Here is a 67,939-nt window from a genome sequence, read left to right as displayed (position 1 = left end):
CAGTCACTGTGCAGTTGGAATAAAAGCTTTTTCCACAGATCACCACAGGGGGGCGTCAAACCACACTAACTGATACTGACACAATGCATGTGCTCCTTTTTACCTCTGAGACGAGGGCGGCTGTAGTGAAGTCCCAGGATGCCAAGTCAAGGTTACCTGTGAGCCTCATTCTTGCCTCATTGAGTTGTAGTTCTCTTTATTTAATAATAATTCTGCGAACTTCTCTGATTTTATACTTTTCATGTTCTTTGACTTTCGCAGCTGAAAATGTCACAAGAAAACCACAAGAAAAAAAAAGGAAGAAATGACACTTCTTAGGTGTGAATGATGACACTGTTTAATTCTTGGTATCTCAGCATCATGTCTCTGTGTGTGAAACTGCACTGGAAGCACTAATACAGATGAGAACTGGCTTTGTCTGTTCCTTCTCATGCTAAGACACACTCCAGTTAGTTTTAATATTTTGTTACTTGAACTGCAGTAAATGCACAAATATGTTGTCTGACATGTGCAATAATTACAGTTAATGCCAATGTTTCATTTGACATTTTGTTTTGTGACCAGGAAGAAACCTTTGCGCAAGAGACAAGTTGATATATAAAGTTAACTAATACTGCATATAGCTTAATAAATACATTTGTAATACTCAATTGCTCAACAAATTGATGAATAGTGTTGGGGAGGTCACATGATTTGTGAGGCTGCAGAGAGAGAGACAGTTTCCTTCCTGATACAGATTGGATCATCCTGCAGATTACTGCTGCCTGAGTTGGAAACATTTCATCCGAAAATTCTGAGAATTCTTCAGTTTTAATAGCACAATTTAAAGGCAGCACTGTAGGAGAGTGTCTCCTCCCCCCCAGCACAGAAACTTTACATGGTCTCACTTTAAGGTGGTTTTACCACAACTTCACCCACAAGAAGTGACTGAGCTCGGAGACAGAAACAGAAACAGTGTCATGAAGAGAAGTGAGCATGCAGAGAGCAGAGAGCCCTCTCTCACAGCTCCACTCTGTTCTGTTACTAGTACTCTGGCTCAGACTTTACACGGTTTGTCATTTAGCGACACTTAAATGATTTAGCTGTCTCTGATGCCGGTTTACAAAAAAAAAATAGTACCAACACCAGTTTTCAAATCAGATGCACCATGAGAAAATATTAAGAAAGAACAGTCATGGTGGAAAAACCCCTTAAATTTAAAAGACAGTGGCATAACATAGGTTTACTTCAGGTAGAGACAAATATAAGTTTTAAAAAACAAGGAACAATTAATTTGTGATGAAACAGTCTCAGTTTAATAATGATGGCTCTCTATGACCTACATAGCAAACAAGACCATGAGTGAGAAGACTTTCTGAATAGTTATTAGTTATTCTGAATGCAGCACAACTCAAACTGTATCAGGAATTAAATGTGTCTCTCACAATTCACTACTGTACATTTTCTTTCTGAAACAAGGTCCCATGAGGTCCACCAGAAGGGGCCTGACTTCACCTTTCTATAATAAAGGGTCTAAATACAAGATACAAGAACTGTTGGACGGCATAACATGTACAGAGTAGACAACAATAAAATGTTAGTGTGATGTAATATGATTAAATCCAATGATCTTTTGTTTCTTGGATGTGAAATAAGGATGAGGAACAAACCTTTGCAAGAGAGATGAGCTCAATTTATTCACAGTGGACAGGAAATGTATATGTGTCAAAGTATGTTGCGGTCAACATCACTGCAGTTGTTTGAGCTTTGTGTGAAAGGGAAGCAAGAACAGAGTAAGAACTGCACTCAGACGAGGAAGTTGATGAAAAATTCTGCTCTCACATTCACAGAAAGTTTAACTTCTCTTTTCTTTGTGCTGCATTTTTAATAATACAAAGTAGGAAGTTTGATCAGAAACAGAGTGACAGTGTGGGTGCTGGATGTGAAGATGGGGCACACTCTGCTCGGTGTGCTCGGGTTATTCTGTGAGTACATCTGTGACTTTCTATGTGATGTTCAGTATTTATATCAGTGTAGTAGTTGTGTACACATGACCTTTGTTGCTGATTTGTCTTGGTTCAGATTGGAGGATTATGTTAAGTATATTACTCAACTAGTTACTTTTGCACTAGTTTTTGCTCACATACCTGGACAATGCATGTACAGTATATGATCTAAGGTATTATGTATATAGCTGTGGAATTACATGTATTGCTTATTTTACTCGGCCTCTATATATTGAAGAGTTTTAAATGTGTTTCCCACCTCTGTAGCTGTGTAGCAGAATATCATCACAGAAATGTGTGATACTGTTGATTGATAAACAATAGTTGCCACTGATGAAACTCCACCTGGATTTTGTATTTGATTCTGGTCTAATGAAGTTTGAATCTTTATTTTAGTGCTGAATACACTCCTGTACGGACATGCTGAAGGTGACTAGTTATCTTTTCTATATTGACTGATTATGTTTGTCCTATATGTCTCCTACTGTATCACTCTTGATCACTTGTTTTTGCAGTTATGTTTTTCCATATATGTTTCATTTTACTCAGTGCACATTCTGAAATGACTGGATTAGTGCTCAGTTGTTAAAGGAAGCTACTTGGAAAGTGTAGCTCTGCATGATACCACTGACTTCACACTGAATAAGTTCAGTGAGTGTAAAGCTGCTTTAGTTTGGTTCACTGAAGCTGTGTAGAAAAAGCTGTTCAAACTGCTTTGTTAGAAAGATCAAATGAACAAAACCTTATTTAAACCTAATACAAAATTATAACAGAATATTATATAAATCATAAAAATTGTGATTTTACTGCTAAAGAGTTCACTTGTTCACAGGTCTTTCTTTTGCATATTTCTGTGGGGAGAGCTGATGCTGTTCCTGATATGAAACTGTAAATTAACCAAAGAGTCTGTTATCTATTTGATTATTTTAACAGGGCAGAATTATAGAGAAGAAGATCACTCTGATGAGGGGAAAGAACCAACAGGTCTCTTACAACAATCTGTCACTCACTGACTCATGTTGGGCAGTGACATGGTGTGTTTGCTGCCTCATGCTGTGTTTCTTGGTATTACCTCTGGGAGCTGCAACAGTCTCAAGTTGCCAAATGCTTCACTACGGAGCCCCAGACATGGCATGGTCAAAAAAAATATGAAATTGTGGCCTCAATATAGCTATGAAGTGCGCACGAAATACTAATTCGTGGCCCCGAAGTAGGTATAATGTGCGCACGAAATACCAATTATTAACATTAATATAATTCCTGGACAGCTCGCTAAGCAAATCGAGCGCACCTTCTCTACAAACTGCAATAGCCGACGTGATGTCCTTAAGGTGAGAGTCTTATCTTATTCTGTTCTAGTCAGTATCTTGTTATCCCACATTTAGGCAGTGCCTTTCACTGATCATCTCCTCTGAAAGTAGCATCATGTGTGTCAGACTCTCAGCTGAGGGAATACAGAGGCTATATGAGCCGCAGTGTTTAATGATGCCACTGAACGCAGCCGTGCAGTTACTGTAGCGCTCACTGTATGTATCACGTTGCCAAGGGAACCTGTAGCCTATCAGTGATCAGAATCTAGTCTGTATTGATTTGCAGGTTGTTGTTGCTCTGACTGAACTACTGAAGGTGTCTGTAGTGTTCTCTGGACACTTGTGCTTCAATAAAATCACGGAAGATTAAAAGTTCACTATATTATAGGCCTAATTAAATAACTGCCTAAATGCGGGATAACAATATATTGACTAGAACAGAATAAGAAAAGACGCTCAACTTAAGGACGAAAGAGTTTTTGAGTCAGTCCAGCTCCACCAACAGACTCAAAAACTCTTTCGTCCCCCTCGCCATCAGACTGTTTAACAGCTCCCAGTAAAGGCAGGGAGGACAATAGAAAATAGACAATGGACAATTTCTACCTCTATTTGCACATCCATCTGCGCTGTTTCACTTTCATTTGCACTGTCAACCATTTTGCACTGTTTACTGCAGCTACTGTTCATATATATAATACTTTATATTTGATCTTTTATTCTATTTTTAATTCAATTCTTAAGGTTAGGGTTTTTAATTTTAGTTTAATGTATGTTTATGTATGTTTTGTATTTTGTATGATACTGGACACTTGAATTTCTTTCGATCTACCTATCTCTCTCTCTCTCTCTCTCTCTCTCTCTCTCTCTCGTAGGCTATTGTGGTTTCAAGAGAAGGTGCGCTCGATTTGCTTACCCAGCTGTCCAGGAATGATATTAATTTCATTAATTAGTGTTTCGTGCGCACATTATACCTACTTCGTGGCCACGAATCAGTATTTCGTGTGCACGCTATTCTTACGTTTATTTATTTATTTAAGACACTTTAGTTTGGTTTATAATTTGTCAGCCATCTGTTTGTGAAGTATGGAGCCCCAGACATGACATGGTCAAAAAAAAAATTAAATTGTGGCCATAGTATAGCTATAGCGTGCGCACGAAATACTACTTCGTGGCAACAAAATACTAAATTGTGGCCACAATTTAGTATTTTTGTGAGTCTTTGAAGAGTACAAACCTCCAGAACAGTTTCAATGCTCTTTGGCATAATCTCTATATGTCTTTAAACTGTAATACTTTTTAGTCTCTATGTATGAGTAAAATCATTAAAAAAAAACACATGTTGTATTGATGTAATATCACTACTATATAACTAGTTTGGGCGGCTGTAGCTCAGCAGGGTAGAGCAGGTCGGCTAGTGATCAGAAGTAGCTGGTTCAAATCCTGGCTCCCCCGGGCTGAGCTGAGCTGCATGTCGAAGTGTCCTTGAGCAAGATACTGAACCCCAAATTCCTCCTGATGTGCAGTGGGCACCTTGCATGGCGGCCTCTGCCATCAGTGAGGGCCCTGCGATGAGCTGGCGACTCGTCCAGGGTGTAACCTGCCCTCACCCAGAGACAGCTGGCTCCAGCTACAGCCCACGCGACCGCTTGATAAAGGGATAAAGCAGTTACAGACAATGACATGTTAGTTGTCAGATAAATCATATGTGCTTTTGAAAATTAATATCAATAAAACCTCTCTCTACCTCTGTTACATAGGTGCTGATGCAGTCCTGGAACTTCCTGAACAAATATTATTGTTTAAATGCTGCACTAAGAATCCAAATGATACGTCACAAAAAATCGAATGTCCACATGTATCTTTTATGAGTTTTCAGTTGAATTTCACTGTCATCCAGTGAAGTTTTTCTTTTTTTTTCTTTTTTACCTCTTCATACTTACAGACTGAAGTGTTCAATTTTAAGCAGATTTTGTAACAAGGGTACAAATCAGTTCATTAAACATTAAGGTTTACATTGTGTAATGTATTCAAAATGTTTCCTGTTTTTCTAAACCAAACAGCACGTACGGCCACACTGACAGCAGACAGGACAATCATACCACTGGGGAGGCAGAGTGACACTGACATGTTCTGTGGAGGATCCTGCTGGATTCAAATATGACTGGTACAGACAGACCTCAGACTCTTATGGAAAAACTTCTCTTCAGACTAAAAATGTTTATGAATCGATTAGAGTTATCTCACAAGGAGGCAAATACACCTGCAGAGGATGGAGAAGAGAACCAGATGTCATCACACATGATAGTACTGCAGTAATCATTGAGGAAACTGGTGAGTTTGGTATTTTCTATTTGTTATTTTCTCACAACCTACGTTCTTTACTTTCTTAAACAATGCCCAAAGTGTGAAGGGACAGTGTTTGATTGTTAGTCATGTTAGTCCAGTACCTCTCACTTTTATGAAAAAAGAAAATATGTTTAAATGTCCTTCATCATGTCAAGAGTGGGTTGAGGTTGCTTCCTTTTTGCTGTTCAGTTTTATTTATCAATATCTGGAATTGGGTGAAAGACGTAGAGCTGAATGTAGGATTTGTGGACTGTTTCCTTTGACATCAAACTCTGTTCTGCTGAATGTTCTCAGTGGTTGAGATTGTTTTGTCTTGTTTTATTCTAGATTTAAACTGGTGGAAAGGAGCCTGTGTTGTTTTGTAAAATGTATTTCACTAGCAAGGACCACACCATCAACGAGATGCGTTTAAGGATTTATTAGTGACAAAGGAAAACGAAGTGTCGAAGATCTTGGTTCTTTTGAGTTCTTCGAGTGCGTTGTGGGGATTCTTGTAGAGAATCCGCCGCCGCTCCCGGGCAGCGACGGACCCCGTCATGTACCTACGAAGGAGAGGAGAGAAAGAAGAAACAGACAGAGAGAAATGGGGTGGGGGGGAGGGGTGCAGAATACGAGAGCGAAGCAGATGAGAGGGTCAGGTGGTTATTTATAGAAATGCGGAAGTTGGCGCTGTTGAGGTGTGGTCCTGCTCCTGAAACTTCGCCAATTAAGCTTCAATTAACAATTTGGACAGGCAGTGATATCAGATGAACATCTTTCTTCATGAACTCCCTTTTTGTCTTGCGCAAATCCTCTTTTCTAAGGAGATTGTTCATGAGGAAAAGTTTACACAGTACTGCTGCTAATACTGTAGTTGTGAACAAGAGGAAGTGGAGGTGGCTGGGAAAACACACAATCAGCATGTTGTGCTGGGAGTTAAACATTGATGTTATTAATGCCAAAATATCATTCTTTCATTTTATTTTAACCAGATTTTAAGTAAAACAAACTTTCAAACGTATGAGAGTAAAACATAGTAAAACGGTGAGAGCTGCAGTACGGCTCTCACCCTCTCCACAACGCTCTGGTTGAACAGAGGAGCACCTTCAGCCAGAGACTGATTGCTCCTGAATGCACCACTGAGCGCCACAGGAAGTCATTCTTACCTGTGGCCATTAAACTGTACAACTCCTCCCTCTGATTTTCAGACTCATTTGGCTACTTATAAAACAAAACGAACAATATAACTATTCATTCTCATTTCATTTATAACGCTACAACCATTTCATTGTATATTGTACATATTTCAGATTGTGTACTTTACTATTTTATTATATATTTGTATTTTATCGTCTACTTTGATATTTTATTTTATTTTAATGTCTACTTTAATATTTTGTTTTTATTTACATCTTCATTTTTATCACTTGTTTCCATTCATGCTGTATTTCTATTTCTACTTTGCACGGAGCATTGGAATAAAAAACAATTTCCCCCTATGGATTAATAAAGTATTCTGAATCTGAATCTGAAACCTAATGTTGATAATGTGTTGATATGTTCATAAAGGCCTTTTACCAAACCTAACAAATCTAGAAGCCAGCCTGCATGATGAACTAGACATTAGACACAAGACTAACAAAGAGGGATGATGAAAATGTTCTTCATATTTCTGTGGTCAAAACAGTCTAGTGTCTGAACTAAATGATTTGATTTTTGAAATGTTTGCTGCAGAACAGAACAACATGCATTCACATAATGAATACAGTGATTATAACAGAAGATGATGGCATTTTATCTGTTCAGTGTTTAATCCTGCTTGAATCCTAACTGTGTATTTTTATGTCAACAGTTCCCAACAGGGCCACTTTGACCCTTCAACCCAACTGGCCTCAGATATACAGAGAAGAGAAGATCACCCTCAGATGTGAGATCAAAGATGGAGGAGACACTGAGTGGACGTATGAATGGTCACCAGCCTACCTAAACACACCTACAACATACAATAATTACCGGATTATCAGTGTTTCTAAGGCTCACAGTGGACAATACACGTGTAAAGGAAGAAGAGACTTATATTCCTTAACAGAGTGGAGTGATGTCATCAAATTGACAGTATCATGTAAGTTGGACTATCTGTCATGATGAAAATGTTTTAATGTTTTAATTTATCTAAATCAAACAGCAGGAAACATTTCTCTCCAACAACAATGAAGTCTCTTAAATGAACTGGATGATTATTTTTAGCATTTGAACAAAATAACTGAAAAGCAGCCAGTAATCAGAGTTCTGTAGTTTTTATTGCATAAGGAACAACAAAAGCATCTCAAATAACTTCCAGGCTGGAATGATGCTGCACTTTAACACTGTTCTCCACAGTAAGAAGGTTCTGGGTGTGAAAGACACATTCAGCCAACTGGTTGAGTTAACTCAGGTTAATCAGCAGTCAGGTTAGTTCAGATGAATCACTTGAGTAGTCTACACTTCCTGTAAGTGATAGTGTCAGTGGTTGTCTGTGTTATGTGTTCACTCTGTGATAGACTGACAGTCTGTCCAGGATGTAACCTCGCTCTCATCAAATGTGAGCTGGGATAATCACCCTGTGAGCCTGCAAAGGATAAGAGGCTACACATCATTGATCATTAAACAGTTGTCTTTCAACAATGAAAAACCACAGTGAAAGTGTTCAACTTGGCTCTTCAACACTTAAACACAAGGTTTTACCTTCACAAATGTAACATTCAGTAGTGCAGCAGCTAATTCATTAAGAAACCCAGGAAAAGAGAGAGAGGCATGACATGTAACAGAGCTCCTTGGCCAGGTTTAAACTCATGTGTCCAGTATTTATTAATTAATTCAGTGTTAATGCAGATTGAAGTCTTACAGTTAAAGTATTTCTTGTCTGTAGGGGCTGCACTATATAAACTAAAGTAAATCACAGTGACATTAATTTCCTTTTTTTATGTCTTTGTTCTAAATCAAACAGCAAACAGACCAAAGGCTGAACTGTGGTCTTATTACAGAGACATTCCTGTAGGGGGCAGTGTGACCCTGACCTGCTCTGTGAACCCATCATCATCTGGTTGGAAATACTTCTGGTACAGAGGAGAGAAAACATCTGAACCTCTGACCTCTCAACTCTCAGCTGGACCAATCAGAGTCTCAGAGGAAGGAGTCTACTGGTGCAGAGGAGGAAGAGGAGAGCCAGTTTACTACACAGAGTACAGTGATTCAGTCACTGTCAGCAAAAATGGTGAGTTTGACATTTTATATATATTGTATTTATATTTGTTGATTAAAAAAAACATGATGTAGATAAACTTTTTGTCATTTTTGTTTCCTTTCGGTGAATTCTTGAACATGAACAGTTCCAAACAAGGCTGTTGTGACTCTGCAGCCAAACTGGTCTGAAATATACAGAGGAGAGACGATCACTCTCAGATGTGAGATCAAAGATGGAGGAGACACTGAGTGGGAGTATGAATGGAGAACAACCAGCTCAGAAAAACCTTCAAATCAAAATGAACACAGCATTAGATCTGTTTCTGCATCCCACAGTGGAGCCTACAGGTGTAAGGGCAGAAAGAAAAGGGAAAAGTCTTCAACAGATTGGAGTGATCCCTTCAAACTGACAGTATCAGACAGTAAGTCACATCACATTTCTTTCAAAGTGAAAATCATACAGCTCATTAAAAGGCTGTTTTGGTTCATGTATATATTTAAAGTAAATCTTCAGTATGTACTGATTGTGCAGAATGTATTTGATCCTCTATCAATACATGTTTTCATTCTGAAAAATCATTTTCCAACAGAAGCCCAGTTTGTCCTCACTGTGTCTCCATCATGGCTGAGTGCTGGAGCCTCAGTAACTCTGAACTGCAGTGTTAAAGATCAATCTGCAGGATGGAGGTTCTACTGGTATAAGACTGTTCCTGATCCATCAGACAACTCCTACAGCTATGAGCTGCTACCTGGCAGCAGCAGTGGGACTGAACAGGATTCCTACATTGTTCATGGACAGACACACACAGCAGGATATGTGTGCAGAGCTGGAAGAGGAGATCCAGTGTACACTGATTACAGTCAACCTCAGTTTGTCTGGTCTGCAGGTCAGTCTGTTTCTATCTCTTAAGAAACAGATGTTATATCAGCTCTGCTCATCTTTTTTCTAAATGATGATAAGTAAACAGTATCTTGGAAAACAGAACATTCATTTACTGTTGTCTTATGATCTTGTCTCTCTCGCTAGTGTCCAGCTAAACTTCACACTTTCCACCTTACTGGGTGGAATTTACTTGTTTCCTTCCGTCCTCACTCATTAACATAAAACACAAACAGAGATATATGATAACTTGGCTAAAACTTTACTCTCATTAGCAAAAAATACATTTAGTCTGGATACTTAAGCTCTTCTTACTGCTTACAGCAGCTGTAGTCACTTGGTTGCCAATCACATAACTTACTCAGAATGGTAGCAAGAGCTCAAGGCAGAAATCCTAATTTTAAGAAAATACTGAACATTGTTGCAATAAAAAAGCTAAAGACTATTTGAATTGAGGCATGTTATATCTAAAGATCTCTGTGCTCTGTTTGACCTCTTATCACATGTTGTTTTTCAGATTTTCACTCATCAGCGTCTCTCACAGTGAGTCCTGACAGAGCTCAACACTTCACCTCTGACTCTGTCTCACTGAGCTGTGAGGGAAACTCTACTGAGTGGAGAGTGAAGAGGTTATCACCTGAGGACAGATACCTGTCAGACTGCACCACCTGGAGGACAATGACTGGATCTACATGCAAACTAAAGACGTAACAGGCTCAGTGATGCAGTGTACTGGTGTGAGTCTGGATCAGGAGAGTTCAGCAACACAGTCAACATCACTATACAGAGTATGATTTTATTATATTTTGTTTTTCTTTGACTTATTATTTCAAACATCCCATTGTGTGTTGAGGAGTACAGTACACTGACATGTTAAGAGTTCTGCCCAACACTCTGCTTCATGATCTCTCTGGTAATTAATTGGTTTCACTTAATAACATAGTTAAGTATTTAACTATACTGTGATTTTAACCATGTATAAAAATAGAATATAGATTTGTGGCTGATCTGTTCTTCAGTTTTTAGGTCCATGATCACCATTTAAAGTCCAGTGTGAAGGATTTAGTGACATTTAGCTGTGAGGTTGCAGATTCAGCAGCTGAAAGGGTTCTTGAACAGTAAGACACACAAGGTGTATGAAGATAAAACATCAGATTTTATGATCACTGTTAAATCAATGAGAAAAGTCAAAGAAAAAAAACCCAGTATGTATCTTTTCTCATCTCTCTACATCCACTCATTCTCAAGTTCCTCGACCAGCTGATCTCTGACTGAAACCTCGTATTCTTTGACTGTTTAACAGATAAAAATATGATCCTGCTGAGCCCTGCCCGTCCTGTGACTGAGGGAGATTCTGTTAGTCTGAGCTGCAAATTAAGAAGACAAACATTTGACTCCATTGTGTTTTTCTATCACAATGAGAAACTCATTCAAAGTGACACCAGATGGGAGTTAAATATCTCTGCAGTGTCAAAGTCAGATGAAGGATTCTACAAGTGTCAACACTCAGGACAAGAGTCAGCACAGAGCTGGATGTCAGTTCAGGGTGAGTAGGATTAAAATGTTTCTTCTATTTTCTTTATGTAAACTGTGTTTCTGTCTGAGAAAGAAAGTTTTATTTTGTGTGTATTTGTCTACACTATGGTTTAATGTGACACAACTGTGATATTTATTAAAGCTTTATAAATTCAGTGTTAGAAACATGCTATATAAGTTTATGAACAGTTATTATGTGTTATTTCTTACAGCAGTGTCCAGGCCTGAACACTCTTCATTTCCTGTACTGTTGATTGTTGGGCTGATTTGTGGAATCGTTCTTATTATTCTTCTGCTCCTGTTGTATCGCCACAGACCTTCCAAGGGTGAGACCTTCTTCTTCTGTTATTAGATGTTTTGTGTTTATGTTGAATTGAAATACAGACATATTCTGATCTGATGAGATAGAACAGCAGTACAACAACTCACAATACAAAACCATGTAACAACAAATCGTCATCTTTTTTACAGATACATGCTTCAAGAGGTTGGTGCAAAACTGTTTGTAACATTTTGAACATAACAGCAAGACATTCAATGTTCCTGTTTATTAAATGTTTTGTATTTGCTTCATGTTTTAGGCCGATCCAGTCTGAGAGCTCCAACACAGATCAGAATGAGGCTCAGTGCAATGAATACTCCTCTCCTCTACATGGTAAACATTGAAAATATCCTTATATAAATCAGATATATATGTATGCCATTTTCTTAGTATAATACAATTAAAGAGATGACTCTGACTGTGTCTTGTTCTCTCTGCTCTGTAGGTGATGTCTGTCTGTATGAATCAATCAAACACTCTGAAGACACTGAACATGGTACAGTTTATACCTTTTATTAACATGCATTACAGAAACACCCTGTTAAATTGAAGTGAACAGATTTATGGTTGACAGCACTGAGATCACTTCCATTACTTCAAATGAGTCAGGATCATTGACTGTATATAAAGATGGACGACATGACAGCTCCCCAAAAGTGAAGCCAAAACATCTGGAACTGCTGGTTAGCATTTAGCTCAAAGCATTGCTTTACCTTCAGCCTCAGAGGTGTGTTAGCATCACTTTAGATAATTTCCTTATTATCAGTGTGCGTTGTGAAAATATCACCTTTGATGACACGTGACTATAATTGATGTAGTTACTTTGAAAATGTGTCTTTTTCATCAAGTATCTACATCACTGTGTCTGCAGCACATGTGTCATCATTGTTATCTAGATGTGCCACATGTTCTACTCTGGATCAGATACTGTTTCTGAATCTATTGAGGTTCTGCAGTGAACGTTAGAAATGCAACCACTGCATGATTTAAGAGAACTGATTCCAAGTGATCGATATAAAATCCTGTAACTAAATATGTACATTTCAGTTGCAGGTGGATCCCAGGACGTCACATATTCTTCAATTGAACTTAGACACTTTGGGAAGAAGGGTGAGTACTCTAAATACAGGAAGTAAATAGAAATATCTTTAGTGTAAAAACTATTGATTTATTATTTTTCCGTATGGATTCATGTGATTGTCTTCACAGGGAAGCAACACACACCAGAGGAGAGATCAGTTTACTCTGATGTGAGGACAGGAGCTGCAGGTACAGTCAGTTACAACAGTCATGTTCAAAGTTTGGTTTGAAATGTTGTGTATCATTTTACTGGAGGTGATTATTTGTTGTTATTTGTTGTTAATCTTGGTCACCTTGGGTAAGTATTAAAAACTACCACTAGGTGTCACCAGAGTTGTAAATCTCACACATTTCTCTGACCTTTCACACTTTGGAGTTTTTCTAAGTTTGACTTTTTTATAGACAGAATGTGATTGTTAATTTATGTTTTCTGTAATTCTTTTAAAATATATAAACAACAACAAGATCAACAGAAGACACAGCAGCTGAGGTGTTGTGATGAAAACTCATTTGGAAATATTTAGATTTTCATTTAAACATCAGACGCTGCTGTATTGTCATGAAATTAACAGAGAAGGATCCAAAATGTATTTTATTATTATTCTACCTGTCAATCCATCTGTGTATCCATCCAGCTGTACAGAGCTGTAGTGTATACGTCTGTGCAGCACACAAATATTAAGATCAGCCCTCTGTTTCAGACAACAATCTGCTGTATGCCCAAGTCTTCAGTCACAATACAGGCAAGAAGAAGAAAGGTCAGTAAAGTCTGCATCCACCTGCAGCTGTTATCATCCAACATGTTGGTCTTGGTTTAGCTGTTTGTTGTTACTTATTGTTTTTATGCCTCCTATTTCTTTCAAGTAATGTTTTCTTTATTATATGCATTGTTTCATAACAATTTGTTTTATTTCATACATAATTCAATTCTGTAGAAATGTAAACTCCCACAGTGGAGACGTTAACCCTGACAATGTCCATGTCTGATCTCCATTTATAGGAAGATCAGCTCCTGCAGCAGCAGATGAAACTGTTTATTCTGAAGTCAAACCGGGATCATCTCTCGGTAATAATGCTGCCGTATAATGTCCATACTGTAATGACATCTTCCACAGCTGATTAAATGGATACAAGCCAGAATAACATGTCAGAAAGCATCTTGAGTCACCCAATACTTTTGTTTTTTGTGGTTTTCTTCCAGGTCTGTAAGGAGAGAGGAGAGGAGGAAGACCTACGGTGAACTGATAAGTGTCCTGAGAACAGAACGTTTATTCTGGACCAACACAGTTCCCTTAAATGAGCCGAGGTCACTGCTGACCCCATGTCAGATTGTTACTGACACAAGTTCACTCTCAGGTCACATCATAACTCACACATATTCTCAGGTGTAATAATATGTAGGGTCAAAAGAGAATGTCAGTATGTAAGGTGAGTGATGGCTGTGCAAGGTGAAAAGGTAACCATTATATGTGAGGTTAAAGGTAAAGAACAAAGTTTTTATTACAGCTGACAGCATTTCATTAGACTGCTGTAGAAATATGAGACATGCTCAGTATTCTGTACAGTTCATTTGTTAGCAGATGATGTAAAATAATGGCTTCATATGGATTTTATTATTGTCTCTTTTAGCACAAGACTACTGAAGCAGAATCCCTGTTTTATTTACTCACTTCATACTTTTCATTTTTACAATTCAGTTAGACAACTCACGTTTGAAATGTTTATTGCAAGCGGAACATATTTAGAGTTTGGCGTCTAGGCTCTGACCTCATCACTCCCCGCAGATATGTTTACATGAGATATTGGGGAGTGATGATTAAATATATTCCCTCCTAGACGGAGCCTGCAGGTGGATGCAGGGTCAGTGGTGGGCTGAAAGAGCAGGCGATGATGCTTGTGCGGGGCAACAGCAGCATTGACGAGCCAGAGGGAGAGAAGGGAAATTCATGCAGTTTAAATAACCCGCTCAATAGAGAGGGTGCGTTTGTGAGATGGTCTGGAGAGTGAAGCATGTCACGTGTGTATGTGGCAGTGCAGCTCGAGTTGACTGCCTGAACTAGCTCGCAGGCGTCGCTTCATTTATGTTGTCACCTTTTGTTTGTGTTCAGTTTTTGTGGGAAACATTGAATGCAACTTTGATACAATATGTTTAAGCTTGTGTAGCAGGGTACCAGCTTTAAAGTCAGCGTCTTTGTTAAGTGTTAGATCCAGGATAGACGTCAACACTGACTTTTGATAGAAATAATAATCTGCTATCAAACAACATCTCCTATTGCATGTACAGTATGTATGTTTTCTCTCTGTCATTTTTAAGTTAACTGAGAGGTATTGTGGGTATTTTTTCACCTCAAAGTATCTTATATTCATCGTATTTTAAAACTTTTTGAATATTTTATACGTCAATAAACAGTTTGTTTTCCAGCAGTAAGCTGTCAGTTGTGTTTTTAATTCCTTTTTTGACTGCACAGCCAAACTGCCACAGAGCCCTGTAGCAATGATCATGTCCCTTAATGTCAGTGTGTCTTAAAGTATCTGGATTTACTCGATATGGATGCTGTTTGATGGGTTGTGAATCACCGACATAAACATCACATCACCAGCACTGGACAGCTCCTCTGAGACTTTCCCAACAGCAGACTAACAGACGGTGAGGCAGCTTCAGCACCGGACAGCAACACCATCTGTTCATCCGGGCCTGTGCTGCCTCAAGATTGCCACTAGCTGTCTCCCAAGCCTGACACAGTTTCAGCCTGAAGTTACTGACATATTCCAGCAAACTGTGTTCTGTCCCTTCACACAGCCACTTCTCCCTCAACAGCTTCAAGGGACCACGTACAGTATGGACAAACACCAACTCTGAAGGACCAAACCCAAGAGACTGCTGTACCACTTCCCTAATGGCAAACATCTGCAGGTGAACCCCCTCATCCCAGTCCTTTTAAACTACAGAGAATCAGTGTGTAGCACGGTGAGGTTACTGCACAGTTACACATTCCGAGTTAAGATTTAACAGTGATAGTTTGTTTTAATTTACTGTGAAGTAAGAAGTGTGGCCGGTGTGGTGTTTACATGTCCAGGGGCCCCAGAGCCATTAATCAGCTCTGTGTTTGCGTTAAAGTTTAGCTTGAGGACAAGGCCCCCTATAGAGCAATAAAACTGAATTTATCTCTCATGCCAGATGTTTGTAGCTGACTTAATGTATACATTTCCATATAGGCATGAAGAGATAATCTGGTCAACTTTAGGCTGTAAGTGCTAATCAAATCAATGCATGTCAAACTATTTTATGATAATGCTCTTCTAAGAAAGTGTGAGTGTTGAAACACCTGCAGTGCTCAGCTTTAACATCACAGTGTTGGAATATATTTTTCATGAAGAACTTATTTGCTGCTTTCACTGCACCATCCCTGTCTTTGAAAATGAACCTCGAGTACAAATTCTGATAAAACATCACGGTGTGCTGAGGCTTGCAGACTAGTGGAGAACTGTTTTTATCTCATATCAGACAAACAGAGATTTCTCTTGGTTCTAAATGTGACCATATTTAACACAGGGGGGCGTCAAACCACACTAACTGATACTGACACAATGCATGTGCTCCTTTTTACCTCTGAGACGAGGGCGGCTGTAGTGAAGTCCCAGGATGCCAAGTCAAGGTTACCTGTGAGCCTCATTCTCAAAGAGTTGGAGTTCTCTCTAAGTAATAATAACTCTGTCAACTTCTCATATTTTAAACTTTTCATGTTCTTCGACCCTTTTGCAGCTCATAATGTCCTCCTGCTTTACTCAACACTGAAGAAAAAAAACAAAAAAAAACAGAAGTTGTGAATAACGTCACTGTCTAATTCCTGGTATCTCAGCATCACACCTTTATGTGTGAAAAGGAACTTTAAACATATTTCAGTCATGCTGATGAGAACTGGCTTTGAATGTTGTTCTCACACTAAGACACTCAATTGTAGCAACATAAGACAAAAACAAAGGCATCTCTCTTCACAGATATCTTTACTCCTTTACTCTTTACTCTTTAATCTTATCAGGCTGCAGCTCACAGGCCAGGTTATGTCTTAAAGATTAAATGTTTTGAAACACTGACAGCTAATATAATACTTGGCCTTTTTAGATTAATATCTGAAGACTCCTGACTCTAACTTGTCAACATTTAATTCTTAAACTGAGTCTACTTTCAAGACTTTATAAATTCTTTATTCTGAAGTCAAACAAGAAACAGCTGTTTTACTCTGGTGAGTATTTGCTGATGTAGTATTTGAAACAAAATTGTATTTGTGACATAGTGTACACATAACACAGGCCAATAACAAAACACAGGCAGTGTGGTCGCACAAAGTGTCAGCATTTACTGCATAAAATGCACAAATATACCTGCAATAAAATGTTACTACGTTAGTACTGTAGAGGTGTGTGTCTCCTCACCCCAGCACAGAAACTTTACATGGTCTCACTTTTGGGTGGTTTTGCCACAACGTCACCAACAGGAAGTGGCTGAGCTCAGAGACCAACAGTTCTCATGAACAGAAGTGAGCATGAAGAGAGCAGAAAGCTCCCCTCTGTTCCATTGTCTCTCATTATTCACTACTGTACATTTTCTTTCTGAAATAAGGTCCCATGAGGTCCACCAGAAGGGTCCTGACTACTTTCTGCTTTGAGTTACTGAGTGTAGATTGATGAAGGAAAATAGAATGTAACAGATTTTAGCATAATGCTGCAACATAACAAAATGTGATAAAGGTGGAGGTACCTGAATACTTTCTGACTGCACTGTGTGTACACACAACACACACCCTCACTGAAATACAGCATAACATGTACAGATTAGCTAACAATAAAATGTTAGTGTGATGTAATATGATTAAATCCAATGATCTTGTGTTTTTTGGATGTGAAATAAGGATGAGGAACAAACCTTTGCAAGAGGGATGAACATAACTACTTCACAGTGGACAGGAAATGTAAATGTGTCAAACTATGCTGTGGTCAAAGCCACTGCAGTTCTTTGTGTGAAAGGGAAGAAAGAACAGAGTGAGAACTGCACTCAGACGAGGAAGTTGATGAAAAACTCTGCTCTCACATTTATAAGATAGAGCCGACGGTGTGGGTGCTGGATGTGAAGATGGGGCACACTCTGCTCGGTGTGCTCGGGTTATTCTGTGAGTACATCTGTGACTTTCTATATGATGTTCAGTATTTATATCAGTGTAGTAGTTGTGTACACATGACCTTTGTTGCTGATTTGTCTTGGTTCAGATTGGAGGATTATGTTAAGTATATTACTCAACTAGTTACTTTTGCACTAGTTCTTGTTCACATACCTGGACAATGCATGTACAGTATATTATCTGAGGTATTATGTATATAGCTGTGGAATTACATGTATTGATTATTTTACTCAGCCTCTATATATTGCAGAGTTTTAAATGTGTTTCCCACCTCTGTAGCTGTGTAGCAGAATATCATCACAGAAATGTGTGATACTGTTGATTGATAAACAATAGTTGCCACTGATGAAACTCCACCTGGATTTTGTATTTGATTCTGGTCTAATGAAGTTTGAATCTTTATTTTAGTGCTGAATACACTCCTGTACGGACATGCTGAAGGTGACTAGTTATCTTTTCTATATTGACTGATTATGTTTGTCCTATATATCTCCTACTGTATCACTCTTGATCCCTTGTTTCTGCAGTTGTGTTTTTCCATATATGTTTCATTTTACTCAGTGCACATTATGAAATGACTGGATTAGTGCTCAGTTGTTAAAGGAAGCTACTTGGAAAGTGTAGCTCTGCATGATACCACTGACTTCACACTGGAATAAGTAAGGGATAATGGCCGACGAGGTGTTCATTAACAGAAATGAATCGGACGACGCGCAGCAGAGGTCTTACCATGGTATAAGTTTAGTGACTGTAAAGCTACTTTAGTTTGTGTCACTGAAGCTGTGTAGAAAAAGCTGTTCAAACTGCTTTGTTAGAAAGATCAAATGAACAAAACCTCATTTAAACCCGATACAAAATTATAACAGAATATTATATAAATCACAAAAATGGTGATTTTACTGCTAAAGAGTTCACTTGTTCACAGGTCTTTCTTTTGCAAATTTCTGTGGGGAGAGCTGATGCTGATCCTAATATGAAACTGTAAATTAACCAAAGAGTCTGTTACATATTTAATCATTTTAAGGGCAGAATTATGGAGAAGAAAATCACTCTGATGACGGAAAAGAACCAACAGGTGATACAGTCACTTACAACAGTCTGTCACTCACTGACTCATGTTGGGCAGTGACATGGTGTGTTTGCTGCCTCATGCTGTGTTTCTTGGTATTACCTCTGGGAGCTGCAACAGTCACAAGTTGCCAAATGCTTCACAAACAGATGGCTGACAAATTATAAACCAAACTAAAGTGTCTTTAATAATCTAAGTAGTCGTGAGTCTTTGAAGAGTACAAACCTCCAGAACAGTTTCAATGCTCTTTGGCATAATCTATGTCTGTCTTTAAACTGTATTACTTTTTAGTCTCTATGTGTGAGTAAAATCATTAAAAAAAACACATTTTGTATTGATGTAATATCACTACTACATAACTAGTTTGGGCGGCTGTAGCTCAGCGGGTAGAGCAGGTCGGCTAGTGATCAGAAGTAGCTGGTTCAAATCCTGGCTCCCCCGGGCTGAGCTGAGCTGCATGTCGAAGTGTCCTTGAACAAGATACTGAACCCCAAATTCCTCCTGATGTGCAGTGGGCACCTTGCATGGCAGCCTCTGCCATCAGTGAGGGCCCTGCGATGAGCTGGTGACTTGTCCAGGGTGTACCCTGCCCCCGTCCAGAGACAGCTGGCTCCAGCAACAGCCCCCGCAACCGCTTGATAAAGGGATAAAGAAGTTACAGACAATGACATGTTAGTTGTCAGATAAATCATATGTTCTTTTGAAAATTAATATTAATATTAATAAAACATCTCTTTACCTCTGTTACATAGGTGCTGATGCAGTCCTGGAAGTTCCTGAATTCACTTTGTTTGAAGGAGACTGGGTGACTCTGCGCTGTAAACATCGTACTACAAGTCATACGATGACAGCTACTTTTTTCAAAGATGGATCACCTTCTCTTCAAAACAGAAACCATCAGTCATCTACAACAGGAGAAATGACCATTGATCCAGTGTCAGTGTCAGATGAGGGCTGGTACAAGTGTAAGTTTGCTGATGGGACAGAATCTGAAGAAAGAGAGCTGAGAGTGAAAGGTAAGAAGCTGTCTCACTGAGATGAAAAACATATATTATCGTTTTAAATGCTGCACCAAGAATCCAAATGATATGTCCCAAAAAATCAAATGTGCACATGTTAGCTTTTAGCAGTTTTCAGTTGAACTTCACTGTCATCCAGTGAAGTTTTTTTTTTTTTTTTTTTTTTTTTTACCTCTTCATACTTACAGACTGAAGTGTTCAATTTCAAGCAGATTTTGTAACAAGGGTACAAATCAGTTCATTAAACATTAAGGTTTACATTGTGTAATGTATTCAAAATGTTTCCTGTTTTTCTAAACCAAACAGCACGTACGGCCACACTGACAGCAGACAGGAGAGACATACAAGAGGGGGGCAGAGTGACACTGACATGTTCTGTGGAGGATCCTGCTGGATTTGAATATCAGTGGTTCAGACAGACGTCAGACTATTCTGGAAAAACTCTTCTTCAGACTGAAAATGTTGATCAATCATACAGAGTTATCTCACAAGGAGGCAAATACACCTGCAGAGGATGGAGAAGAGAACCAGATGTCATCACACCTGATAGTAATGAAGTCGTCATTGAGGAAACTGGTGAGTTTAGTATTTTCTATTTATTATTTTCTCACAACCTACGTTCTTTACTTTCTTAAACAATGCTCAAAGTGTGAAGGGAAAGTGATTGTTAGTCATGTTAGTCCAGTACCTCTCACTTTTCTGAAAACAAAGAAATAAAACTGTTTAAATCTCCTTCATCATGTCAACAATGAGCTACTGGTTTGACCTCCTTCACTTTGTTAACAGAAACAAAGATCTGAGGATGCTTCCTTTATGTTGTTCAGTTTTATTCATCAATATCTGGAATTGGGAGATTGTTCATAAGGAAAAGTTTACACAGTACTGCTGCTAATACTGTAGTTGTGAACAAGAGGAAGTGGAGGCTGCTGAGAAAATACACAATCAGCATGTTGTGCTGGGAGTTAAACATTTATGTTATTAATGACAAAATCATGTTTTATTTCAACCAGATTTAAGCAGAACAAACTTTAAATCCTGATGTTGAAAATTTGTTGATGTGTTCATGAAGACCCTTTACCAAACCATTTATGAAAAATGGAGAATGCAACCTGCATGATAAACTAGACATTAGACACAAGACTAACAAAGAATGAAAATGTTCTTCTGTAAATTCAAGGTTTTACCTTCACAAATGTGACATTCAGTAGTGCAGCAGCTAATTCATTAAGAAACCCAGGAAAAGAGAGAGAGGCATGACATGTAAGAGAGCTCCTTGGCCAGGTTTCAACGAATATGTGTCCAGTATTAATATTAATGCAAATTTAAGTCTCACAGTTCAAGTCTTTCTTGTCTGTAGGGGCTGCACTATATAAACTGAAGTAAATCACAGTGACATTAATTTCCTTTTTTACGTCTTTGTTCTAAATCAAACAGCAAACAGACCAAAGGCTGAACTGAGGGCTGATGACAGAGACATTCCTGTAGGGGGCAGTGTGACCCTGACCTGCTCTGTGAACCCATCATCATCTGGTTGGAAATACTTCTGGTACAGAGGAGAGAAAACATCTGAACCTCTGACCTCTCAACTCTCAGCTGGACCAATCAGAGTCTCAGAGGAAGGAGTCTACTGGTGCAGAGGAGGAAGAGGAGAGCCAGTTTACTACACAGAGTACAGTGATTCAATCACTATCTACAAAAAGGGTGAGTTTGACATTTTATATAAATTCACTTTGTATTTGTTGATAAATTAGAAACAAGACATGATGTACATTTAACTTTTTCATTTTTGTTTCCTTTCTGTGAATTCATGTACAAGAACAGTTCCAAACAAGGCTGTTGTGACTCTGCAGCCAAACTGGTCTGAAATATACAGAGGAGAGACGATCACTCTCAGATGTGAGATCAAAGATGGAGGAGACACTGAGTGGGAGTATGAATGGTCTCCAGACAACTTAAACAGACCTTCAACATACAATAATTACAGGATTATCAGTGTTACTAGGGCTCACAGTGGAGAATACAGGTGTAGAGGAAGAAGAGACTCATATTCTTCAACAGAGTGGAGTGATGTCATCAAATTGACAATATCATGTAAGTTGGACTATCTGTCATGATGAAAATGTCATGTTTAATGTTTTAATTGATCTAAATCAAACAGCAGGAAATATTTCTCTCTAGCAGTAATGAAGTCTCTGAAATGAACAGAATAATTAAAAAAAAAAATGTTTTAGCATTTGAACAAAATAACTGAAAAGCAGCCAGTAATCAGAGTTCTGTAGTTTTTTCCATCAGGAACAACAAAAGCATCTCAAATAACTTCCAGGCTGGAATGATGCTGCACTTTAACACTGTTCTCCACAGTAAGAAGGTCCTGGGTGTGAAAGACACATTCAGCCAACTGGTTGAGTTAACTCAGGTTAATCAGCAGTCAGGTTAGTTCAGATGAATCACTTGAGTAGTCTACACTTCCTGTAAGTGATAGTGTCAGTGGTTGTCTGTGTTATGTGTTCACTCTGTGATAGACTGACAGTCTGTCCAGGATGTAACCTCGCTCTCATCAAATGTGAGCTGGGATAATCACCCTGTGAGCCTGCAAAGGATAAGAGGCTACACATCATTGATCATTAAACAGGTGTCTTTCAACAATGAAAAACCACAGTGAAAGTGTTCAACTTGGCTCTTCAACACTTAAACACAAGGTTTTACCTTCACAAATGTAACATTCAGTAGTGCAGCAGCTAATTCATTAAGAAACCCAGGAAAAGAGAGAGAGGCATGACATGTAAGAGAGCTCCTTGGCCAGGTTTAAACTCATATGTGTCCAGTATTTATACATTGATTCAGTGTTAATATTAATGTGAATTTAAGTCTTACAGTTCAAATATTTCTTGTCTGTAGGGGCTGCACTATATAAACTGAAGTAAATCACAGTGACATTAATTTCCTTTTTTATGTCTTTGTTGTAAATCAAACAGCAAACAGACCAAAGGCTGAACTGAGGGCTGATGACAGAGACATTCCTGTAGGGGGCAGTGTGACCCTGACCTGCTCTGTGAACCCATCATCATCTGGTTGGAAATACTTCTGGTACAGAGGAGAGAAAACATCTGAACCTCTGACCTCTCAACTCTCAGCTGGACCAATCAGAGTCTCAGAGGAAGGAGTCTACTGGTGCAGAGGAGGAAGAGGAGAGCCAGTTTACTTTACAGAGTACAGTGATTCAGTCACCATCTACAAAGATGGTGAGTTTGACATTTTATATATATTTAATTTCTATTTGTTGATTGAAGAGAAAAAAGACGATATAGATTTAACTTTTTTTTTCTTTCCTTATTGTGAACTTTTGAACATGAAAAGTCCGAAACAAGGCTGTTGTGACTCTGCAGCCAAACTGGTCTGAAATATACAGAGGAGAGACGATCACTCTCAGATGTGAGATAAAAGGTGGAGGAGACACTGAGTGGGAGTATGAATGGAGAACAACCAGCTCAGAAAAACCTTCAAATCTTAATGAACTCCGTATTAGTTTTGCTTATGTGTCCCTCAGTGGAGTCTACAGGTGTAAGGGCAGAAAGAAAAGTGAAAAGTCTTCAACAGATTGGAGTGATCCCTTCAACCTGACAGTATCAGACAGTAAGTCACATCACATTTCTTTCAAAGAGAAAATTATACAGTTCAGTATGTACTTATTGTGCAGAATATATCTGATCCTCTATCAATACATGTTTTAATTCTGAAAAATCATTTTCCAACAGAACCCCAGTCTGTCCTCACTGTGTCTCCATCATGGCTGAGTGCTGGAGCCTCAGTAACTCTGAACTGCAGTGTTAAAGATCAATCTGCAGGATGGAGGTTCTACTGGTATAAGACTGTTCCTGATCCATCAGACAACTCCTACAGCTATGAGCTGCTACCTGGCAGCAGCAGTGGGACTGAACAGGATTCCTACATTGTTCATGGACAGACACACACAGCAGGATATGTGTGCAGAGCTGGAAGAGGAGATCCAGTGTATCACACTGATTACAGTCAACCTCAGTTTGTCTGGTCTGCAGGTCAGTCTGTTTCTATCTCTTAAGGAACAGATGTTATATCAGCTCTGCTCATCTTTTTGCTAAATGATGATGAACACACAGTAAACAAATAATTCTTTTTCACTGTGATTTTATGATCTATGATTCCTTCCATTTACTTACTTTCATTTGCAAAAAGTACTTTTAGTTTGGATACTCAGCTCTTCTTAATGCTTAGAGTAGTTGTATTCACTTGGTTGTCTGTCATTTAAATTGTACTCAAAATTGTAGCAAGAGACCAAAGTAGAAATCATAATTTGACCAAAATACTGAACTTTGTTGCTACAGAAACAAAAACAAAACTAAAGAATATTTGAATTGTGACATTTCATATCTAAAGATCTCTGTCTCTGTTTGACCTCTTATCACATGTTGTTTTTCAGATCTTCACTCATCAGCGTCTCTCACAGTGAGTCCTGACAGAGCTCAACACTTCACCTCTGACTCTGTCTCACTGAGCTGTGAGGGAAACTCTACTGAGTGGAGAGTGAAGAGGTTATCACCTGAGGACAGATACCTGTCAGACTGCACCACCTGGGGGACAATGACTGGATCTACATGCAAACTAAAGACTTACTGGCTCAGTGATGCAGTGTACTGGTGTGAGTCTGGATCAGGAGAGTTCAGCAACGCAGTCAACATCACTATACAGAGTATGATTTTATCATATTTAGTTTTTCTTTGACTTATTATTTCAAACATCCCATTGTGTGTTGAGGAGTACAGTACACTGACATGTTAAGAGTTCTGCCCAACACTCTGCTTCATGATCTCTCTGGTAATTAATTGTTTTCACTTAATGAACATAGTTAAGTGTTTAATCACACTGTGATTTTAACCATCTATAAATATAGAATATAGATTTTTGGCTGATCAGTTCTTCAGTTTTTAGGTCCATGATCACCATTTAGAGTCCAGTGTGAAAGATTTAGTGACATTTAGCTGTGAGGTTGCAGATTCAGCAGCTGAAAGGGTTCTTGAACAGTAAGACACACAAGGTGTATGAAGATAAAATATATATGTATCTTTTCTCATCTCTCTACATCCACTCATTCTCAAGTTCCTCGACCAGCTGATCTCTGACGGAAACCTTGTATTCTTTGACTGTTTAACAGATAAAAATATGATCCTGCTGAGCCCTGCCCGTCCTGTGACTGAGGGAGATTCTGTTAGTCTGAGCTGCAAATTAAGAAGTCAAACATTTGACTTCATTGTGTTTTTCTATCACAATGAGAAACTCATTCAAAATGACACCAGATGGGAGTTAAATATCTCTGCAGTGTCAAAGTCAGATGAAGGATTCTACAAATGTCAACACTCAGGACAAGAGTCAGCACAGAGCTGGATGTCAGTTCAGGGTGAGTAGGATTAAAATGATTGCTGCATTTTCTTTTTGATGTGAACTGTTTCTGTGTGTGAAATACATTCAGCTGAAGACTGAACTCATTTCAAAGTAGTTTTAGTTTCAGACACCTTCACCTGTTGGATTCCGTTGACTCTGATATTAATTAAAGCACTTTGTAAAGTCAGTTTTACAAACATGTTATATAAGTTTATTAATAGTTAATATTTACTATTTTTACAGCAGTGTCATGGCCTGAAAGCTCTTCAGTTCCTGTTCTGTTGATTGTTGGGCTGGTTTGTGGAATCGTTCTTGTTATTCCTCTGCTCGTTTTGTTTCTCTACAGAGCGTCCAATGGTGAGACCTTCTTCTTCTGTTATTAGATGATTTTGAATTATTCAGATAGACACACATACTCTGATCTCATGAGATAGAGCAGCAGTATAACAACCATCCAACAACAAATGTCTCTTTTCACAGATTCATGTTTTGTCAGGTCGGTGCAACACTCTCTCATCTCATGTTGAACATAACATCAACACATTTTATGTTTCTATTTAAATGTATTGTATCTGATACGTGTTGTAGACCAGTCCAGTCTGAGAGCGCCAACACAGAACATGTGGACTCTGAGAATGATCATTACTCCACTCTCCTCCATGGTAAGTAGTTAAACTAATATCATAAGTCTAATCTTATATACTTATACAGTTGAGTCCAAAAGTCTGAGACCATTGAAAATCTCTAATATTGTCACGTAAACCTGGAAATAATCAGAAAGTGCTAAGAAAGTGTGAGTCTGAGCATCAAATCATTTCCAGACTCCAGGTTCCTAAAGGAGCAGTGCATGTAACAATATAAACTCTAAAACACTTCACAGAAACTGGATCAGTTGTATCCAAAGCACGATCAGACAGACCCAACCCGACCACACTGTGGGAGAAGGATGTCGTACATACCCTGTATAAAGGTTAGGCCTGATAAGGTATGGATGAGGGCATAGTGACGTCTGATCTATGAGTTTATATCTCTCATGGTCTTTGCAAACTCAGCAGTTAGAAGCTGCTGTAGAAATGTCAACTAAACAGATCTCTGACAAACCAAGTCTGCTGTTTATGTAAACTCATAGGATGGATAATTCCACATCACACACTATCAGAAGATCAATAAATCAAGCTTCGTTCCCTGAAAGATAGAAAAGCAACTTCATTACAGATACAGAATTTGATAAATACACACACAAGAATCCAATCAGGTGAAGTCTGACAAAGGAAAGCTGTCTTGTAGTCGTCTCGAGGACGATCAGCTGTTCTTAAACCACTTCTTAGTTAGTGAAACGAGACAAAAGACTGGAGGTGGGTGAATAAATACCAGAATTCTTAAAGAATTAACTTTAACTCAAATAAGCTGTAAATGTTAAGCTGCAATTATCTATAAAAAAAATATTATTACATTTAAAAACAAATGCAAAGAAGAACTGTTGCCTGGTCTCAGTCTTTTTGAGCCTATAAACACATTTCAAATGATAAAAACAATCTGAGGTCTCACAGGATTGATGTGTTGTAAACAGTTAAACTGATTAAACTAACCTTGTCTTGATATTTATTTCTCTGTAGGTGATGTTTGTCTCTATGAAACAATCAGAGGCTGTCAAGAAGCTGAACATGGTACAGTTTATACCTTTTTATTTAACATGGAGCTGTTAAAAATACTAGAATAAGACAATTAACTGTAAATGATTAATTGAAAATCCTTTAAGTTTAAAACATATTTACAGTTTAAATGATTCCAATAATCTCAAATATTATTTTATTCATCATAAAAACACTGCTAAGAGTCAATTCTTTATTGGGAGAGTGATTGGGGGGGGAAAGACAGAGGTGACAGGGGGAAGGGAGAAATGGGTGAGAGAAAGACAGGGAGAGAGGGGGAGGGAGAGAGAAGGGGTAAGAAAGAGAGAGGAGGGGGAGAAAGGGAGAATTGAATTTTAACAGTACTTTATTAAAAGTTCAATATATTATAGATTCATAGAATCCAAATCATCTCAGTACACGTCCAAAGAACAGCTCTTCATCAACAACACTGCAGAGCACATGTTTATAACACCACACACTGGAAAACTTTTCCAGATCTTTTATCATTCTATAATAATTCAAATCTATTTTTAAATGGGCTTTCAACATTTTTACAAACACGAAAACAGCATCATCATCCACAGCTGTCTCTATTCTGTTTCTTCTGCTCAGATACACGGCCATCTTTGCACTCCCCACAATGAAATGTAGAAGCTGGCATTTGTCTTTTTTCTTCTGAGAATACCTGTAGCCCAGAATGAACATCTGTTTTGAAAAGAACTCCCCAAATAGTCCGAAAATATGTTCCAACATCGCAAACACAGGCAGCAGTCGACAACACTCCATGAAACAATGAAAAACAGTCTCACCATGAGGACAAAATGGACAGACATGACCCACATCAGAGTTAATGACAGACACAAATGCATTCACAGCAATGATACCATGTAAAACCCTCCACTGCAGGTCAGCAGCTCTTCTGATCAATGGTGGTTTGTACAGCGCTCTCCATTCAGGTCCAACACCATCACTCAGGCCTAAGTGAGCTCTCCATGGAGTGTCAGTTCTACCATTCAGTTTGTCCCTCTGCAAAACTCTGACAAACATTTTATACACTCATTTTCTATTTGCATCCTGAAAAGATAATTCAGAGGGACTCCCACTATTTAAGAGCGATCCTGTACAGTCCCTGAAGTCTGGGGAAATGCTCACCGAAGGGAAAACGTCGTTCTCATCAGGTTTCATAAAGCCGCCACAATACTGCCGTAACAAAGCCCGCTCACTGTCTGTGAGAGCTTCTCTCCATCTGCTGAGCAACACAGAGACACTTCCAGTTGATTTCACCTGTAAGCGGAAAGCAAGAGGAGTTGCATTGTCCATGTTTGCACCTGCAAGCTGAACTACATGTCCCAGAGTCACCACATTAGACAGACAGATCTGCCTGTGCATAGTGGATCCCACCTGACAGCCTGGACTGAAACGGGTCCCACAGACTACTGGTTCTTGGAGCAGCCAGTACACTGAGCTGTGGTGTCCCAGCCTCTTCTTCTTTAAAAAACTCCACACCTTAAACAGTCCACGATAAAAAAAACAGGTAATTCCTTTATGTTCTGCTGCTTTAAATCCATTAGAAACAAAGATCTGTTGAGTCCAAGTCCACCTAACCTATTTAAAGTGGTGCAAGCCAGCGGCCTCCACACTAAATCAGCAGGGCCACACAGAAACCTCTGTAAGAAGTGGAACCTGAAAGTAGCCCCCCTGCTGCTCAGGTGGATCAGGCCCTGTCCTCCTTCATTCCTTGGCAGATACAGCACACTCTGAGGCACCCAGTGTAGTTTGTCCCAAAAGAAATCCACAAAGAGAGCCTGGATCTTTGACAGCAGATCAGGTGGGGGATCAACACATGACAGGCGATGCCATAAAGTGGACGATACTAAATTGTTGATAGTGAGAACTCGACCTCTGTATGACATTTTTGTTTTAATCCATCTCCACCTCGCAAGACGACCTTTCACTTTTTTGAGAACATTCTCCCAGTTATTAAGAACAAATGAAGGATCACCTAAAAACACTCCTAAATATTTCAGCCCCCCCGTCTTCCAGATCAACCCTCCAGGCAAACTGAGCTTTTTCTCCACTCCACCAACACTGAGAGCTTCACTTCTGTCCCAGTTGACTTTGGCTGAAGATATTGAGCCGAACTGAACCACATCTCTTACCAATACATCAGTATCCTGCTGGCTGTCTACCAGGATGACCACGTCATCTGCATAGGCTGACAACTTTAAAGGTGCATTGCAACCTGGAATAGCCAGTCCCTGAAGGTCAGCTATAAGTTTGTGCAACAAAGGCTCAGTTGCTGAGGAGTATAACATGCTGGAGAGGGCGCAGCCTTGTCTAACTCCCCTCTGAACCTGAAACAGAGCACTCAAACCACCATTTATCTTCAAGATGCTCTGAAAGTCACAATATAAAACCTTTATCTTATCAATAAAACCAGGACTAATACCAAAGGAACTCAGTGTAAGCCATAAATATTCATGTTCAACATGATCAAAAGCTTTTTCTTGATCAATCGATATGATGCCAGCTTTGAGGCCAAACAGTTTACTGATCTCTAAAACGTCACGAATCAAAATGATATTATCAGAAATCAGGCTGCCTGGGACACAGCAGGTCTGATCACACTGAATCACTTGTTCCATTACTCTGCTCAGCCTGGTCGCCAACACCTTGGAAAGGAGCTTATAGTCGGAGCAGAGCAGCGACACAGGCCTCCAGTTTTTAATGAGCTGCAGGTCACCTTTCTTAGGCAGTAAGGTCAGGACCGCTCTCCTACAACTCAGCGGCAGCCAACCTCCACTGAGACTGTCACTCAGTACTGAAAGCAGATCCCGCCCCACGACCGACCAGAAAGACTTCTAAAAGTCAACAGGTAAACCGTCTATTCCTGGAGCTTTTCCACTCTGCATGCTCTGCAGAGCAGCATAGAGCTCATCAGAGGAGAGAGCTGCTTCCAGCTCTACATGACTCTGCTGCTCAACCTGAGGAAGTCCAGTGTAGAAACTGTGACACGCTGCCTGCTCCTTTCTATGCTCACATTTAAACAGCTCACTGTAAAAGCTGACAGCATATTTTGGGATTTCAGTGTGATCAGTCAGCACCTGCCCAGTGTCAGACCTTAAGCTATGAATGAACCTCTTCTGTCCATTCTTAAGTTCCAGACCGAAGAAGAAATGTAATGGAACATCCATCTGAGCTACATTTTGAAAGCGGGACCTAACCAGAGCCCCCCGAGCTGAGACACCCAGCAAGTTGGCTAAAAGAGACTTTTTTACTTTCAGTGTCTCAGTCTGGTTCTGATCTCCGGTGGCTTCAGCTAGGTCTCGGAGTTCCTCCACTTCAGACTCTAGAGCCCTTACTGAACTTATCAAGGTCCTTGTGACATTCTGAGCGTACTGCTGACAAAATTGCCTAATTTGGTCTTTACCAAAGTCCCACCACTGTTGTAAAGACACAAACTCAGATTTCAAACTTTGGTGGTTTTCACAAAAAAAGACAAAAGTTTCTTTGAAGTTTTTATCCTCCAGTAAGGCAGTGTTGAAATGCCAGTAGGCACTATTGGGTTTTACACATTTTATAAAAACAGAAGCTGTCACAAGTGAGTGATCAGAGAAGCCAACAGGGCTGATAACACAACTTTTAAATACATTAAAATGATATTTAAAACAATGAAAACGATCGAGTCTGGCCATAGACAGTGAGTTCTCCTTAGCATGTGTATTCCTCTTTATTACATTTCTCACTCACTTCATTTAAAACACCCAGAAACACGACTCTCTCCACTCCCACAACTGGAGCATAAATATTAATGAACACCATTTTTATGTTTTCACACACTGCTCTTACTTTCAACAGACGGTCTTTAATAACTTCTTCAGTTTCTACAGACTGAGGAAGAAAATGTCTAGAAAAAAATAATTCCCACCCCACAACTGCTACTAGTTTTGTGGCTTAAGAAGGTTTCACCGGTCCACTCTGTTCTCCAGTCAGTCTGGTTTTCAGGAGTACTGTGTGTCTCCTGCACCAAAATAACATCCAGCTTTTTGAGAGAACACAGCTTGAAAAGAGACGCCGTTTTCCCATCATCCCTTGCTCCATTTATATTCAAGCTGCTTATTCTTATGCCTCCCATAGGATAGAAAAATAAAGGGTGAAACAAAAAAGAGTGAACAAAACAGGCAAAAAAAAGAATAACTATTTAACTCATTCATCATCATCCAACTGCTTTTTGACCTTTTGAAGCAGTTTGTTCAGGCGGTAAGTCTCCTGGTCAGTGAAAGCTTTCTCCCCCAGAACTCCAATGTTTCTCTTAATAGCCTTCACTGAATCAATGAACAGTTGTAGATCAGGAAACACTTTCTCAACTTTAACATTCCTGGCTCCTTTAGTGTTTTGCAAACACTTCTTAATACTCATTAAAGAGTAACCACTCCTGCTGTTAGCCCACGTCTGTGAGGAAGCTACAGACTCATCATCACTCTCCTCATCAGCTTCACTTTCACCTGACTGCAGACAGACACTTTCTTCACTTTCCCAGAAGGCTGACAAGCATCACTGCTCACTTTTCTCTTCATATTGTCTTTAAGAGAATGTTCATCTATCGGCATTTCACCTTCCTCCTCCAGCCCACATTTTGCCTCCGTAGTTTCAGTGTGTGTGTCGACTGTGTTACTGTTTCTACTGTCAGTGTGTGACTGATCAGTATCCTCCACAGCAGCACTTGAACCAACAGGAACCAGACTAGCTGTACCTGAATTGACAGATCCTAGATCAGCAGCATCTCGATGCCAACAGCACTTGAAGCACCAGCCTGTGAACCACCAGAACCTGAGCCAGCATCCCCTTGATGCTCAGTCTGTTGTGTGTTCTGTGTGTCTTGTTGTTCTGGACCTGCTGCTGCAGTCTCATTATTTGCACCAGCATCGTTTTTCTGTGGACAGGTCCGGATGAGGTGACCCTCCACTCCACAGCCAAAGCACTTCATCCTCTCAGAAGACGCATAAACAATATCATCAAAATCATCTACTCTGAATTTCAACATCAAGTGTAACTCTTCAGTGTTGTTTTTCAGAATCATAAAGACCTGCCTTCTGAAGGAGACAGCATGTTTCAGGTGTGGAGATTTACAGCCCAGAGGAATCAGTTTGACTGGAGACATTAACTGTCTGTGTCTCGCTAGTTCTCTCTTCAACATTTCATCACTAATGAACGGAGGAACTTTGGACAGAATGATCTTTTTGGCTGGATTAACCAGCGGCACCACCTGAACAAAGGTGTCCTGGATCACTACACCTCGTTCAACAACCGTGCTTACTTTATCAATACTGTCCAAAAAATAACGACTCCATTGTTCATCCTTGATGCAGACTTTATACCGTCCTAACCGACTATTTCTCCGATTGCTAAACTGCAATCCTCCACAGAGCAATTAACAGTCGGACAAAGTTTGACTCCGTGTCTGCGTGTGAGCGTCTCCAGCCCCACGCTTCCAACTCCGTGAGTCGGCATAACTTCCAGCCGAAGCCGGTCGTTACCGCTCCGCTAAAACTAGAACACAAAATACAACTGCAGTACAAAAACTGACAAACAAACAAGCAAATATGCAAATAAACACACAAATAAACGTACAAAAGATGGAAGCACACTCACTTGCTGAACTGGGAGGAGAGAGGGAGAGACAATGGTTATCACATTATTGATCATAAAAACACTGCTAAGAGTCAATTCTGTATTGGGAGAGTGGCAGGGAGAGAAAAACAGAGGGGGAGGGTGGAAGAGAGAGAAGGTTGAGAGGAGCATAGGGAGAGAGGGGGAGAGAAAGAGAGAGGGGGAGAGAAGGTTGTTGAGAGAGAGATTGGAGGGAGAGAGAACCAGGGAAGAAAAGAGGGGGGGGGGAGAGAAAGAGAGGGAGAGGGTGAGACAATGGTTATGGGGGATAGGGAGGGGGTCGAGAAGAGAAAGAGAGAGGGGAGTGAAGGGGGGAGAAAGATAGGAAGAGAGGGGGAGGGAGAGAGAAGGGGCAAGAGAGAGGACAGTTTCATAAATCAACCTGAATCTCTTTTTTTGTTTACTTTGCTTTTTCTTTCAGGCCAATAAAGAAATCTGCACCAACTAAACCAATGGAACGGACGACAACATGAAAACTACATCTGTGTACTTTGACAGCTTTTATGGAATCACTGTGTGCAGCTGTGTTGTCCAAATAACAAACAGTATTCTGTAAAGTAAGATAGAAAAATAGAGAATAACAGAGTCAATCAGTTTCAGCTGAAAGGTCAGCGCTCTTCACATCAGGGCGTTCTGGCTGAGTCTGACAAAGAGCTACAGAGAAAGTCTCAGTTTATAGAATACTATGATAATAAGACACAAAGGGAGGTTCAGAGCAGAAGATGAGACGCGGTTGAAAACACCTCAGTACCTACGGTGAACTGATAAGTGTCCTGAGAACAGAACGTTTATTCTGGACCAACACAGTTCCTTTAAATGAGCCGAGGTCACTGCTGACCACACGTCAGATTGTTACTGACACAAGTTCACGCTCAGGTCACATCATAACTCACACATATTCTCAGGTGTAATAATATGTAAGGTCAAAAGAGAATGTCAGTATGTAAGGTGAGCGATGGCTATGCAAGGTGAAAAGGTAACCATTATATGTGAGGTTAAAGGTAAAGAACAAAGTTTTTATTACAGCTGACAACATTTCATTAGACTGCTGTAGAAATATGAGACATGCTCAGTATTCTGTACAGTTCATTTGTTAGCAGATGATGTAAAATAATGGCTTCATATGGATTTTATTATTGTCTCTTTTAGCACAAGACTACTGAAGCAGAATCCCTGTTTTATTTACTCACTTCATCATTACTTTTCATTTTTACAGTTATGTTGTCACCTTTTGTTTTTGTTCAGTTTTTGTAGGAAACATTGAATGCAACTTTGATACAATATGTTTGAGCTTGTGTAGCAGGGTACAAGCTTTAAAGTCAGCGTCTTTGTTAAGTGTTAGATCCAGGATAGACATCAACACTGACTTTTGATATAAGTAATAATCTGCTATCAAACAACATCTCCTATTGCATGTACAGTATGTATGTTTTCTCTCTGTCATTTTTAAGTTAACTGAGAGGTATTGTGTGTATTTTTTCACCTCAAATTATCTTATATTCATCGCATTTTAAAATCTTTTTAATATTTTCTACATCAATAAACAGTTTGTTTTCCAGCAGTAAGCTGTCAGTTGTGTTTTTAATTCCTTTTTTGACTGCACAGCCAAACTGCCACAGAGCCCTGTAGCAATGATCATGTCCCTTAATGTCAGTGTGTCTTAAAGTGTTTGTCTTTTTCATCCAAACATCCTGCTGGTTCTATGTAACTTGTACACATGTACACTGTGTACCTTCAGTGAGAGGGTAGGATCACAGCGTTACATACATGTTGACTTCAACATACAAGATTTCAACACACAACATTGTTATGACGTAATGAGTTCTGTTTGTAGTCAGCAGCTACATTACATCTGAGAGTTTGTTACACACCTGAGATTTACGTCAGTGTTGTTGCACTCATAAACTGTGGGGAGGTGCCAAATCATACACAATTCCAATTTCTACATAATGTAACTTTAATTTGTATTTTATCTCATGGTTTCAAGTTTTGTTGTTTCCTGTTTTATTTTGAAGTTCTGCCTCATGTGTCCTGTTTTAACTTTAACCAAGCTCAGCTGCTCCACGTGTTCAACACATGACTCCGAACAGACCACAAGCTCATCGAGATAGGCTGCACAGAAAGGCAAACCAGAGAAGACAACATTCATCAGACTTTGAAACGCATGACCTGCAAGAAGACCTGATCTGAACTGACTTCTTGCATAGACTGCAACGTTTATCTGGATGTGGCGGCTGTGGCTCAGTGGGTAGATCTAGTGATCGGAAGGTCACCAGTTCGAATTCCGGCTCCCCCTAGTTGCATGTCGAAGTGTCCTTGAGCAAGATCCTGAACTCCAAATTGCTCATGATGAGCAGTTGGCGCCTTGCATGGCAGCCTCTGTCATCAGTGTATCAATGTGTGTGTGAATGGGTGAATGTGGCATGTATTAGACTGGAAAAGCGCTATAAAAATGCAGACCATTTATATACTCGATATGGATGCTGTTTGACGAGTTGTGATCACAGACATCAACATCACGTCACTTCAGCACCGGACAGCGACACCATCTGGCAAACACCAATTCTCAAGGACCAAGAGACTCCTGTACCACTTCCCTAATGGCAAACATCTGCAGGTGAACCCCGTCATCCCAGTCCTTTTAAACTCCAGACAACCAGTCTTTAATGTCTGGTGAAGCACTGAGCTGTACAGAAAGTCTTCTTCTTCTTAAAGGATGGTAATACAGTGTAGAGCCCTGCGTGGGACTCTTTTCTTCATCCCGCTCCTGCCCGCTCCGCTGAATTTCTGACCATTACCGCCCGCACCCGCAATGTGTATGTCCACTCCTGCCCGCACCTGCAAAACTCTGAGAATTTATGCCCGCACAATAATAGAGATGCATTGATTTTGTGTCTTCTCCTGTCCCGCAGGAGAAAACTATTAATGAGAAGGCTACTAATAAAGAGACTCATGGGGTTGTTTGTTTCGTTTCCCTGGGCTGCGTGTCTTTTGAGGCACTGGTCAGTAATTGCGCTCCTATTTAGTTGTTTTCATTTAGTTTTTAATGAAATAAAGGCTGTTTCATTTTCTATTCTCCTCCTCTGTATTTTATTTATTTTTCTACCTTTATATAATCACGCAGTGATTGAGGTTTAATGTCTCTTTTCTAAGACAGACCTGAATAAGAAACAATAATGAGAACACAATCAGCAGATAGAAAACGGTACACAATAAATTTAAATATCACTTTGTTTTATCAAAACTTTGCACCGTCACACAATTGAGAAGCTTTTCCAAATGTCAGACTTGCCTTGCTTATTTTTTCTGTTGTAGAGACCTTTTTTAGCTTTTTTTCTACTTCATTTGTTGACTCCGTCATCCTGTCGCTCCCGCAGTGTTTGTTTTAGCTGCCCGTTCCCGCCCGCAGCAAAGTTCAAACCGCCCACTCCCGCGAGATGTGGGTTGGGTCCCGCGGGACCAGGCAGGACCCAATCCCAATGCAGCCCTCTAATACAGTGTACCGATGTGACTTTACCAGGTAGCAATGATAAGGAGATGTGATTTAAGTTAAGACAGAGACAGGTCAATGAAGTGTTTAAAGTTTATTTTAAATGAACATCATCAGGTTGATGAGTAAGTCAGTCAGTGTACTTGATAGACTCCAGTCACTGTGCAGGTAAAATAAAAGCTTTTTCTACAGATCACCACAGGGAGGCGTCAAACTACACTACCTGATACTGACACAATGCAATACTTGGCCTTTTTAGATTAATATCTGAAGACACCTGACTGATAATCTATTCTAACTTGTCAACATTTAATTCTTTAACTGAATAAAACACCACTTTCAAAACTTCCTTATTGTGAAGTCAAACAAGAAACAGCTGTTTTACTCTGGTGAGTATTTCCTGATGTAGTATTTGAAACAAAATTGTATTTGTGACATAGTGTACACATAACACAGGCAATGTGGATGCACAAAGTGTCAGCATTTACTGCATAAAATGCACAAATATACCTGCAATAAGATGTTAGTACGTGATACTACACAATTTAAAGACAGTACTGTAGACAATAGTGTCTCCTCCCCACCCAGCACAGAATCTTTACATGGTCTCACTTTAAGGTGGTTTTGCCACAACTTCAGCCACAGGAAGTGGCTGAGCTCGGGGACCAACAGTTCTCATGAACAGAAGTGAGCATGAAGAGAGCAGAAAGCTCCCCTCTGTTCCATTGTCTCTCACCAGTCACTACTACTTTGACATCATGAGTTACTGAGCGTAGATTGATGAGGGAAAATAGAATGTAACAGATTTTAGCATAATGCTGCAACATAACAAAATGTGATAAAGGTGGAGGTACCTGAATACTTTCTGACTGCACTGTGTGGACACACAACACACACCCTCACTAAAATACAGCATAACATGTACAGATTAGTTAACAATAAAATGTTAGTGTGATGTAATATGATTAAATCCGATGATCTTGTGTTTTTTGGATGTGAAATAAGGATGAGGAACAAACCTTTGCAAGAGAGATGAACATAATTATTCACAGTGGACAGGAAATGTAAACGTGTCAAAGTGTGCTGTGGTCAAAGCCACTGCAGTTCTCTGTGTGAAAGGTAAGAACAGAGTGAGAACTGCACTCAGACGAGGAAGTTGATGAAAAACTCTGTACTCACATTTGTAAGATAGTGCCGACAGTGTGGGTGCTGGATGTGAAGATGGGGCACACTCTGCTCGGTGTGCTCGGGTTATTCTGTGAGTACATCTGTGAATTTCTATGTGATGTTCAGTATTTATATCAGTGTAGTAGTTGTAGACACATGACCTTTGTTGCTGATTTGTCTTGGTTCAGATTGGAGGATTATGTTAAGTAGGATCATCAGTATATCAAAGAGAAACATGGGATAGTGCCTGTCGACTACAGCTGCACAGGTGTTGTTGAAAACAATAAGAAATGGTCAGATGGGCTGCAGCAGTTTCTTGAAATAAAACATCAGTTTAAGCTGAGTGACATGACAGCTGACAGATGATCCATGCATTGTCACATACCTGGACAATGCATGTACAGTATATGATGTAATTATGTATATAGCTGTGGAATTACATGTACTGCTTATTTTACTCAGCCTCTATATATTGAAGAGTTTTAAATGTGTTTCCCACCTCTGTAACTGTGTAGCAGAATATCATCACAGAAATGTGTGATACTGTTGATTGATAAACAATAGTTGCCACTGATGAAACTCCACCTGGATTTTGTATTTGATTCTGGTCTAATGAAGTTTGAATCTTTATTTTAGTGCTGAATACACTCCTGTACGGACATGCTGAAGGTGACTAGTTATCTTTTCTATATTGACTGATTATGTTTGTCCTATATGTCTCCTACTGTGTCACTCTTGATCACTTGTTTCTGCAGTTGTGTTTTTCCATATATGTTTCATTTTACTCAGTGCACATTATGAAATGACTGGATTAGTGCTCAGTTGTTAAAGGAAGCTACTTGGAAAGCGTAGCTCTGCATGATACCACTGACTTCACACTAGAATCAGTTTAGTAACTGTAAAGCTGCTTTAGTTTGTGTCACTGAAGCTGTGTAGAAAAAGCTGTTTAAGCTGCTTTGTTAGAAAGATCAAATGAACAAAACCTAACTATTATATGATCACAAAAATGGTGATTTTACTGATAAAGAATTCACTCGTTCACAGGTCTTTCTTTTGCATATTTCTGTGGGGAGAGCTGATGTTGATCCTGATATGAAACTGTAAATTAACCAAAGAGTCTGTTACCTATTTAATCATTTTAAGGGCAGAATTATGGAGAAGAAGATCACTCTGATGAGGGGAAAGAACCAACAGGTGATACAGTCTCTTACAACAGTCTGTCACTCACTGACTCATGTTGGGCAGTGACATGGTGTGTTTGCTGCCTCATGCTGTGTTTCTTGGTATTACCTCTGGGTCCTCTGGGAGCTGCAACAGTCTCAAGTTGCCAAATGCTTCACAAACAAACCATAAACCAAACTAAAGTGTCTTGAATAATCTCGGTAGTCGTACGTCTTTGAAGAGTACAAACCTCCAGAACAGTTTCAATGCTCTTTGGCATCATTTCTGTCTTTAAACTTTATTACTCTAAAGTCTATGTTTGATTAAAATCATCAAATATTTAGTATTGATATAATATCACAGCTAAATAACTTGTATGTTATCTGATAAATCAAATGTTCTATTGATTGAATGTATTAATAAAACATCTCTCTACCTCTGTTACATAGATGCTGATGCAGTCCTGGAAGTTCCTGAATACACTTTGTTTGAAGGAGACTTGGTGACTCAGCGCTGTAAACATCGTACTTCACAACGTACGATGAGAGCTACCTTTTTCAAAGATGCATCACCCATTGAAAATGACAGAAACCATCAGTTATCCACAACAGGAGAAATGACCATTGATCCAGTGTCAGTGTCAGATGAGGGCAGTTACAAGTGTAAGTTTGCTGATGGGACAGAATCTGAAGAAGAAGAGCTGAGAGTGAAAGGTAAGAAGCTGTCTCACTGTGATGAAAAAAACATAATTATTGTAAATGCTGCACCAAGAATCCAAACAATTAGTTATTATTTCAGATATTGGGTACATGCACTATCAGCCTTTTACTACTAATGGTCTCTAGAAATGTGTTTAGTATTGAAACATATTTATGTTGATATGAACAACTTTCAACTGTTCAACACATCAGCTCATTGAAAAAATTGAGTTATGTAAAAATATAAAAAACATTTTTGATGACATGTCCATGACAGTAATTTCCTTGTTTTATTGTTTTTCGAAACCAAACAGCAGGTAGACGTAGAGTCACACTGACAGCAGACAGGACAATCATACCACTGGGGGGCAGAGTGACACTGACATGTTTTGTGGAGGATCCTGCTGGATTCACATATGAGTGGTTCGGACAGATGTCAGACTCTGCTGGAGAAACTTCTCCTAAAGAATCAAACAGAGTTATCTCCCAAGGAGGTAAATACACCTGCAGAGGATGGAAAAGAGAACCAAATGTCATCACACCTGAAAGTAATGCAGTTGTCATTGAGGAAACTGGTGAGTTTAGTATTTTCTAATGGAATAAAAAAAACTACAGTCTTTATGTTCTTAAACAATGACCAACGTGTGAAGGGAAAGTGATTGTTAGTCATGATAGTCCAACCTCTGACTTTTCTGAAAAAAAGAAAAAAAAACAATGTTTGAATATACTTTATCATTGCAAGAATAAGATATAGAGCTGAATGTACTCTGTTCTGCCAAATGGTTTTCAGTGGTTGACACTGTTTTGTCTTGATTTATTCTAGATTTAAACAGGTGGAATGGAACCTGTGTTGTTTTGTTACATATATTTAAAAGTTCTATAGAAATATTTCCTTATTACCCCTTTTGTATATCTTGTGCAAATCATATTTTGTAATGAGATTGTTCATGAGGAAAAGTTTACTCCGTACTGCTGCTAATACTGTAGTTGTGAACAAGAGGAAGTGGAGGTGGCTGAGAAAACACACAATCATCATGTTGTGCTGGGAGTAATGAAGTGACGCCTGCGAGCTAGTTCAGGCAGTCAACTCGAGCTGCACTGACACACGTGACATGCTTCACTCTCCAGACCATCTTACAAACGCACCCTCTCTATTGAGTAGGCTATTTAAGCTGCAAAATGTCCCTTCTCTCCCTCTGGCTTGTCATTCCGCTGATGCCCTGCACAAGCATCGCTCCCTGCTCCTTCAGCTCCACCACCACCCCAACATTCACCTGCAGGCTCTGCCAGGGGAATATATTTAATCATCACTCAATATCTCATGTAAACATATCTGCAGGGAGTAATCAGGTCAGAGCCTAGACGCCAAATTCTTACTATGTTCTGCTTTGTAATAAACATTTCAAACGTGAGTTGTCTGACTGAAATGTTATTAATGCCAAATTACTACATGTTTTTATTTTAACAAGGTTTTAAGCAGAACAATCTTTAAATTCTAATGTTAAAAATGTGTTGGTATGTTCATAAACGCCTTTTACCAAACCATTTTAAAAAATCACAGAATCCAGCCTGCATGATGAACTAGACATTACAAGACTAACAAAGAGGGATGATGAAAATGTTCTTCCATATTGCTGTGGTCAAAACAGTCTAGTGCCTGAACTAAATGATTTGATTTTTGAAACAGAACAACATGCATTCACATGATGAATACAGTGATAACAACAGAAGATGATGGCATTTTATCTGTTCAGTGTTTAATCCTGTTTGAATCCTAACTGTGTATTTTTATGTCAACAGTTTCCAACAGGGCCACTTTGACACTTCAACCCAACTGGCCTCAGATATTCAGAGGAGAGACGATCACCCTCAGATGTGAGATCAAAGATGGAGGAGACACTGAGTGGACGTATGAATGGTTACCAGACAACTTAAACACACCTCCAACATACAATGAATACAGGATTATCAGTGCTACTGAGGCTGACAGTGGAGAATACAGGTGTAAAGGAAGAAGAGACTCATATTCCTCAACAGAGTGGAGTGATGTCATCACATTGACAGTATCATGTAAGTTGGACTATCTGTCATTCATACTGAAAATGTTTTAATGTTTTCAGTGATCTAAATTAAACAGCAGGAAACATTTCTCTCCAAAAGTAATGGAGTCTTTTAAATGATCTGAATGATTCTTTTGGGAGATATTTTTTTAGCATTGGAACAAAATAACTGAAAAACAGCCAGTAATCAGAGTTCTGTAGTTTTTCCATTAGGAACGACGAAAGCACCTCAAATAACTTCCAGGCTGGAATGATGCTGCACTTTAACACTGTTCTCCACAGTAAGAAGGTTCTGGGTGTGAAAGACACATTCAGCCAACTGGTTGAGTTAACTCAGGTTAATCAGCAGTCAGGTTGGTTTAGATCAGTGATCCTCACAATTTTTTTTCGCAAGAGCCACAGCAAAATCAAAATCAAGGGGAGAGCCACTTTTACGACAACATACAAAGTCACCTTTGCAAATGTGCATTTCTACATATAAATTGGACATCATACAAAAAAAGAAACAACACAGCCAATACATTTTCAATTAAGACCATGTTTACATTAATATTGTGATGAGCGGCAGCGTCCACTTTCCTCATGTTGTATTTGTAGTTTGTTGTTGCAATCAAAGTGAGGCATTCAAGATGAGCGTGGGTCAGTCGGTTTCTCTGTTTCCTCTTAATAGTGTTCACGGTTGAAAATGTTGACTTACAGGTGTATGTGCTCATGAAAAAAGACATCACTTTCTGTACAAGTGGTTTCAAAGTGGGAAAGTCTGCTTCAGAAACCGAACTCCAGAAGTGGCCAACACCTGCTCCGAGTTCAACTTGTAGAATGTCATTTGTTTGCAGCTCAATTATTTCACTCTCCAGAGCGGCACGATTACCAGGGCAGAGCTGTGTGATGGTTGGAATGAGAGAGGATACACCTGACTTTGCCTGCTCGTCCCCTCTCCGGCGTCTTCATGTTGATTTTCGTTAGCTGCTTCCTCAGACTCTTTTCCTCACAATTCATTACAACATTGTACATCTTTCCGTCTGGTTTTTGTGCTGGTTTGTGCCCTTTTTATATTAGAAATCGATCCAGGTTTGCCAGGTTTGCCAGTGCCCCCTTTAGGAAACACCATTAATCAAGATGAATGGAGAAGTATAATGCAGATGTTTGCGTTTTGTAATGCAGTGTTCATTGTATTTTTATGTAGCACATTTGAAAAAATGTATTGGCTGTGTTACCATATTGTTATAAGCTAACATGCGAGCCACCAATTAAAGCTTGACAAGCCGCATGTGGCTCGCGAGCCACGCAATGAGTATCTCTGGTTCAGATGAATCACTTGAGTAGTCTACACTTCCTGTAAGTGATAGTGTCAGTGGTTGTCTGTGTTAAGTGTTCACTCTGTGATAGACTGACAGTCTGTCAAGGATGTAACCTCGCTCTCATCAAATGTGAGCTGGGATAATCACCCTGTGAGCCTGCAAAGGATAAGAGGCTACACATCATTGATCATTAAACAGTTGTCTTTCAACAATGAAAAACCACAGTGAAAGTGTTCAACTTGGCTCTTCAACACTTAAACACAAGGTTTTACCTTCACAAATGTAACATTCAGTAGTGCAGCAGCTAATTCATTAAGAAACCCAGGAAAAGAGAGAGAGGCATGACATGTAAGAGAGCTCCTTGGCCAGGTTTAAACTCATGTGTGTCCAGTATTTATACATTAATTCAGTGTCAATATTAATGCAAATTTAAGTCTTACAGTTCAAGTATTTCTTGTCTATATGAACTAAAATAAATCACAAGGACATTAATTTCCTTTTTTATGTCTTTGTTCTAAATCAAACAGCAAACAGACCAAAGGCTGAACTGAGGGCTGATGACAGAGACATTCCTGTAGGGGGCAGTGTGACCCTGACCTGCTCTGTGAACCCATCATCATCTGGTTGGAAATACTTCTGGTACAGAGGAGAGAAAACATCTGAACCTCTGACCTCTCAACTCTCAGCTGGACCAATCAGAGTCTCAGAGGGAGGAGTCTACTGGTGCAGAGGAGGAAGAGGAGAGCCAGTTTACTACACAGAGAACAGTGATTCAGTCACTGTCTACAAAAATGGTGAGTTTGATATTTTACATATATTTCATTCATATTTGTTGATTGATTAGAAAAATAAACATGATGTAGATTTCACTTTTTGTCATTTTGTTTCCTTACTGTGAATTCTTGAACATGAACAGTTCCAAACAAGGCTGTTGTGACTCTGCAGCCAAACTGGTCTGAAATATACAGAGGAGAGACGATCACTCTCAGATGTGAGATCCAGGGAGATGGAGATAAAAAATGGACATATGAATGGACTAAAGACAACATAAACACACTTTCAACATACAATGAATACAGAATTATCAGTGCTACTGAGGCTGACATTGGAGAATACAGGTGTAAAGGAAGAAGAGACTCATATTCCTCAACAGAGTGGAGTGATGTCATCAAACTGACAGTATCAGACAGTAAGTCACATCACATTTCTTTCAAAGTGAAGATTATACAGCTCATTAAAAGGCTGTTTTGGATCATATATATTTTAAAGTAAATCTAAAGTATGTACTGACTGTGCAGAATGTATTTGATCCTCTATCAATACATGTTTTAATTCTGAAAAATCATTTTCCAACAGAACCCCAGTCTGTCCTCAATGTGTCTCCATCATGGCTGAGTGCTGGAGCCTCAGTAACTCTGAACTGCAGTGTTAAAGATCAATCTGCAGGATGGAGGTTCTACTGGTATAAGACTGTTCCTCATCCATCAGACAACACCTACAGCTATGAGCTGCTACCTGGCAGCAGCAGTGGGACTGAACAGGATTCCTACATTGTTCATGGACAGACACACACAGCAGGATATGTGTGCAGAGCTGGAAGAGGAGATCCAGTGTATTACACTGATTACAGTCAACCTCAGTTTGTCTGGTCTGCAGGTCAGTCTGTTTCTATCAGATGTTATATCAACTCTGTTCATCTTTTTTCTAAATAATGATAAACATACAGTATCTTGAAAAAATGGAAATCAATTTACTGTGGTCTTATGATCGTGACTTTCTCACTAGCATCAAGCTAAACTTCACACTTTCCACCTTACTGGGTGGAATTTACTTGTTTCCTTCTGTCCTCACTCTTTAACATAAAACATAAAGATGTCTTGGCTAAAACTTTACTCTCTTTTGCAAAAAGTACTTTTAGTCTGGATACTTAAGCTCTTGTTACTGCTTACAGAAGCTGTCGTCACTTGATCTGTCATTTAAAATCAACTCCAAATGGTAGCAAGAGGTCAAAGTAGAAATCATAATTTTACCAAAATACTGAACCTTGTTGCAATAAAAATAAAAACAAATTTAAACACTATTTGAATTGAGACATTTTCTATCTAAAGATCTCTGTCTCTGTTTGACCTCTTATCACATGTTGTTTTTCAGATTTTCACTCATCAGCGTCTCTCACAGTGAGTCCTGACAGAGCTCAACACTTCACCTCTGACTCTGTCTCTCTGAGCTGTGAGGGAAACTCTACTGAGTGGAGAGTGAAGAGGTTATCACCTGAGGACAGATACCTGTCAGACTGCACCACCTGGAGGACAATGACTGGAACTACATGCAAACTAAAGATTAACTGGCTCAGTGATGCAGTGTACTGGTGTGAGTCTGGATCAGGAGAGTTCAGCAACGCAGTCAACATCACTATACAGAGTATGTTTTTATCATATTTAGTTTTTCTTTTACTTGTTATTTCAAACATCCCATTGTGTGTTGAGGAGTACAGTACACTGGCATGTTAAGAGTTCTGCCCAACACTCTGCTTCATGATCGCTCTAGTAATTGTTTTCACTTGATAAACATAGTTAAGTTTTAATTACACTGTGATTTTAAACAGGTATAAATATAGAATATAGATTTGTGGCTGATCAGTTCTTCAGTTTTTACGTCCATGATCACCATTTAAAGTCCAGTGTGAAGGATTTAGTGACATTTAGCTGTGAGGTTGCAGATTCAGCAGCTGAAAGGGTTCTTGAACAGTAAGACACACAAGGTGTATGAAGATAAAACGTCAGATGTTATGATCTCTGTTAAATCAATGAGAAAAGTCAAAGAAAAAACCTCAGTATGTGTCTTTTCTCATCTCTCTACATCCACTCATTCTCAAGTTCCTCGACCAGCTGATCTCTGACTGAAACCTCGTATTCTTTGACTGTTTAACAGATAAAAATATGATCCTGCTGAGCCCTGCCCGTCCTGTGACTGAGGGAGATTCTGTTAGTCTGAGCTGCAAATTAAGAAGACAAACATTTGACTCCATCGTGTTTTTCTATCACAATGAGAAACTCATTCAAAATGACACCAGATGGGAGTTAAATATCTCTGCAGTGTCAAAGTCAGATGAAGGATTCTACAAGTGTCAACACTCAGGACAAGAGTCAGCACAGAGCTGGATGTCAGTTCAGGGTGAGTAGGATTAAAATGATTGCTGCATTTTCTTTATGTAAACTGTGTTTCTGTCTGAGAAAGAAACTTTGAATACTTAACTGAGTTTGAAGCAGCATTCATTTCAGATAACTTCCACTGAGCTGAAGAAAGTCTCCATCATGATTTATTGTGAGGAGCTGATTTCACACTGTATTGTGACATGTTTGTATATATTGTACTGTCAGTGTTTACTTGTGTATCACAACATGTGTGACATTGAAACAGGGATCTTCATTGTGTCTGTTCATGTGTATTTATACCTCTGAACAACAACTGTGATATTTATTAAAGCACTTTGTAAATTCAGTGTTAGAAACATGCTATATAAGTTTATGAACAGTTATGACGTGTTATTTATTACAGCAGTGTCCAGGCCTGAACGCTCTTCATTTCCTGTACTGTTGATTGTTGGGCTGATTTGTGGAATCGTTCTTATTATTCTTCTGCTCCTGTTGTATCACTACAGACCTTCCAAGGGTGAGACCTTCTTCTTCTGTTATTAGATGTTTTGTGTTTATGTTGAATTGAAATACAGACATATTCTGATCTGATGAGATAGAACAGCAGTACAACAACTCACAATACAAAACCATGTAACAACAAATCTTCATCTTTTTTACAGATACATGCTTCAAGAGGTTGGTGCAAAACTGTTTTCTAACATTTTGAACATAACAGCAAAACATTCAATGTTCCTGTTTATTAAATATTTTGTATTTGCTTCATGTTTTAGGCCGATCCAGTCTGAGAGCTCCAACACAGATCAGAATGAGGCTCAGTGCAATACATACGACTCTCTTCTCCATGGTAAGTTGGAGTAATCTTTATATAATCACTCATGACCTGAAGATCCTGTTTTTAGGTATAGCATTGACAAGATGAATCAGACTGTGTCTTGTTTTCTCTGCTCTGTAGGTGATGTCTGTCTGTATGAATCAATCAAACACTCTGAAGACACTGAACATGGTACAGTTTATACCTTTTATTAACATGCATTGCAGAAACACCCTGTTAAATTAAAGTGAACAGATTTATGGTTGACAGCACTGAGATTACTTCCATTACTTCTAATAAGTCAGGAGCATTGACTGTCTATAAAGATGTGAAGCCAGAACATCTGGAACTGTTGGTTAGCATTTAGCTCAAAGCATTGCTTTACCTCCAGCCTTAGAGTGCGTGTTAGCATCTCTTTAGATCATTTCCTTATTATCAGTGTGTGTTGTGAAAATATCACCTTTGATGACACGTGACTATTAATGATGTTGTTACTTTGAAAATTTGTCTTTTTCATCAAGTATCTACATCACTGTGTCTGCAGCACATGTGTCATCATTGTTATCTAGATGTTCCACATGTTCTACTCTGGATCAGATACTGTTTCTGAATCTATTGAGGTTCTGCAGTGAACATTAGAAATGCAACCACTGCATGATTTAAGAGAACTGATTCCAAGTGATCGATATAAAAAAAATACTCCTCTCCAGGTAAACATTCAAAATAATCTCATATACTTAAGATGTATATGCCTTTTTTAGTATCATAGAATTCCATATCCATAAATAATATCAAAATAATCAAGTAAATACTCTTACAACTGTCAAGGTAATTAATCAAACAATAATATCATAAAAGTATGATAGAATTAATCAGAATAAAGTAAAATGGCTCTAACAAGTTTAATAGTATTGATTCAGTTTTTCTCTGACTGTGTCTTGTTTTCTGCTCTGTAGGTGATGTCTGTCTGTATGAATCAATCAAACACTCTGAAGACACTGAACATGGTACAGTTTATACCTTTTATTAACATGAATAATTCAATAGAACGGATTCCAAGTGACTGATGTATAAAATCCTGTAACTAAATATGTACATTTCAGTTGCAGGTGGATCCCAGGACGCCACATATTCTTTAATTGAACTTAAAAACTTTGGGAAGAAGGGTGAGTACTCTATATACAGGAAGTAAATAGAAATATCTTTAGTTTTGTAATGTCTTCTTAGTGTATTTTCAATTAACTCAGACACTCTTTGTTCCAAACAATCACTGAGATCTCAGTTACATCAATATCAAAATAATCAAGTAAATAATCTTACAACTGTCAAGGTAATTAATCAAACAATAATATCATAAAAGTATAATAGAATTAATCAGAATGAAGTAAAATGGCTCTAACAAGTTTAATAGTATTGATTCATTTTTTCTCTGACTGTGTCTTGTTTCCTGCTCTGTAGGTGATGTCTGTCTGTATGAATCAATCAAACACTCTGAAGACACTGAACATGGTACAGTTTATACCTTTTATTAACATGCATTACAGACACACCCTGTTAATTTTAAGTGAAAAGATTTATGGTTACTGTTTCTGAATCTATTGCGGTTCTGCAGTGAACGTTAGAAATGCAACCACTGCATGATTTAAGAGAACTGATTCCGAGTGATTGTTATAAAATCCTGTTAAATATGTACATTTCAGCTGCAGGTGGATCCCAGGACGCCACATATTCTTTAATTGAACTTAAAAACTTTGGGAAGAAGGGTGAGTACTCTATATACAGGAAGTAGATAGAAATATCTTTAGTTTTGTAATGTCTTCTTAGTGTATTTTCAATTAACTCAGCCACTCTTTGTTTCGAACAATCACTGAGATCTCAGTTACGTTGCATCATATCCATTTATTTTGTATTCACTGCGCTTAGTTTTGGAAACCTAAACTTTCTTGTTATAGAATAACAAAGTTTGCTTGGGTGTGTGCGGTCAAAAGACAACACCGCTCTCCCCTTCTCACGTTGATTTCCACCTGTGTCTGCAATTACTCAGACATTTAGAGGATTAGATCACTCCCCTCTGGCTACCACAGATGCAATACAGAAAGACAGCAGGGAGACATTCAACCATACATATCCATACCAATAAATAATATCAAAATAATCAAGTAAATACTCTTACAACTGTCAAGGTAATTAATCAAACAATAATATCATCAAAGTGTAATAGAATAAATCAGAATAAAGTAAAATGGCTCTAACAAGTTTAATAGTATTGATTCATTTTTCTCTGACTGTGTCTTGTTCTCTGCTCTGTAGGTGATGTCTGTCTGTATGAATCAATCAAACACTCTGTAGACACTGAACATGGTACAGTTTATACCTTTTATTAACATGCATTACAGACACACCCTGTTAAATCTAAGTGAAAAGATTTATGGTTACTGTTTCTGAATCTATTGAGGTTCTGCAGTGAACGTTAGAAATGCAACCACTGCATGATTTAAGAGAACTGATTCCAAGTGATCGATATAAAATCCTGTAACTAAATATGTACATTTCAGTTGCAGGTGGATCCCAGGACGTCACATATTCTTTACTTGAACTTAAAAACTTTGAAAAGAAGGGTGAGTACTCTAAATACAGGAAGTAAATAGAAATATCTTTAGTGTAAGAAGTATTGATTTATATTTTTTCTGTATGGATTCTTGTGATGCAGAAGGTGAAACTGTTTTTTCAGAAGTCAAACCGGGATCATCTCTCGGTAATAATGCTGCCGTATAACGTCCTGTTACGACCCTAGAGGTCATAAATGTTTCTGTCTTTTAATATCCCTCTTTTACCTGAGTGAGAGTATGTGTGATTGGGTGCAGGTGTGTTTGAGTGGTTGCAGGTTGCCCAGGTAGCTGATTGGCCACTGCCTTGGAACCATGGGTTTAAAGGCCGGCTCCTCTCCAGTTCCTGTGGGCTCTCCTCTGCTGTTCCAGACTACCAGCATTTGTGTGATTGTGGAACAACTGTTTGAATAAAAACTTTGTTAAAAACGTTCGCTGCTGGTGGTGTTTGGGGAACAGGAAGAGGGGAGTCTCATTTTCTTGTTACGCCAGGGTTTCCCCTAGGCCCTGGTCGTAACAATTGGGGGCTCGTCCGGGATCTAAATGTCCATGAGGTGAGGTAGATTTGGTTTGGTTTAGTTTGTTTGTGTAAGTGGCCTTTAGTTAAGTGTAGTGGTCATCTCTTCTGTTAAGTTGTTGCTGCATGTTGTGTTTCTGACTGAGCACCCTAACCAGAAAGCTGCCGGGCATTTTCAAGGATTTGCCATGTTTGTTATTTTGCCTTTCTTATTTTTGGTGGTAATCCTGAGTGGGGGTACGCTTCAGTGATTCGCAGTTGACTAGATTCCTGGTCTTCGGTGATTCACTGAGTTCAGCGTTTAAAGACGCCTCGAGCTCGGCAAGCCACTGAAGACTAGCTAGGTGAGTTAGCCACCTTTTATAGGCAGGTAAAGTTGGGGTGTCTCTACAGTTTGTTTCCCTTCGTTTTATACTTTGCACAGCAACATGGTTTTGTGTGAGATGGCTGCTTTTGTGTTGGTCACGTTGTGATGTGTGGCCCTAATTAATACTTGTGTGCAGTAACTTTTTGTGACCTTTTGGTTGTGGAACTGGACTCCGCTTTTGTTGGATCACTTGTGGTTGCAGCTTAAGAGTAAGCTGGCAACATTTTTGTGTAGTGGTGACTACAGAGTGATGCCTTTTGTGTGTGGTTGTTGCAGTCCATTTTTGGTGTGGTCACAGGTGTTACTGATTTAGTGTATTAATTAGTGTGATTGGGATGGCGTCACTCAGTGGATCTTGAGTGGTGGATGTGGCTTTCCAGTTTGTCTGGTCACTTTTGTCTCTTTTTGTAACACTCCTTTTACAGTAACGTGTGGTTGGAGATCACAAGGTGTCCATTTTGGGTGTGGTGGCGGCAGTTCACTTTTGTTGGGTCACTTGTGGTTGCAGCTTAGGTGTAAGCTGGCAACATTTGTGTGTAGTGTTGACTATACAGTGATGCCTTTTGTGTGGTGGCTGTTGCTCTCCACTGTGTTGGGCACCTGTTGCGGTTTTTGGTGTCTGTTACCACAGTTGGTGTATTTGCTTTTTGTGTTCTCTCCTCATGGTGGTGGTCATTTTGTTTGTGGGAGTGGCACCCACTAATAAGGTTTTGGGTCCTGTTATGTAGATTTGTTTTAAGGGGGGAACAGACATGTGAGTGATCAACCCTATTGCACTGCATGAACTTGAACATTTCTCCTTAAAGAAATGTTCAGTTTTAAGGGGGGAGGTGTTACGACCCTAGAGGTCATAAATGTTTCTGTCTTTTAATATCCCTCTTTTACCTGAGTGAGAGTATGTGTGATTGGGTGCAGGTGTGTTTGAGTGGTTGCAGGTTGCCCAGGTAGCTGATTGGCCACTGCCTTGGAACCATGGGTTTAAAGGCCGGCTCCTCTCCAGTTCCTGTGGGCTCTCCTCTGCTGTTCCAGACTACCAGCATTTGTGTGATTGTGGAACAACTATGTTTGAATAAAAACTTTGTTAAAAACGTTCTCTGCTGGTGGTGTTTGGGGAACAGGAAGAGGGGAGTCTCATTTTCTTGTTACGCCAGGGTTTCCCCTAGGCCCTGGTCGTAACACGTCCATATTCTAATGACATCTTCCACAGCTCATTAAATAGATAAAAGCCAGAATAACATGTTAGAAAGCATCTTGAGTAACCCAATACTTTTGTTTTTTGTGGTTTTCTTCCAGGTCTGTAAGAAGAGAGGAGGAAGAGGAAAATTGTTGATGTGGAGGAAATTCTTATTTCCCCTCTTAGAGAAGTGGAAAAAAAAAAGAAGAATCAACAAATGTTTGTGTCTTTTGTGTTAAAATAGTAAGATAGCAAAAAATAGAGAATAACAGAGTCAATCAGTTTCAGCTGAAAGGTCAGCGCTCTTCACATCAGGGCGTTCTGGGTGAGTCTGACAAAGAGCTACAGAGAAAGTCTCAGTTTATAGAATACTATGATAATAAGACACAAAGGGAGGTTCAGAGCAGAAGATGAGACGCTGTTGAAAACACCTCAGTACCTACGGTGAACTGATAAGTGTCCTGAGAACAGAACGTTTATTCTGGACCAACACAGTTCCCTTAAATGAGCCGAGGTCACTGCTGACCCCACGTCAGATTGTTACTGACACAAGTTCACGCTCAGGTCACATCATAACTCACACATATTCTCAGGTGTAATAATATGTAAGGTCAAAAGAGAATGTCAGTATGTAAGGTGAGCGATGGCTATGCAAGGTGAAAAGGTAACCATTATATGTGAGGTTAAAGGTAAAGAACAAAGTTTTTATTACAGCTGACAGCATTTCATTAGACTGCTGTAGAAATATGAGACATGCTCAGTATTCTGTACAGTTCATTTGTTAGCAGATGATGTAAAATAATGGCTTCATATGGATTTTATTATTGTCTCTTTTAGCACAAGACTACTGAAGCAGAATCCCTGTTTTATTTACGCACTTCATCATTACTTTTCATTTTTACAGTTATATTGTCACCTTTTGTTTTTGTTTGTTTTTTGTAGGAAACATTGAATGCAACTCGCAGGGTACCAGCTTTAAAGTCAGCGTCTTTGTTAAGTGTTAGATCCAGGATAGACGTCAACACTGACTTTTTGCATGTACAGTATGTATGTTTTCTCTCTGTCCTTTTTAAGTTAACTGAGAGGTATCGTGTATATTTTTTCACCTCAAATGATCTTATATTCATCATATTTTAAAATCTGTTAAATATTTCTTACTTCAATAAACAGTTTGTTTTCCAGCAGTAAACTGTCAGTCGGTTTTTATTCCTTTTTTGACTGCACAGCCAAACTGCCACAGAGCCCTGTAGCAATGATCATGTCCCTTAATGTCAGTGTGTCTTAAACAGTGTTGATCTGTTTCATCCAAACATCCTGCTGGTTCAGATTTGGAATCTTCAAGACATCTATGTAACTTGTACACATGTACACTGTGTACCTTCAGTGAGAGGGTAGGATCACATCGTTACATACATGTTGACTTCAACAGACAAGTTTTCAACACACAACATTGTTATGACGTGATGAGTTTTGTTTGTAGTCAGCAGCTACATTACATCTGACAGTTTGTTACACACCTGAGATTTACGACAGTGTTGTTGCACTCATAAAGTGTGGGGGGCTCCAAATCGCACAAAATCCAATTCTAACATAATGTTGCTTTAATTTGTATTTTCTGTCATCGTTTTAGTCGTATTTTGTTGTTTCCTGTTTTATTTTGAAGTTCTGCCTCGTGTCCTGTTTTAACTTTAGCCAAGTTCAGATGCTCCACGTGTTCAACCCATGACTCCGAACAGACCACAAGCTCATCAAGATAGGCTGCACAGAAAGGCAAACCAGAGAAGACAATGTTCATCAAACTCTGAAAAGTGGCTGGCGCATTACGCATACCAAAAGTCATGACCTGCAAGAAGACCTGATCTGACCTGACTTCTTGCATAGACTGCAACGTTTATCTGGATGTACTTGATATGGATGCTGTTTGACAGGTTGTGAATCACCGACATCAACGTCTGAGACTCTGAGACTTTCCCAACAGCAGACTAACAGACGGTGAGGCAGCTTCAGCACCGGACAGCGACACCATCTGTTCATCCGGGCCTGTGCTGCCTCAAGATTGCCATTAGCTGTCTCACAAGCCTGTTTAAACCTGAAGTTACTGACATATTCCAGCAAACTGTGTTCCGTCCCTTCACACAGCCACTTCTCCCTCAACAGCTTCAAGGGACCACGTACAGTATGGGCAAACACCAACTCTGAAGGACCAAACCCAAGAGACTGCTGTACCACTTCCCTAATGGCAAACACCTGCAGGTGAACCCCCTCATCCCAGTCCTTTTAAACTCCAGACAATCAGTGTGTAGCATGGTCTTCAATGTCTGGTGAAGCACTGAGCTGTACAGGGAGTCTTCTTCTTCTTAAAAGATGGTAATACAGTGTACCAGTGTGAGTTTACCAGGTAGCAATGATAAGGAGATGTGATCTAAGTTAATACAGAGACAGGTCAATGAAATGTCTTAAACTTTATTTTAAATGAACATCATTAGGTTGATGAGTAAGTCAGTCAGTGTACTTGATAGACTCCAGTGACTGTGCAGGTGAAATAAAAGCTTTTTCCACAGATCACCACAAGGGGGCGTCAAACCACACTAACTGATACTGACACAATGCATGTGCTCCTTTTTACCTCTGAGTAAAGCTGTAGTGAAGTCCCAGGATGCCAAGTCAAGGTTATCTGTGAGCCTCATTCTCAAAGAGTTGGAGTTCTCTCTAAGTGATAATAACTCTGTCAACGTCTCTTGTTTTAAACTTTTCATGTTCTTTGACCCTTTTGCAGCTGAAAATGTCCCCCTGCTTTACTCGACTCTGTCATGGCTCTAGATTCCATGTCTTGTGTTGTGTTCTGTTGTGTCATATGTTTCCATGCCCTCTTGTGTCCTTTAAGTGTCTCTTGTGTATTCCCCTTGTTGCAGTTTGTCTGTCAGTGTCTTCTCCTCTGTGCTCCTCCCCCTCGTTACCTCACCTGGCCTCCTCCCTCCTCACTCTCCTCACCTGTTCCTCGTCTCATCGTTAGTGTCTGTGTACTTTGGCCCCGTTCACACTGAGTGAAGACTCAGATATTTCCCTGCAGTTTGGCCTCTCATTTACGCGAAAACCCAGTTTTTATCACAGAAAACGATTATTTCTAAAAACTCCGGCCAAAGTGGAGATTTCTGAAAACACCGGTTATGTGTTGCAGTGTCAATTGGGAGAAACAGGGTTTTAGGTTCTCAAATGTCACATTATGTGAAACATAACAGAAAATGCTTAACGTCATGTGAGCGCCTGATGTTAAAAGTTTGTTTAGCTATCATGGATGCTGTTAAGGTGTTACTCATTTTTACTTTTGTGCAAACGCTTTTGGCCTGTTTGCATTTTCAAATACAACTGCTCTACTATATCGAGGAGCAGAGGTGAAGGAGTGCACAGAGGTCAGCATTTTTACTGCAGCTTCGCTGTCTGTCCACACCAACGAACCTCGTGCCATATTTGTTTTGAAAGGAACAGGAAGTCTCTCGTGTTATTCGTTGTCGACTCTGAGGATTCTGATTGGCTTGCATGGCTTTATCCTTCTCCCTACACTGCAGCCCATAGGTTTGGCATAGTTATAATGGCGCTCGACGGCGTATTTATGCGTGTTGATGTAAATGACAACTTTTTTGAAAATAATGTTGTGTGCAGGATGTTTTTATTGAAAACGGAGGGGGGGAAATATTTGTTTCTTTAAATACCCTGCTATGTGTAAATGTGGCCTTAGTCTCTGCTTTCCCTCTTGTCTTGGTCTGTTCAATGTGTCTGTCTGCATCTGCCTGGTGTTATTGTGGGTGATGTCCATCCAAGTTCCTTGTGTCATGTCTACAGTCTCCACATTTGGTATGTTATTGCATTGAGTATTGAGTATTTCTGATTTGAACTTTGCTTTTTTGGTTGTATTTTGTCTTGCTGTTTTGTTGCTACTTTGTTTTCTGGTCCCTGTACTGATTTTCATTTTTTTTTTTTGCATTCAGCTTTTGTTAAATAAAAGCTCGCCTTTTGTTTGCCCTCAATCCTGCCTCTTGTCCTATGAGTAACTGCATTTCGGTCCACCTCCTATCTCCTTAGCTTTGCCCTTTAAACCCCCGTGACAGACTCAGTTTCTACCACAAGAGACAAAAAAGAGAAAAAAGGAAAGAAAAACACTTCTGAGGTGTAAATGATGTCCCTGTCTAATTCTTGGTATCTCAGCATCACGTCTTTATGTGTGAAAAGGAACTGAAAAGATATTTCAGTCATGCTGATGAGAACTGCGTGATCTTTTCATGCTACAGTTTATTTTGGTATTTATTTTGATTTTCCCTAATTATTATCCTATTTCATGTATGTGCAATAATTACTGTTGATGCCACTATTCAACTTGACAATTTTGAGCTACCACAATGACCTTTGCTTGTCCTCACTTTAAGGCAGGCACTCACAGGAAGTGACTGAGCTTGCTAAGAACAGTTTGCATAAGCAGAAGTGAGCATGAAGAGAGCAGAAAGCTCCCCTCTGTTCCATTGCCTCTCATTATTCACTACTGTACATTTTCTTTCTGAAATAAGGTCCCATGAGGTCCACCAGAAGGGGCCTGACTTCAATACTACAATAACTACAATAACAGGTCTAAATCTGTTTTTTGTAATATATTTGCAAGAACATTCAAAATCTTTTTTTTTTTATTGCTCGATAACAAAATGTGATAAAGGTGGAGGTACCTACATACTTTCTGACTGCACTGAAATACAGGCACTGTGGATCCACTGATCTTGTGTTTCTTGGATGAGGAACAAACCTTTGCAAGAGAGATGAGCTAATAATTTATTCACAGTGGACAGGAAATGTAAATGTGTCAAAGGTAAGCTGTGGTCAAAGCCACTGCTGTTTGAGCTTTGTGTGAAAGGGAAGCAAGAATAATCAGTGAGAACTGCACTCAGACGAGGAAGTTGATGAAAAACTCTGCTCTCACATTTATAAGATAGTGCCGACAGTGTGGGTGCTGGATGTGAAGATGGGGCACACTCTGCTCGGTGTGCTCGGGTTATTCTGTGAGTACATCTGTGACTTTCTATGTGATGTTCAGTATTTATATCAGTGTAGTAGTTGTGTACACATGACCTTTGTTGCTGATTTGTCTTGGTTCAGATTGGAGGATTATGTTAAGTTTTTGCTCACATACCTGGACAATGCATGTACATTATATGATCTAAGGTATTATGTATATAGCTGTGGAATTACATGTACTGCTTATTTTACTCGGTCTCTATATATTGAAGAGTTTTAAATGTGTTTCCCACCTCTGTAGCTCTGTAGTAGAATATCATCACAGAAATGTGTGATACTGTTGAAACTGAAACTGATGAAACTCCACCTGGATTTTGTATTTGATTCTGGTCTAATGAAGTTTGAATCTTTATTTTAGTGCTGAATACACTCCTGTACGGACATGCTGAAGGTGACTAGTTATCTTTTCTGTTTTTCCTGTTTTTGTAGTCTCTATGTATGAGTAAAATCATCCAAAACATATTTAGTATTGGTGTAATATCAATGCTAAATAACGTGTATATTGTCAGATAAAATCATATGTTCTATTGATTGAACATATTAATAAAACATCTCTCTACCTCTGTTACATAGGTGCTGATGCAGTCCTGGAAGTTCCTGCATTCACTTTGTTTGAAGGAGACTCGGTGACTCTGCACTGTAAACATCGTTCTTCAAGAAATACAGCTACCTTTTCCAAAGATGGATCACCTCTTCAAATGGACACAAACCATCAGTCGCACACAACAGGGGAAATTACTATTTATCATGTGTCAGTGTCAGATGAGGGAAGGTACAAGTGTAAGTTTGATATATGGGCAGAATCTGCAGAAAGACTTCTAAAAGTGACAGGTAAGTAGGTGTCACACTGTGATGAAAAAAGTATAATATTGTTTTAATAGTGCACAGAGTTTCCACTCACTAACTTGTCTGAGCTTTCAATCTTAATCCAACAGAGATTTTTTTTTGGTATTGCAGTAAATGCAACATGAAGTATTCATATTACTCAAAAAAAAAAAAAGAATGACGACAACGGCAACCTAATTCATTTTCAATTAACCAATCAATAAACTGACTGACAGCTTTTGTCTCAAAGCTGCATGTGGCTCAAAACACTAAATGCACTGCAACTAACTTGAGCAAATCAAGAAACACATTCACAGATGTGACATCAGGGGAACTGAAGACTGACACATCTTGACAACTTGCCAGTGATGTTGGATATTGTGTTTTCTGTACTTGCAACTGTGTTTGTGGTGTCAGAATTGTTCAACAAATGAGTTCAGTTTTGTGAAAATATATTTTAAAAAAAATTTGATTTTAATTTTGATTTCCTTGTTTTATTGTTTTTCTAAACCAAACAGCAGGTAGACGTGGAGTCAAACTGACAGCAGACAGGACAATCATACCACTGGGGGGCAGAGTGACACTGACATGTTCTGTGGAGGATCCTGCTGGATTTAAATATCAGCGGTTCAGACAGACCTCAGACTCTTCTGGAGAAACTTCACCTCAGGCTGAAATTGTTGATGAATCAAACAGAGTTATCTCCCAAGGAGGCAAATACACCTGCAGAGGATGGAGAAATGAACCATATGTCGTCACATCTGAAAGTAATGCAGTCATCATTCATGAAACTGGTGAGTTTAGTATTTTCTAATGTAATAAACAACCTACAGTCTTTATGTTGTTAAACAATGACCAAAGTGTGAAGGGAAAGTGATTGTTAGTCATGTTAGTCCAGTACCTCTCACTTTTCTGAAAACAAAAGAAAGAAACAAGTTTAAATCTCCTTCATCATGTCAACAATGAGCTACTGGTTTGACCTCCTTCACTTTGTTAACAGAAACAAAGATTTGAGGATGCTTCCTTCATGTTGTTCAGTTTTATTTATCAATATCTGGAATTGGGAGATTGTTCATGAGGAAAAGTTTACACTGTACTGCTGCTAATACTGTAGTTGTGAACAAGAGGAAGTGGAGGTGGCTGAGAAAACACACAATCAGCATGTTGTGCTGGGAGTTAAACATTAATGTTATTAATGACAAAATCACTACATGTGTTTACTCTAACCAGATTTTAAATAAAGCTATAAATAGACTGGCCATTAAACTGTACAACTCCTCCCTCTGATGTTCAGACTCATTTGGCTATTTATAAAACAAAACGAACAATATAACTATTCATTCTCATTTCATTTATAACGCTACAACCATTTCATTGTATATTGTACATATTTCAGATTGTGTACTTTACTATTTTATTATTTATCTGTATTTTATCGTCTACTTTGATATTTAATTTTATTTTAATGTCTACTTTAATATTTTGTTTTTATTTACATCTTCATTTTTATCACTTGTTTCCATTCATGCTGTATTTCTATTTCTACTTTGCACGGTGCATTGGAATAAAAAACAATTTCCCCCTATGGATTAATAAAGTATTCTGAATCTGAATCTGAAACCTGATGTTGAAAATGTGTTGATATGTTCATAAAGGCCTTTTACCAAACCTAACAAATCTAGAAGCCAGCCTGCATGATGAACTAGACATTAGACACAAGACTAACAAAGAGGGATGATGAAAATGTTCTTCATATTTCTGTGGTCAAAACAGTCTAGTGTCTGAACTAAATGATTTGATTTTTGAAATGTTTGCTGCAGAACAGAACAACATGCATTCACATAATGAATACAGTGATTATAACAGAAGATGGTGGCATTTTATCTGTTCAGTGTTTAATCTTGTTTGAATCCAAACTGTGTATTTTTATGTCAACAGTTTCCAACAGGGCCACTTTGACCCTTCAACCCAACTGGCCTCAGATATTCAGAGGAGAGACGATCACCCTCAGATGTGACATCAAAGATGGAGGAGACACTGAGTGGACGTATGAATGGTCACCAGACAACTCCAACACACCTCCAACACACAATGAATACAGGATTATCAGTGTTACTAGGGCTCACAGTGGAGAATACAGGTGTAAAGGAAGAAGAGACTCATATTCTTCAACAGAGTGGAGTGATGTCATCAAATTGACAGTATCATGTAAGTTGGACTATCTGTCATGATGAAAATGTCATGTTTTGTTTTCACGAAAGACACATTCAGCCAACTGGTTGAGTTAACACAGGTTAATCAGCAGTCATGTTAGTTTAGAAGAATCACTTGAGTAGTCTACACTTCCTGTAAGTGATAGTGTCAGTGGTTGTCTGTGTTATGTGTTCACTCTGTGATAGACTGACAGTCTGTCCAGGATGTAACCTCGCTCTCATCAATGTGAGCTGGGATAATCACCCTGTGAGCCTGCAAAGGATAAGAGGCTACACATCATTGATCATTAAACAGTTGTCTTTCAACAATGAAAAACCACAGTGAAAGTGTTCAGCTTGGCTCTTCAACACTTAAACACAAGGTTTTACCTTCACAAATGTAACATTCAGTAGTGCAGCAGCTAATTCATTAAGAAACCCAGGAAAAGAGAGAGAGGCATGACATGTAAGAGAGCTCCTTGGCCAGGTTTAAACTCATATGTGTCCAGTATTATCAATTAATTCAGTGTTAATATTAATGCACATGTAAGTCTTACGTTCAGTATTTCTTTCTTGGGGGTTCTGCACTATAAAACTGAAGTAAATCACAGTGACATTAATTTCTTTTGTTATGTCTTTGTTCTAAATCAAACAGCAAGCAGACCAAAGGCTGAACTGAGGGCTGATGACAGAGACATTCCTGTAGGGGGCAGTGTGACCCTGACCTGCTCTGTGAACCCATCATCATCTGGTTGGAAATACTTCTGGTACAGAGGAGAGAAAACATCTGAACCTCTGACCTCTCAACTCTCAGCTGGACCAATCAGAGTCTCAGAGGAAGGAGTCTACTGGTGCAGAGGAGGAAGAGGAGAGCCAGTTTACTACACAGAGTACAGTGATTCAATCACTATCTACAGAGATGGTGAGTTTGACATTTGATTTAGAAACAGAATTTTGTAAAGCATATATTTATCTTGTATTTGGTGATTGATTCGAAAAAAGACGTAAATTTAAAAAGATGTAGATTTAACTTTGTGTCGTTTTTTGTTTCCTTACTGTGAATTCTTGAACATGAACAGTTCCAAACAAGGCTGTTGTGACTCTGCAGCCAAACTGGCCTCAGATATTCAGAGGAGAGAGGATCACTCTCAGATGTGAGATCAAAGATGGAGGAGACACTGAGTGGGAGTATGAATGGTTACCAGCCAACTTAAACAGACCTCCAACATACAATAATTACCGGATTATCAGTACTACTGAGGCTCACAGTGGAGAATACAGGTGTAAAGGAAGAAGAAATTTATATTCCTTGACAGAGTGGAGTGATGTCATCAAATTGACAGTATCATGTAAGTTGGACTTTCTGTCATTCTACTGAAAATGTCATGTTTTAATGTTTTAATTGATCTAAATTAAACAGCAGTAAACATTTCTCTCCAACAGTAATGAAGTCTCTTAAATTAACTGAATGATTAAAAAAAAAATAAATAAATAAAAATAGCATTTGAACAAAATAAGTGAAAAGCAGCCAGTAATCAGAGTTCTGTAGTTTTTCCATCAGGAACGACAAAAGCATCTCAAATAACTTCCAGGCTGGAATGATGCTGCACTTTAACACTGTTCTCCACAGTAAGAAGGTCCTGGGTGTGAAAGACACATTCAGCCAACTGGTTGAGTTAACTCAGGTTAATCAGCAGTCAGGTTAGTTCAGATGAATCACTTGAGTAGTCTACACTTCCTGTAAGTGATAGTGTCAGTGGTTGTCTGTGTTATGTGTTCACTCTGTGATAGACTGACAGTCTGTCCAGGATGTAACCTCGCTCTCATCAAATGTGAGCTGGGATAATCACCCTGTGAGCCTGCAAAGGATAAGAGGCTACACATCATTGATCATTAAACAGTTGTCTTTCAACAATGAAAAACCACAGTGAAAGTGTTCAACTTGGCTCTTCAACACTTAAACACAAGGTTTTACCTTCACAAATGTAACATTCAGTAGTGCAGCAGCTAATTCATTAAGAAACCCGGGAAAAGAGAGAGAGGCATGACATGTAAGAGAGCTCCTTGGCCAGGTTTAAACTAATATGTGTCCAGTATTTATACATTAATTCAGTGATAATATTAATGTGAATATAAGTCTTACAGTTCAAGTATTTCTTGTCTGTAGGGGCTGCACTATATAAACTGAAGTAAATCACAGTGACATTAATTTCCTTTTTTATGTCTTTGTTCTAAATCAAACAGCAAACAGACCAAAGGCTGAACTGAGGGCTGATGACAGAGACATTCCTGTAGGGGGCAGTGTGACCCTGACCTGCTCTGTGAACCCATCATCATCTGGTTGGAAATACTTCTGGTACAGAGGAGAGAAAACATCTGAACCTCTGACCTCTCAACTCTCAGCTGGACCAATCAGAGTCTCAGAGGAAGGAGTCTACTGGTGCAGAGGAGGAAGAGGAGAGCCAGTTTACTACACAGAGTACAGTGATTCAGTCACTATCTACACAAATAGTGAGTTTGACATTTGTTTTGAAAGCAGAATTTTAAATGATCCATTGTATTTATTTTTGTTGTTTGAGTAGACAACTTTTAAAGTGAAACTCTCGCCAAAAAGCAACCAAGGTTTTATTTTTGTTTGAATATGAGTCAAACCTTCGTATAAATGCATAATTATGATGACGAAAGAGGCACTTTAAAGATTTACCGTAGTTTCGTTTTCGGGCAAGCTAATTTTCAATGGAGTGCTGTGGCAGTCTTACACTACCATCAAAATATATTTTATTATCTATTTTTAAAACACTTAGAAGGCTCAACACAACATGAAACTTTTCTTGTAGCATCACCAGGGTCTCTACACATGAACACGAGCATTGAGAACATTGTTTGTGTACACAGAGTTTACTAAAAAGAAGGTTTTTGAACTACTCACCGTAGGAACTGGATCTCCGGCGCATCGCCATCATGGCAGACAAAAAGTGTCAATCCCTGCGTGCAACATAACAGGCAGGAGAGTAATGGTGGACCTCCTACCTGTTAGGTCGCAGTGCCCCATGCACTCCATTGAAAATTTGCTTGCCCGAAAACGAAACTATGCTAAATCTAAAAGTGCCTCTTTCATCGTAATTATGCATTTACACGAAGGTTTTACTCATGTTCAATCACAAATGAAGCTTTACTATATATTTTTAAAGTAAATCTTGAGTATGTACTGATTGTGCAGAATGTATTTGATCCTCTATCAATACATGTTTTCATTCTGAAAAATCATTTTCCAACAGAAGCCCAGTCTGTCCTCACTGTGTCTCCATCATGGCTGAGTGCTGGAGCCTCAGTAACTCTGAACTGCAGTGTTAAAGATCAATCTGCAGGATGGAGGTTCTACTGGTATAAGACTGTTCCTGATCCATCAGACAACTCCTACAGCTATGAGCTGCTACCTGGCAGCAGCAGCAGTGGGACTGAACAGGATTCCCACATTGTTCATGGACAGACACACACAGCAGGATATGTGTGCAGAGCTGGAAGAGGAGATCCAGTGTATTACACTGATTACAGTCAACCTCAGTTTGTCTGGTCTGCAGGTCAGTCTGTTTCTATCTCTTAAGAAACAGATGTTATATCAGCTCTGTTCATCTTTTGTCTATATGATGATAAACATGCAGTGTCTTGAACAACTCTTTTACGTGCTTTTTCATACCGGGCTGGTCAGAATTGACTTCTGTCCTCACTCTTTTACCAACAACACAAACAAAGAGATATGATATATGGGCTAAAACTTTTCTTTCATTCACAATAAGTACCTTTAGTCCAGATACTGAAGCAAGAGTTCAAGTTACAAATCATAATTTTGCCAAAATAGTGAACTTTGTTGCAATAAAAGTAATAATGCTAAAGACTATTTGAATTGAGGCATTTTCTATCTAAAGATCTCTGTCTCTGTTTGACCTCTTATCACATATTGTTTTTCAGATTTTTACTCATCAGCGTCTCTCACAGTGAGTCCTGACAGAGCTCAACACTTCACCTCTGACTCTGTCTCACTGAGCTGTGAGGGAAACTCTACTGAGTGGAGAGTCAAGAGGTTATCACCTGAGGACAGATACCTGTCAGACTGCACCACCTGGGGGACAATGAATGGATCTACATGCAAACTAAAGAGTAACAGGCTCAGTGATGCAGTGTACTGGTGTGAGTCTGGATCAGGAAAGTTCAGCAATGCAGTCAACATCACTATACAGGGTATGACTTCACTACATTTGTTTTTTGCATATTAATTAATTGATTAACTAACTAAGAATTAATTTTAAATAAATTATTTTAAATAATGTGTTGAGGAGTACACTGATATTTTAAGAGTTTAGCTCATTACCTTGCTTTATGATATCTTAAGTATTTAACTGTTTTCAATTAATAAACACAATTAAGTATTTAATTAAACTATGATTTTAAACCTGTACTACATGCTAGCAGTGCCAGCTTCACCTCACTGTGATGAGGTTTGGATGCAGTATGCAGCAGGTTTGTGTAGGTTTATGGGTCATCTGTACTTCAGTTTTTATGTCTGTGAACATGTTTAAAGGTCCAGTGTGTAGGATTTAGTGGCCTCCAGCAGTAAGGTTTCACATGCAACCAACTGAATACCCCTCTCCCCACTCTGTTTCTTAGCAAATAGGAGAACACTTAAACATAAAAACGTCAAGCTCCTCTCTAAAGCCAGAATTTGTTTTGTTCATTCTGATCTACTGTAGAAATATGGAGGTGTATCATGGCAGACTAAATGGAGGAAGACCTGCTCTCTGTACAAATAAAAGGCTCATTCTGAGGTGATAAAACAAGATTCTTAATTCTGGTGATTGTGCACCGAATTAAACATGATGAATTTTATATATTCCATTTCTGCCAATAGATCCCCCTTAATCCTTCACACTGGACCTTTAAAGCACTGTGTGGTTTGTATGACCTGTTGACACCTGGTGTTTATTTGGTAAAAAGTGACGTGTACAGTAAGAGATTAAAGATGCTTGATAAAACATCAGATTTCATGATCACTCTGTTAAATCAGTGAGCAATAAGCAGACTCAAACCAGTGTGTATCAACTGTCATCTCTCTACATCCACTCATTCTCAAGTTCCTCGACCAGCTGATCTCTGACTGAAACCTCGTATTCTTTGACTGTTTAACAGATAAAAATATGATCCTGCTGAGCCCTGCCCGTCCTGTGACTGAGGGAGATTCTGTTAGTCTGAGCTGCAAAGTAAGAAATCAAAAAAATTTGTCCATTGTGTTTTTCTATCACAATGAGAAACGCGTTCAAAATGACACCAGATGGGAGTTAAATATCTCTGCAGTGTCAAAGTCAGATGAAGGATTCTACAAGTGTCAACACTCAGGACAAGAGTCAGCACAGAGCTGGATGTCAGTTCACGGTGAGTAGGATTAAAACAATTCTTCCTATTGAAACATGTCATATAAGTTTGTTAATAGTTCATATTTAATATTTTACGGCAGTGTCCAGGCCTGAAAGCTCTTCAGTTCGTGTTCTGTTGATTGTTGGGCTGGTTTGTGGAATCGTTCTTGTTATTCCACTGCTCGTTTTGTTTTGCTACAGAGCGTCCAATGGTGAGAACTTCTTCTTCTGTTATTAAATGATTTTTAACTATTCAAATACACACACATACTCTGATCTCATGAGGTAGAACAGCAGTATAACAACCATCTAACAACAAATGTGTTTTTCACAGATTCATGCTTTGTCAGGTAGGTGCAACACTCTCTCATCTCATTTTGAACATAACATCAACACATTTTTCTGTTCTTATTTGAATGTATTGTATCTGATACGTGTTGTAGACCAGTCCAGTCTGAGAGCACCAACACAGAACATGTGGACTACAAGAATGATAATTACTCTGCTCTCCTCCATGGTAAGCAGTTAAACTAATCTTCATTTTTTACATATTATATTTAAAGTAATATAAAAAAAATCTTAGTTTGTTTAACCAGTTTTGTAAACTAAGCTTGGCTTGATATTTATTTCTCTGTAGGTGATGTTTGTCTCTATGAAACAATCAGAGGTCGTCAAGAAGCTGAACATGGTACAGTTTATACCTTTTTATTTAACATGGAGCTGTTAGAAATACTAGAATACGACATTTTAATTTAACTGTAAGTGACTTCTTGACACTACTTGAGAATATTTATTTGTCTGAAATGACATGTTTTAGACTGAGTCACACCTCTAACAACAAATGTCTTTTTCACAGATTCATGCTTTGTCAGGTAGGTGCAACACTCTCTCATCTCATGTTGAACATAACATCAACACATTTTAATGTTCCTATTTAAATGTATTGTATCTGATATGTGTTGTAGACCAGTCCAGTCTGAGAGCACCAATGCAGATTGTGTGGACTATGAGAATGATCATTACTCCACTCTCCTCCATGGTAAGCAGTTAAACTAATATCATAAATCTAATCTAATATACTTATACAGTGGGGTCCAAAAGTCTGAGACCATTGAAAATCTCTATTATTGTCATGTAAACCTGGAAATAATCAGAAAGTGCTAAGAAAGTGTGAGTCTGAGTATCAAATCATTTCCAGACTCCAGGTTTCTAAAGGAGCAGTGCATGTAACAATATAAACTCTAAAACACTTCACAGAAACTGGATCAGTTGTATCCAAAGCACGATCAGACAGACCCAACGTGACCACACTGTGGGAGAAGGATGTCGTACATACCCTGTATAAAGGTTAGGCCTGATAAGGTATGGATGAGGGCATAGTGACGTCTGATCTATGAGTTTATATCTCTCATCGTCTTTGCAAACTTAAAAGTTGGAAGCTCCTGTAGAAATGTCTACAAAACTGATCTCTGACAAACCAAGGCTGCTGTTTATGTAAACTCATAGGATGGAAAATTCCACAACACACACTATCAGAAGATCAATAAATCAAGCTTAATTTCCTGAAAGATAGAAAAGCAGACAGATACAGAATTTAATAAATACACACACAAGAATCCAATCAGGTGAAGTCTGACAAAGGAAAGTTGTCTTGTCGTCGTCTCGAGGACGATCAGCCGTTCCTAAACCACTTCTTAGTTGTTGAAGCAAGACAACAGACTGGAGGTGGGTGAAGAAATACCAGAATTCTTAAACAATCAACTTTAACTCAAATAAGCTGTTAATGTTAAACTGTAATTATCTATAAAAAAAATATTATTACATTTAAAACAAATGCAAAGTAGAACTGTTGCGTGGTCTCAGTCTGATTAAACTAACCTTGGCTTGATATTTATTTCTCTGTAGGTGATGTTTGTCTCTATGAAACAATCAGAGGCCGTCAAGAAGCTGAACATGGTACAGTTTATACCTTTTTATTTAACATGGAGCTGTTAGAAATACTAGAATAGGACAATTAACTGTAAATGATTCATTGACAATCATTTAAGTGTAAAAGATATTTAAAGTTTAAATGATTCCAATAATCTCACATATTATTTTATTTATCGTAAAAACACTGCTAAGAGTTGGTTCTTTATTGGGAGAGTGATTGGGGAGAAAGACAGAGGGGGCAGGGGGAAGGGAGAAATGGGTGATAGAAAGACAGGGAGCGAGGGGGAGGGAGAGAGAAGGGGTAAGAAAGAGAGAGGAGGGGGAGAAAGAAAGAGAAAGAGGGAGAGAAAGAGAGAGGGGGAGTGAGGGAGGAGAAAGGGAGAGAGAAAGAGGGTGAGAAAAAGAGGAAAAAGAGATTGGGAGGGAGGGATGGAGGGCAGGGGGAGAGATAGAGAGGGGAGAAAGAGTGAGGGGGAGAAGGGGCAGGAAAGAAAGAGAGAGGACATGTCATAAATCAACCTCAGTCTCTTTTTTGTTTACTTTTTTCTTTCAGGTCAATAAAGGAATCTGTACCAGCTAAACCAATGGAACAGCCGACAACAAGGAAAACTACATCTGTGTACCTTGACAGCTTTCATAGATAGATAGATAGATAGATAGATAGATAGATAGATAGATAGATAGATAGATATACTTTATTGATCCCAAGCTGGGAAATTCCGGTGTAGCAGCAGCATTATACACAGAGACAATAACAACACAATGTTGTCTGAGTGGCTGTGAAGGCACCTTTTTCCTCCTGAAGTCGATCACCATCTCTCTGGTCTTGTCGACATTCAGCCTCAGGTGATTCTGTTCGGACCACTCTACAAAGCCGTCTACCAGTGTCCTGTGCTCACCCTCCTCTCCCTCTCTTATACACCCGACAACAGCTGAGTCGTCATGTTATCACTTTGTGCAGCTGTGCTGTCCAAATAACAAACAGTATTTTGTAAAGTTAATCTAATAGCAGATCATTTAAAGTAAATGTATCATATGGTTTTAATCTTCTGTTGTGTTTGGTATAAAGAGTTTAGATTATCTCATATGATAATTGAAATGTTTTGTTGTTTATGTCCAGTATGTTCTGATCCTTTTGTTTTTGTTTGTTGTTGCAAAGAACAAATATTATGTGTCAAAACCTGGTATGAGGTGATTGTGCAACTTTAAAGTCATCTTCTGTAGTTTATGATTATAAACATTTCATGTATTTTATTTGAAAAAAAAGATCCTGTTACACTTGGAAGCTTTCTTCTGTCATTACAAAAATGGCTTGATATTCTCTATATTTTATGTTTTTTATATATGTGTATATTTATAAAAGTTGGTTT

General features: G+C 39.0%; 2 protein-coding genes across 2 annotated transcripts; both read left to right on the top strand.

The window, feature by feature from the left end:
- The first annotated feature begins 10,435 nt into the window (after positions 1-10,435).
- LOC115590508 (low affinity immunoglobulin gamma Fc region receptor II-like) lies at positions 10,436-15,084 on the top strand. Its single transcript, XM_030431897.1, has 11 exons — positions 10,436-10,510; positions 11,026-11,268; positions 11,471-11,584; positions 11,730-11,745; positions 11,840-11,913; positions 12,026-12,076; positions 12,628-12,690; positions 12,790-12,849; positions 13,362-13,418; positions 13,661-13,726; positions 13,862-15,084. The coding sequence occupies exons 2-11, from the start codon at positions 11,034-11,036 to the stop codon at positions 13,867-13,869; spliced, it is 744 nt and encodes a 247-aa protein (XP_030287757.1). The 5' UTR covers positions 10,436-10,510; positions 11,026-11,033; the 3' UTR covers positions 13,870-15,084.
- Positions 15,085-19,825: 4,741 nt separating this feature from the next.
- On the top strand, positions 19,826-67,662 carry LOC115589409 (uncharacterized). Its single transcript, XM_030430251.1, has 29 exons — positions 19,826-19,922; positions 21,283-21,304; positions 21,490-21,626; positions 43,438-43,710; positions 43,878-44,177; positions 44,673-44,942; positions 45,453-45,695; positions 46,080-46,193; positions 46,339-46,354; positions 46,450-46,523; positions 47,447-47,497; positions 47,594-47,656; positions 47,949-47,999; positions 48,191-48,253; positions 48,801-48,851; positions 56,074-56,196; positions 56,571-56,603; positions 56,786-57,043; positions 57,556-57,831; positions 58,976-59,238; positions 61,536-61,740; positions 62,508-62,810; positions 63,199-63,468; positions 64,414-64,656; positions 64,739-64,849; positions 64,972-64,987; positions 65,603-65,676; positions 66,543-66,593; positions 67,123-67,662. The coding sequence occupies exons 1-29, from the start codon at positions 19,826-19,828 to the stop codon at positions 67,128-67,130; spliced, it is 4,059 nt and encodes a 1,352-aa protein (XP_030286111.1). The 3' UTR covers positions 67,131-67,662.
- Positions 67,663-67,939: the final 277 nt, after the last annotated feature.

The sequence above is a fragment of the Sparus aurata genome, chromosome 10, assembly GCF_900880675.1.
Source record: "Sparus aurata chromosome 10, fSpaAur1.1, whole genome shotgun sequence".
NCBI classification, from domain to species: domain Eukaryota; kingdom Metazoa; phylum Chordata; class Actinopteri; order Spariformes; family Sparidae; genus Sparus; species Sparus aurata.
Note: the sequence above shows the minus strand (reverse complement) of the source record. Positions and strands in the feature narration are given on the sequence as shown.

Bases quoted from the DNA above. Each gene is read 5' to 3' on its own strand.
- LOC115590508 (XM_030431897.1), top strand. From the start codon at position 11,034: ATGATCCTGCTGAGCCCTGCCCGTCCTGTGACTGAGGGAGATTCTGTT. The intron at 12,691-12,789 runs GTGAGTACTCTA...TTGTCTTCACAG, and splicing joins TAGACACTTTGGGAAGAAGG to GGAAGCAACACACACCAGAG. The intron at 13,419-13,660 runs GTCAGTAAAGTC...CTCCATTTATAG, and splicing joins TACAGGCAAGAAGAAGAAAG to GAAGATCAGCTCCTGCAGCA.
- LOC115589409 (XM_030430251.1), top strand. From the start codon at position 19,826: ATGACCATTGATCCAGTGTCAGTGTCAGATGAGGGCTGGTACAAGTGT. The intron at 21,305-21,489 runs GTAAATCACAGT...AGGAGAGAAAAC, and splicing joins GCTGCACTATATAAACTGAA to ATCTGAACCTCTGACCTCTC. The intron at 21,627-43,437 runs GTGAGTTTGACA...GAACATGAACAG, and splicing joins AATCACTATCTACAAAAAGG to TTCCAAACAAGGCTGTTGTG.